Genomic DNA, 72,089 nt, shown 5'->3' with positions numbered 1-72,089 from the left:
GAGGCCGAGATGGTTTTTCGTATCAGCGAACGGTGGAAGAGAAGTTTGGACAACATGGAAGGTCCCCACTAAATTAGTTGAGCCTAGGTTGGACGTGGCGGCCGAAGACCAAGTGAACAAGGTTAGGGAGTGGAAGGAAGAGAATAGGGTGAGGTTGGACGAGTTGGTCCTTCCTTCAACGTTGTTTGCCCTGAACTTGGGACCACAACCGTTGGGGGACGAGCAGCAAGGAAGGAGCTGGAGGTGCAGAGGAAGGCGGAGGAGGATAAGGAGAGGAGATTGTTCGCTAAAGCGAACAAATATAAGGAGACAAAGCTGGGGCCTGCCCCGAAATTGGTGATGAATGAGAGGATCCAACCTCGTCCTAAGCCTCTGGGGGACAAGGACCTGACTGAGTTTGCCTTATTACCACCACCCATAGATCCACTAAAGGAGAAGGGCAAATGAGACGTGGAGGCAGGGCTGAAGAGGTCGAAGAAGAAGAGAGTCGCCACTGAGGGGAGTAAGGATGTGCCAGGCTTGAAAAAGATGGAGGTTGGCAGCGAGGACACCCCCATGGTGGAGAAGGTGAAGGAAGGAGGGGTGGAGGTAACTCCAGAAGGGGTGGTCGTCCCAAAGACACAAGATGACGAATGTCAAGGGGCCCAAGTGGTAAAAAAACACATGAGTGACACAGGCCCCGAAACACAAGTGGAAAGTGGGGCAGCTGGGCCTGAGCAGGGAATGGAGCAACAGCCCAAGGGGGGTCCTGCGCCTCAAGGAGAAGGAAGAGAGGCTAGGTTGAAGACCATCATCTACCACGCGTGAGCAGTGTCCGGGTGACTGGGAGGAGAAGGAGGTGAAGCCAGGACTGCTGTAGACCGGCTCTTGGAAGTAGTGGAGGACGCGGCCGTACGTTCAATGGTGGAGAAAACTTTTAGTTCTCTTCACTTTGAACTGATTAAATTTTGATTTCAGAGTTTCTTTTCTCATTTTCACCACATGAGGTAAGTTTGTCTCAACATTTGGAAGATTTTCTCGGGAGTTGACTTTTGTTGACTTTTTCATTTCCCGAGAGTTGACTTTTGTTGACTTTTTTCAGTTTTGGCTCATTTTGCTCATTTTTGCAGATTTCTTGAGATGGCGGGTCATTTTCCCCATGACGGAGGTTCTCCAGGTACCGGAGGCGATCCAGATACCATGTCTCTACCGCCGAGGATTCGCCACTTTATTCCCGAGAGGTACGACCCCTCGACACACGTCCTCCCGCAGGCAGTTTTCTATCATTTTACGGACTTCGACGATCGAGCCCCCGTGGATTTACTATTGCGGGAGCCGGAGTCCCATCTCTCCTATCAGGCACGGGAGGTATGTACTTCACTTTTTTTACATTTCTTGCCTTAATTCTACATTTTCCGTGCATTTTATGTTACGCATGCTTATTTGCTCGCTTTGAACACATTCGCATGCCATACTTCTGCTCATTCTAACGCACAGCTTGTTCTAAATGCTTAGTCTACAACACAGTACTCTGTTTGCATCTTGAACATACAGCTCAATCACTTGAATTTCTGAACACGCAGCTCATATTTGATGGTGAAAACGCAGCGCACACTATCTCTAAAATCTGAACACACAGCTCATATTTGTTTGTGAACACGCAGCACACATTTCAATTCTGAACACACAGCCCGTATTAGATTGTGAACACGTAGCACACATTTGTTGAAAGTTGAACACGCAGCCCAAAACTTTGAATTTCTGAACACGCAGCCCATATCTTGATTATGAACACGCAACACACACTTGTTGAGAGTTGAACACGCAGCCTAAACTTTGAATTTCTGAACACGCAGCCCATATCTTGATTGTGAACACGTAGCACACACTTGTTAAGAGTTGAACACGCAGCCCAAACTTTGAATTTCTGAACACGCAGCCCATATCTTGATTGTGAACACGCAGCACACACTTTGTTTGTGAACACGCAGCACACATTTGTTGAAAGTTGAACACGCAGCCCAAACTTTGAATTTCTGAACACGTAGCTCATATTTGTTGAAAGTTGAACACGCAGCCCAAACTTTGTTTGTGAACATGCAGCACACATTTGTTGAAAGTTGAACACGCAGCCCAAACTTTGAATTTCTGAACACGCAGCTCATATTTGATGGTGAACACGTAGCACACACTATTTTTGAAATCTGAACACACAGCCCAAATTTGTTGAAAGTTGAACACTCAGCCCAAACTTTGTTTGTGAACACGCAGCACACATTATTTCTGAAATTTGAACACACAGCTCAAATTTGTTGAAAGTTGAACACTCAGCTCATATTGAACACGCAGTTCACAGCATTGTATTTGATTTGATTTGCACACAGCTCATACATTTCATTTGCACGCAGCTTATTCATTTCATTCTGAAACTGAATACATGTGTTCATTGTGAATCCAGGTGTCCTCCCGTGTTACTCGGGGATACGGTTCCATTGCTGCGAGGGAGTGGTATGCAGAGCTCCCAGAGGCCGTCCGTGATGGGGTTGATCAGGCAGGGTTCAAGCCCTTCTGTACTGGGACATCTCGCTATCCCACCAGCAGGACGTTGATGGGCGCCTTTGTGGAGAGGTGGTGGGACACGACCAATTCTTTTCATTTCTCAGCTGCTGGGGACATGACTATGACCCCATTCAACTTTACTAGGTTGACAGGCCTCGACGTGGGAAGCTGGGCGATCCCTTATGATGAGGACATGGGCGAGTGGGAGGCCGCCTGGATTTATCTATTGGGAGCTCGCCCACCGGTCGACCGATCCTCAGGCTGAGTCCGGTACACCTGATTTTTTTCATATTTCAGATAAAGGAAGCCTGAGACTCCCGAGGAGATAGCACAGTACACCCGAGGGTTTTTGATGTTCCTCTTCGGGACCACTCTGTTCGCCGATAGGGGGAACACCGTTGGGCTATATCTGCTGAGTGCCCTGGTAGACTTCTCGCAAGTCAGAGTGCCCTGGTAGACCTCTCGCAAGTCAGTCAGTATGACTGGGGTGGCGCCGGCTTGGCTACCCTCTATTGCTACATGAGCGCGACCTCCCGCAGACGAGGGAGCATAGTTGGCAACTACTGGAGAGCCTGGGAGGTACCTTCTGCCCTCTTGATTTACATTTATGCTTTTCATTATCTGTATATTACACGCACGGCACACTTTACATTCTGTACTCACATTCTGCACTCAGCATTCTGTATTCTGATTCTGCACTCAGCATTCTGTATTCTGGTTCTGCACTCAGTATTTTGTATTCTGATTCTGTACTCAGCATTCTGTATTCTAGTTCTGTACTCAACATTTTGTATTCTGATGGCTTTTGCCCCGTTTTCCATAGTTATGGGTTTTTGCGTACTTCCCGACGCTAGCCCCAGAGCTCGAGGTGAAGGCGCCCCTCATGACCCCCTACTCGCTCGTTTTCGAGGGCCAGTACTGGCCACGGGCCCGGGAGACTCTCCCCTACCTACGGCAATTTTTCGATACAGTGCGGCCGACTGAGGTAATTCAGAACTCTCAGTCCTCCATATTTTCATCTTTGATTTATTTTGCACATCTACGATTTCTGATCGACTTATGCATTGGTTATCTGTAGATCACCTGGCAGCCCTGGGTGCTTTTGGGTGGGGACCTCTGATTTCAGCTTGCCGGAGGATGGGCCGCCTCTCGGTACAGGATCTTGTTTGAGGGGCCGGTTGGTAGGGCCTGGTTCCTGGGGGAACGCTTCATGCACCAGATGATGGGCTACCCTCATTAGGATATCCCCTCAGTACCTCCGGTTGATATGCGGACTACCGAGAGGCTCACTCCCCAGGAGATTACTAGTGCCTTGCTGGGTACTGACGTATTGCTACATTTGGAGGAGGGGGAGTATGCGACCTACTGTCACACATACTTGATGCCCCCGTTGACAGGTGTTCGTACTCCCACGAGGAGGTCCGCTGACATACCATCTTTGAATCGAGCTCGGGCTACAGGTGCTCCTTCTACTAGTAAAGCCGATACGTCGAGAGGTGGGGCTGGGCTGGTCCCCCTGATTCCTCCGACTTATCATCACGCTGGATGGCCAGATATCCCGACTGAGTTGACGGGATGGAGATACGGGACTTCCTACCCAATTCTAATAGAGCCTCCTATGCCTGATCACCGATACGTCAGTGACCCTGACTCACCACCAGTATGCTCCACTGCTTTTCATTTGTCACCCAGATACTTAGGCATTCATTCAGTCACTGATGATCTGAGCTTGTATTTGCAGCCACCCAGAGAGTACATGGACGGGATGCTCGGATTGCTGGCCTCGCTCGAGGGCATGGTCTTGCGGAGAGAGGCGCAGATGTCCATCCTCGGTTTCCAGGTACTCTTTAATTTTCTCGCATTTATCATACTTCTGATGACATGTTGAACTTGAACATCTTACTGCATTGATTAATTGTATGTGTAGAGCATATCTAACACACACCACATTCATGTACTGTATCTGCTTGCACCCACTTCATGTAGTTTTCTTGCATCTGCATCTGATATACATACTTTGGCTGATGTATTGCATTCTTTCTTTTCAGATGCCTCCGCTACATACCGGACCACAGGTCGGGCCATCTGGGCCTTCCCGAGGAGCTGGAAGAGGGGAGTCGTCTCACAGACAAGCCGGACGCAGAGCACATGTCATAGAGGAGGGGTCCAGCGAGGAGGAGGAGCCTGAGCATCCCTAGTCAGAGACATCTGCTGACAGAGAGGGTGGTTCCGGTTCTGGTTCCGGTAGTGGAGATGAGGCCGAGGAGGATCCCAAGGATGACAGCTTTGACTCAGATGACGATGATGGTGCTGAGGTTGTTCCGTAGAAGAGGACGAAGAGGGCCTCTTACTCCTGTACTTGATAGCATTGATGCAGTTGTTCGCTGCTTTATTTGCTTTTTTTACTATTAGTTGTAGCACATTGTACATTTATTAGGTAGTTTTATTTTCTTTAAAACTTGTACCCTTGTTGTAAAATGTTGTAACAAAGGATGCATGATGGAATGAAACAGCTTTTGTTCAAAAAGTGTTGCATTTTATGTTCTTGCATCGCATCATTTTGCACAAAATGAGATTGAATGGAATTGTGCATTTGAAAATTGCCAAGTCAGGTAGTGAACCGACGTAACAAACAAAGCAACTTAATTTACTAAGAAAGAACAGAACCTTAGCAAGTTTACAACTCGATAAGCAAGACACAACAATGTTGATTAAACAAAGAGTAACAACTCGACATACACAACTCGTCAACTCGACAAAACTTAATACCTCGATAAACTAAACAACTCGATAAGCAAAACAATAACTCAATAAGCAAAATAACAACTCGATAAGCAGGATTTAACAACAACTCGATGAACAAATGCATTTCGGACGATCTGGGTGACAGAACGCATCCGAAACAGAGGAAAACTCGCACCTTCAACACCCCCAATGCATGGAAATGCTAGGGACTTTCTTCTAGAAGCAAGAACAAGACCAAAGCCACCTTCCTCTCTATGGCCGACCACCTAAGGGAGCTGGCTGACCAGCTTTTTGCATTGGAGGGGAGAGGGGTGGTCGGCCTACCAGAAAAGGTGGCCGGCTGACCACCTAGCTTGGCAGCCACCAAATTTTCGACACGTGTCCTCCGAACAGTGTCTTATCCTCTTTAAAAGCTCCAACTTCGTGGCTCTTTCATTTTATCTTAGTTTTGCATCAAAATAGAGGTGTTCTTCACCCAAAATCTCACAGCTTGGATTGCTTCTCTAGACGGCTCAGAAAAGTTGAACTTCCGGGGCTTCGGCTTGAACGCACTATTCACGCTGGGCCGTACTCCGCTGTATCTTCCTTTCCTCTATGCCGCGGCAAGGTTTTGGAATCCGGTAACACACATCTTTAGCTTTAGCGGGCAAGAAATGTGTCATACTTTCGAGGATTTCCAAGTTTTGATAGAGTCCGAGCGCAACGAGGAAATCTTGCCTCAATTTCGATTCGGCCACGTCCAAGCCTTAGGAAAAATGTGCGGCCTCACTTTTCATGATGCTCGATCATTGATTCATGATGGGGAGTTAGACATCCCAAGCCTGGTTTGCCGGTTTTCTGATGCTGGTGACCGTGGTGACCATTATTGGCAGGGCTATTGGCAACACGCGCTTTGCCTATGCTTGCTATCTCATTTCTTACTTGCCTCAGGTTTCGGAGGATCCAGTGTTTAGTTGATCGAGGTTGCCCAAGGTTTGAAGGAGGGCAAAAGCTGCATTACTATGACATTGGCTGAGACATTGATGGGCTTAGACGCTTTTCACCGCCGGGAGACGGCTAGGCTTTTGCGAGCCCACTACTATTGCAGGTAATGTTTCCCACCCAATCTCACATATGTATTGCTCACATCACTCGACTCTCAGACTCGATTTTTCTCGCAAAGGCCTTTTCTTACTTTTCTCTCATCGTACATCTCTTTATTCTTTATTCTCTCATTTTTCAATCCCTCTCCAGGTGTGGTTGATGGACAAGTTACATATTATGGAGTCTTGCCCCGCATACTCAGCTCGCGGCTAGTTTTTCCAATAACGCCTGGTCGATGCCCTTGATGAGGGGTGGTGGTACAACTGGATGTGCAATTTGTCTGCAAACCGCATCGCTTGGCGCTGCCCTTGGCTCAATCTGCCGACGATGAGTTACAACATAACCCGTCAACCTGGGATTCAATTGATTGGCATGACACACTGTGTCTTCTATTTTTCGTTTCGGTTCCAGCGCCAATTCGGACATGATCAGACTTGCCCGCCAAAGGGGATAGATTATCCTGCTGCATTCCCAGTTCGAGGCACACAGCTTGCCTGGTATGCCACAGCATGGAGGACTAGAGAGCTCCTGGCCCCTGCTCCCACTTTCAGTTGCACTTTGTCTGATGAGTGCTTGGATTGGCTCAATGAAGAGGCACATGAAGGGCCTACTTTGGCATCAGAGGCTTCAACCAGCTCTGGGAGGGGGCGCAGGAACGCCTGACTTAGCTATGCCTCGGATTTATTGCTTTATTCGTACTTTCAAGTTTTCTCTATGATTGTAATAAAAAGCAACTTCAATTTGTATGCAAGACCAGGAGAACTCTGTATTGAAATCAATGAAATTGAAGGTTGTGGGTACTGAAAATTTTCTGCTTTGGTCTAAAAATAGTCTAAATTGTAAAAAGATTAATTTTGAACAAAGTTAACTTTTATTAAAACTTTTCAAAACCATTCTCGATATGGATCAGAACTGGACACGCCTGAAATCTGTCACTGAGATGCACAGCCCCGGATCCTAGCAACTGGAAAGTTGCCCCTAGTCTGAATAGTACCGCAACACTGCACAGCAACGGAAAGTTGCCTCTAGTCTGAAGAGCACTGCACCGGAGATCATAACCGAACTCTTGAATGCTGAATAGACAAAGATGGCTGAGATGATCAAATGGACAAAGTTGATCGGGGAAAAGTTTATGGCTGAACTTCAGGATAAAGTTGCCTACGTATCCTAAAGATGGGAATCAAGCCTTACGTAGTTCAGGCTTAGGTTCACTCGAGTATTTTCGCTCTCCTTTTACGCTCTAACTTTTTCCAAGGCCGCCCTTTGTGGGTTTTCAACCTTGCGAGCTCAGTTTTTATAATTTCAATTTTTTTTTGTGCTCTGGCTTTTACCTAGGTCGCCCTTTCGGATTTTCGGCCTGGCGAGCCTCTCAGGGGTAATATTTCTTCAAGTTGTCCATGTTAATCGATTGTGAGAACTCTAGGCCATCTAGGTCCATTAGAACCACAGCTCCACATGACCAGATAGACTTAATGATGTAGGGACCAGTCCAATTGGGTCTGAACTTGCCCCTTGGGTCGTGGATGGGAGCTCGGTTGTCCTTGAGCACCAAATCTCCTTCTTTTAGATTCCTGAACTTAACTTTCTTGTTGAAAGCCTGGGCAATTCTGCGTTGATAACCTTGAACATGGTACAGTGCTTTCAGTCTGCGCTCGTCAAAAAGCATGAGTTCTTCAAATCTGCTCTGTTGCTAATCTGCTTCGGCTATCTGACACTCAGCCAACACTCACAGAGACGGAACCTCAATTTCAATAGGTAGAACGGCCTCCATCCCATAAACTAAGGAATACGGAGTCGCCCCAGTAGAAGTTCTAATTGAAGTCCGATATCCCCACAGAGCAAATGGCAGCTTGTCTGGCCAATCCCGGTAGGTTTCCACCATCTTTTACAATATGTGTTTGATGTTCTTGTTGGCAGCCTCGACCGCTCCATTGGTTTGCGGCCGGTATGTAGACGACTTATGAAAAGCCACGTTGTATTTCTCCAACAAGTCAATCACTTCCTTCTTGAAGTGGGAACCATTATCTGAAATGACCTCGTTTGGGACCCCATAACGACAGATGATGTTGTTTCTGATGAATTTTGCAACATGTGATGCCTTCAACACCGCATAGGATTGGGCCTCAACCCACTTTGTGAAATAATCTATTGCGACCAGGATGAACTCATGTCTATTAGACCCCTTCAGGGTAACAGCCCCGATCACATCGATTCCCCAAACTGAAAATGGCCATGGCAAAGTCATATTGTACAGCTTCGACGGCGGGATGTTCACGCGGTTTGCATGGATCTGACATTTGTGGCATCGCCGAACAAAGCCGATACAATCCTCCTCTATGGTGGACCAGTAGTAACCCTGTCTGAGGATCTTTCGTGCCAGCATTACCCCGTTCATATGCGCACCGCATTCCTCTCCATGGATGGCTTCCATCAAGCGTTTTGATTCTTCAGCTTCAACGCACAGCTTATGCATTCCCAGATGACTTCTCTTATACAATTTACCTCCACAGATGATGAACTGAACGGCCATTCTTCTGATTGCCCTTTTATCCTTGGCATTTACCCCTGGTGGATATGCTTCATTCTCCAAGAAATTCCAAATATCGTAATACCAGGGGTTCTCATCCTGAACCTCATCTATAGCAGCAATTGACTCGTAAGCCGGCACAAATTTCTAGTCGATAATGACTGGACGCATCCGGACTCCAAACGGGATGTCTATCATGGAAGATAGTGTTACTAGTGAATCTGCGAACCTGTTGTTTTCTCTTAGTAGATGAGTGAAGTTTAGCTTCTCAAATCGAGGAATCAGCAGATCCAAAGTTTGGTGATACATTATCATCTTTTCTTCTTTGACTTTCCAGTCTCCTTTTGCTTGAGACACAACAAGATTCGAGTCCCCGATGACGTCCAACCGTTTTGCCCCTAGTTCTAGAGCTGCTTCTAGAACGGCAATGCATGCCTCATATTCTGCTTCGTTGTTCGAGACTTTGAACCAGAGTTTGAAGGCTAGAGGGATACGAGAATTGTTAGGTGCTATCAGCAACACTCCTATCCCATACCCGTACTGGTTGGACACTCAGTCAAAATACATCGTCCAAAACTCGTCGTCGATATGCAAAATGGCCTCATCTGGGAATAAGTACTTAACTGCTTCACCCCCTTTTACTGGATGATCGGCTAAGAATTCTGCTACTGCTCTTCCCTTGACTGACTTGCGCATCACATACTTCAGATCGAATTCGTTAAGCAACAGCAACCAACGAGCTAGCCTACCCGTAAGTGCCAGTTTCTCGAAGAGATATTTGATGGGATCTAATCTCGAAACCAACATTACAGAGTGAGCTAACAGGTAGTGTCGCAGCTTCCTGGTAGCCCATACCAAGGCTAAGCAAGCCTTTTCCAATGGTGTGTAGCGAGTCTCATACTCTAACATCTTCTTGCTCAGATAGTAGATGGCCCTCTCCACTTTGTCCTCTGATTCCTGCGCGAGCATGCAGCCCATTGTGGTCTCAGTTATTGAAAGGTACAATATCAACGGTCTCCCCAGCTCTGGCGGTGACAACACGGGTGGGTTCTGTAAATATTCCTTAATCTGTTCAAAAGCAGCTTGGCATCGACCATCCCACTGGAATTTCTTTCCTTTCTTCAGGAGACCAAAAAGTGGTTCACAAGTCAAGGTTAATTTTGAGATAAACCATCTTATGAATTGCACTTTACCCAAAAAGCCTCGCACCTCCTTTTGAGTCCTTGGTGGTGGCATTTCTAAGATGGCCTTGATTTTGGAAGGGTCGACTTCGATACCTCTCTGTGTAATCAGAAACCCCCGTATTTTCCCTGCTGTAACACCGAACGTACACTTCTAAGGATTCAGCCGCAACCGAAATTCTCTGATCCTTTGAAAGAACTTTTGTAAGGCAGTGTAATGGCCGTCTCTTTCTTTGGACTTGACAATCATGTCGTCTACATACACCTCAACCTCTTTGTGGATCATGTCGTGCAATATTGTGGTCGCGGCTCGTTGATATGTAGCTCTAGCGTTCTTTAGCCCAAATGGCATCACTCTGTAGCAGTAAGTCCCCCATGGGGTGGTGAATGTAGTCTTTTCCTGGTCTTCAGGTGCCATCACTATCTGATTATAGTCTAAGAAGCCATCCATGAACGAAAGCAAAGCATGCCCCGCCGTGAAGTCCACCAACTTATCAATATGAGGCAAGGGAAAGTCGTCCTTCGGACTGGCTCTGTTCAAGTCCCTAAAATCCACGCATACCCGGATCTTGCCATCCTTTTTCAGTACTTGAACAATGTTGGCCAACCAAGTCAGGTATTCGGATACCAGTAGGAAACCTGCGTCAATTTGCTTGGTGACTTATTTCTTAATCTTGAAGGCCCAGTCCGGGCGAATCCTTCTGAGTTTTTGTTTAACGGGTCAGGCCTTGGGGTCAAGAGGGATCCGGTGCTGTACGATCTCAGGATCGATTCCAGGCATGTCTTCGTAGGACCACGCGAAAACATCTTTGAAATCTTTTAATAAAGCGACTAAGCGCTCGCGTTCCTCCGAAGACAACGTGGACCCGATCTGGACTAGCCGCGGGTCCTCCTCAGTACCGATATTCACAGTAGTGATTTCATCTATTAAGGGTTTAACGAATCTTTCTTGGTCTTGTTCAATTAAGTGTTGCAAAACCGGAAGAATTTCTTCTTCGTCGTTTTCATCAAAATTTTGAAAGTCAGAGTTAATGCAATAAATCAAGGGCACAGAAAAGTACTTAGAAACCACGGCCACATCATTCTCATTAAGCACATTCAAATCGTTCGATTCTTCGGTTACAACATACTCAAAAGAGAAAGAAAAAGACGACCTGGACAGGACTGTGGTATCCGGGTTATCATCCCCAGGAATACCGGACTCAGACTCAGTTGAGCTGGAACCTGATTCCAACTCAACAGACTCGGTGGAATCAGATTCCGGCTCACTACCTGACCCGGTGCTGCTTGACAAAAATCCCTCTTTATACTGCCAAATAAGAGAGGGTGCGATAGATGCATCCAAAATATTTGCTGGTAGGCCCGCAGCCGTTCCATTCCCGATCACGCATACCGAGAAGTTATCCTCCAAGCACTTCTGTTCGATCGGAGGATCTGAAAGTAGACACGCCAGCGTTACCCCCATTTCACTTTCGGCGTCCTCAGACTTCACTTTCTTACTCTGCTCAACCTCAGCTAATGGGGCTGTCTGCTCTTCGGCAACGTCATTCCCGGGTAACTGCAGGTCAAAGAAGATCTCAAACCCCGACACGCGCTTCCTTTCCGCGTTAACCACGGCTCTGGGAAGCCGCAAAATGGAAAGCCCTCCCCCTTCCGGACGAAGCGTCCGTTTAGGGTACCCTGAACGGGCCGGTGCATTAAGTCAAAAGGCTTCCCCGCCTTCTTCGCTCTGGCTCTCCCAGCCATCTCCTTACCCTTCCTTATCCAATCCACTTTGGTGGGCAGATAACTCAAGCCAAAGGTATGTGGGTTGTGTGGCACCTCGGCCAATGCTGCGATGCCCTTCCAGCCGCTCTTTCCCAATCCCATCCCGGGGATGTGTTGAAGCTTATTCATGAGGTATACTGATTGAGCACTGACATACACCCCCTCATTAACAGCTAAGATGTTCTGCACGACTCGGGCCTCAGCTAGGGTAAAACAGGATAAGAACACATCCTCCATACTGTGCTCAATTTTCAAAACTGGCGTAGATACTTCCGGCGGTGGATGGATTGATGAATTCCCAAAAACAATGGCTACTCCCTTTCCATGGGGGTATTTCACCATTTGATGCAAGGTAGAAGAAACTGCCTTCACTTGATGCAGCCACGGCCGCCCCAAGAGTAGATTGAAAGTGGCGAGAACCTCTAGGACATGAAAGTCAATTTCATGCTGCCCCGGTCCAACCTTGGTCTGAATTTTCGCTGTCCCCATGACTTCTCTGCTTGTGTTGTCGTATGCCTGAATCACCTGGGCTGTTGGCACAAAGTCCACGGTCTTCAAACCGATTGCATAGGCAGTCCTTGCTGGACACACATTGATGGCGGACCCTATGTCGACAAGCACCACGGGTATCCATTTGTTTCTGCACTCCACGAAGATGTAGAATGGCTTGTTATGGTTTGCACCCTTAGGTGGCAGTTTTTTGTCAGAAAAGGTCAACATCGGGATAGCTCCTCTCAGAAAAACTAAGCCCACCAGCTGTTTGAGCGTGGTGTCTATTGAGAGCTTGGCCTTGTCCATGGCCGATAAAACAGCTTGTCGATGCACTCGCGATGCCATAAGCAGTCCCCAGATGGAGATGTCTGCCTGTATCTTTTTCAACTGCTTCAGTACAGCCTCTTCTTCAAGTTGCTTCTCTTTCTACTTCTCTGCCTCCTTATCCTTCCCAGATGCCTCTAGTTGGTCTAGGTGCGGGGGCTTGAAATACCGCCCGCTCTTGGTCATATGATCGACTTCGCCGATATACTAGGTATCATCTGGCTGATTGCTCCCCCAATGCTCATCCGTGTAGGCAAGACATAAATCATCGTCCTCCCACCACATTCCGTCGGCAGCCAACAGACACCTGTCTGGCTCAGGTACAATTGCACCCGCAGTACTCTCCGTCCACATGCTCGCAGCATTTCCTATCTTCCTGCACACAGCACTTTCAGTCTCCTCAGGGCCCTTAGCTTTCCTGATTCTCTCAGCATCCTCAAACCTTTCTTGTTCCAACTGCGTTAGTATAACTGGCTGTTCAATAATTCCTGCATTCACAATGCCTAAGTCTTGAGCGGAATTCTTAGCACCGGCTCTCTCTGGTGATTCATTATGATTTTCGGCCCTTCCGGCCACCACTGATATTCTTGCCCCTGCCGGGCCCTGTTCCAACTGAGTTTCGTTAACAACGTTTGGCAGGTCATCAAGCCAACCGGTGGCCTCTGCTGACTCCTCAAAATCTAACCAGTTGACTACCATGCCTTCTAGCTCTTGTTCATTGAAAAATTGGAGGTTAGCAAAGTCCTCTTCCACAACTGCCTCTTGTATCATACAAAGCTCTGCTACCGCTGGCAATTCAAAGTTCGGCCCAACCTGGCCCACTGATAGGATGTAGTCGCTCGGACTGTATAAAAAGCTCTCAGATTCCTCATATCCTGGCTCGACAATCCCATTCTCCCCTGGAATCTCCCTTGTTCTATCTTCGACAGCCACTACCAATGGTTCGGGTTGGGCTCTGGAGATGTCCAACATGCACAAGTTAGTGCAGTCAGGAAAGAGCACCTCCGGCTTAGGTAGGTGGGTTGGGGTAATATATATGCTAGGATCGTAAGACACGACCCCAGTCTGGATAAAGTTGATTCTTTTGGGAGGTGGAGCTTGGTTGTGCGGTGGGAGAGGGTTTGTTGTGACATTGGGTTTTTCTTGAGGCACAATCACCTGCTTGTCAATGAGATCTTGAATCTCATGACCCAATCTAAAACATTGGTCAGTGTCGTGACCATGTTGTTGGTGATATGCGTAGTATTTTGCTGGGTTATAAGAGGGAATGAGTGGATTTGGCAATGGCCTCGGCTCCAGGGGCTCTAAGTGCCCTTTCCTGATTAATACCCCTAGAGCCTTGGACAGGGGCATGTATAAAGGCGTAAAGGTTCTTTGGCCTCTGGGTTGGAATTTGGTGGTTTGTGTGTTGCTTCCAGACGCGCCGGAGAAAGGTGTAGCTGCCATGGGTCTTGGAGGGGGAATGGTGGTGACCATGCTTACTTCTGAAGCTCTAGCATTTGCGACATTGCTGGTGCCTGTGTTGTTGTTACGGTTGAAGGTTCTTCGGGGTTGCTCTCTATCTTGGTCAATCAGACCTTGTTTCATAGCATCCTCTATTTTTACCCCCATCTCGTGCAAATCAAAAAAGGTAGGGAAGGGGAGCACAATCATTTTCTGTATCAATTTTGGCTGGAGATTGCGCACAATCATCCGGATTTGATCTTTATCTGTAGGCCTTAAGGTCATCATTAAGGCCTTCGCCCTCCATCGGGCCACAAAATCCGAAAAGCTCTCCTTAGGCTCCTGCCTTGTTGTCTCAAGATCACAGGTTGTAATCTCGATCTGAGTGTTATAGGAGTACTGTGCAATGAAAGCCTCGGCCATCTCGTCCCAGTTCCGCTTAACATCATCTTCTAATTTTGCATACCAGATAGCGGCCACCCCTGACAAGGTCCGGCTGAATAGTGAAAGCTTCTGTGGTCTGGTGAGGCCCATCAGTCGCAGTATATCTGAGAACAATCGAAGATGGACCATGGGATCCCCGGATCCGTCAAAGTGGTCGATTTGTGGCATCTTGAACCTATCTGGCAGCGTCACAGCCACATCGGTATATCCATTCTCGATGTCTGGAATGGACGTCACCCCTTGGGATTTCTTGAACAACTTCTCGAGCTTGCTCAATTTCAATGCTGTATGGTCTACCTCGAACTCAAAGGGAGAATTCGGTTGATTGACAGGCGTAGGTGCCTTGGATAACTGTGGTAGAATCAGGGGCAGAACCGGCCCCGTTGGGATGTCCGTATCTCCCTGGACATCTAGTGCCTCCCCGGGTGTCGGAATTTTTGGTGGGGGAGGAGCTGGGTGTGAAACAGATGCCCCGGTTTGTTGTTGCAACCTGGCAATTAATTCTGCCTGCTGGGCCATGATCTCGGCTTGTTGTTTGGCAAACTCATCCCGGCGAACAGCGTCCTGCTGCATGGCTCTCATGGTCTCTTGCATTTGGCGCATCATTTCTTCAACTCCTGTCGGTACCGCTATACTGCCCTGATCTGTCTGAACTACTGGCAGGTCTATCTCTATAACAACAATTGAGATCTCAGTCCGACTGTCCACTGATGGGGTAATCCACTGCTCTGGCAACCTTTGATCGGATACACTGCGTCTTCTCGACCTCCGTCTGATTACCAGGGGTAGAGAGTGGAACACTGGTTGTCCGTCGACCAGATCCTCAGATCGATTGAGTCGGCAACCTCTTGTCCAGAGTGCTTGGAGAATATCTGCTTGGTCTGAAGCAATTGTGCTAAACTACCAAGCAAAAAGATAAATAAAGCAATAATAAGGAAATAAACGAGCAGACAAACGGACAGCATAACAACGTAAATAAACACAACGCACAGTCGGGTATAATTAACACGCAATTGATACACCATTCTCAAAGACTGATCATTATTTCTAAATCACTGTCCCCGAAGCTGAATCTGATACCCGCAGATAACTAATTCCGAAAATACTGAAATGGTGCCCACAGGCCTGACTCCCAAAATACTGAACTGGCGCCCGCAGGCCTGATGCCTAAACTTGTAAACTGATATATGCATTCGTATAGAGACGCACTCTAAAAGCACAAAACAAACAAGTGAGAGCCAAAACACCCCTATGTTGGGGTAAGGTTTCCCTGTCCTATTTTGTCAGGAACTAGGGTTTCACAACGCACACAGCGGTTTCAAACAACCTATGACCGGGTGAGCAACCTGTCTTAGTTTGGAATGGTCATTATGGATTCCGAATATGCTCTAGGTCGAATGGTAAAAAGGGTGCCCCCGTAAAATCGGGATTTGTGTTCCTGTCGTGGCAGAGCCTGCAATCGGTCAGCCTTATAGCACGCTTCTTGAAGCGAGCCTCCGACAAACCATTCAGGAATAGCATACGGCAAACACGGTGTCCTAGGCGTACCAATGCAAATGTAATGCAAAGAAACACACAAATGTAGTCAAAACCAGATATCATGAGTTCGAGTCAAGTTCTCTAAATCCCCAGCAGAGTCGCCAGAAACTGTAGACGTCCTCAAACGTCCCAGGAGGATGAATCCCCCGTTCTGTTCATATGGGCTCACTACAGTTCAGGATGTCACGGTCCTGTATCTAATCTCGCAGAGTCCAATGCAAGACCGATCAAATCATCAAAGAGTCCAAATCCGGCAAATCGTTTTTGAAAACAGATTTTTTGAAAGAAGTGCCAAACATAGACTGCTTTGCCAGATACATAGTCGCCACCTAAATATTTTTATCTTGGGAAATTTAGGAAACCCTGACTCGTTGCCTAAGGCCACGTGTCCGTCATCACCAAAGTTGCCTCGGTTCGGAAACTTGGGTACGATTGGAGAAGGTCACTTCGTGAGCACCCCCGCTCGCCCGATCAAAGATCAGCCTCTACTAACCATGATATCTAGTTTTGAAAACATTATGTGTTCTTATTCCGGTTATTAGCCTAGATTTACTATGTGATGCGCACAGCATACAAGTATAGATTGGATCGCCTGAATTGGAACAAAGCATCTTATGTTTGTTTATTTGAAAATAGTTTGATGGTGTTACTCGTAAGTAGGCTAAGATGTGGATTTGCCACCCTCTGGTGGGCTTAGAAAAAAAAATGATTTTGTCACTCTCAAGTGGGCTTAAAACTCACAATTGATGAATTGTTCCAATCCAGATAATCTAACATTCACCCACAGGCATTCAGGCAAGTATGTCACATAAGCAATTAGCCTCATGGTAAGCATGCTATCATAGCAGTCACTCACACACATGCAAGGATGCTAAAGCATAAACACTTACCGAGTACTCCAAGCCAAAACAGAAGCTGATTAGAAATCTATGCATGATCCTAACTATACAGAAATGCTTAATGCAACACATGCAAAATGCAACTATAGTAGGCTCGGCTATTCTAAGGATGGCATGTGAAATGCTACAACTAACAAGTATTCAACTCGGAATTGAAATACAATGCAGTTAGTATGATGCGCCGAGACCGGTGCATGTAATACAGATGAATGATGCAAACATACAAGCATAAGTATGCTAATTGAAACATGCCCTAATCTAACCATCATAAGTGGGTAAATAAAAGGGAGAAAGACGTGGGGTTGGAAGACATTCATCACACACGCGCACACTTATTACAATTGTGCCCTCGCTAGGAGGGTCCGAATAAATAATATAGTCCGAATAAGTACAAAACCCTAATTAATTAACAAATTAACTAGGAAAGCGGACAAACTAGCATGCAAGCTTATGGACCGCCTCAGCTCTGTTCCGAATGATGAATGATGCATGCTTGAGTTGCTTGGCGCGGAAATCCATTGCGATGCCCCGATTCGCCTCTGTTTACACTTAATCTCAGAATGCTGTGCGAAGCTCCAGAAGGCTGTTAATTTTTGATTTGCTGCAACAGAGAGCAAGAAAGGGGTATGGCAAAGTATTTTCACATATGTATACATGACTACTCTTCAGGGAGTGTAGTCCTCGATCCTCGTGCCACCAATCGCGCATCTCGATGCATGATGGCCGAGGAGTCGAATTGCACGACTCGATGTGAAATGAATGCACATGAAAACACAACAAGACCTAAACTCCATCATGGGTAATTCGGAGTGTCGGCGACCAGGAATTGAGACACGTTCCCTCACTCGGAGTACGAAACGTCCCTCGTTTCCCGTGCTTGGGCTAACTCCAATCCCAAACGCAATGCAAATGAGATGGCATACACAATGCAACTAACATATAACCTAGCATACACAATGCTATGAAATGGCATACACGATGTTCGATGTAACATGGCACACACAATGCTCTAACATGCAACCTAGCATACGCAATGCTATGAACTGAAATGGCATACATAATGCATGATAGACTTACACCAATATGAGTGGACCTCAGCCACACTCACATCAATGGCCATTAGATGAAAATGAGACAACCGAAATGTGTGCACACATGCACGAATACCAAAGACCGAACCTAAGGCGTCAAATGCTACTCTACCAAAGCATGGCAAGGACAAAACATGACATGGAATAGCATAAATTACAGCTCTAAAACAGCATGAAATATGGTCCCGAAACATGCAAATATATCACACAATGCAGGCTAGGGGGCCCGGGTACCGAAACTAGTGAAGTGCGTTACACTAGAGGTACCCAAAGCAATGCACCAAAGGCAAAACCAACCCCAAACAGACCCTATGCAGGTCTGAAACAGTAGGGAAATGGCCTAAAATGATGGCTCGGAATGCAACGGAATGGAGCTCATTCAATGGTTGGTAAATGAGGCATACAAGCCCGACTCTCAAGCACACTTAAAGAGATGAAAACATGGCAATATGGCATTCATATAGGCTCTGAAATGTGATATAAAATGGCCTCAAAACATGAACACACCTCAACACATACATGCAATGGACCTCAAATCTCAAAGTTAAGCATGGGTATTGAACTACAAGCATGAAAAAAAAACATCATTCAATCATGAGACCCAAAAACAGAGCTAGGGAAGTCCAAAATAAGCACATTATCAGTTTAAGACATGGCCAAAATGTTCTAAAATCAAGGTCTAACAAAGCATGCAAAGAAAGTTAGTGAACCATGAGTTGTTCTACAACTATATGAAGCATGCGAAAGCTCATTAAACCAGCCAAAAAGAGATGTATGCCATGCCAAAATATGCCCAAATAACCACTGAAACTCAGTCAATGCATGCAAAAATGATGAGCTCCTTTGGAAGGCCATGCAAGGGGTTACTCTGCACCTATATGATGGACACATAAAAGGCCAAAACCACATCTGAAAATGAGTTATGACAACCTTAAAACTCACCAAATAGGCCCTGGAATTGGTCTAGGAAGCATGCAATGAAAGGTCCCTTTGAAAGGCCTTGAATCTACACATGCATCATAGACATAAAATATGGCAAAATGGGCTCTGGACAGAGCTAATGCAGACCATAAAACTCACAAAATAAGTCCTGGAATGTGACTTCACAACATGCAAAATGGAGCTCCTTTGGAAGGCCAATAATACTAGTAAAGAGAACAAGGGGTGAGAGGGTCATCCCTCTCTGATTTTGAAGCTCAAAAACACATGGATTTTCAGTGGCTAAAAGGCCAAACCAAGGCCAATGCAAATGCTCAAATGCAAGGCTCAAAACATGAGGAATGAAGCATTAAAGGGGGAATATGACCCCAAACAGAAAAGAGTCCTTAAACAAACATGTTTAGAAGATCAATACAAGATTTTTTCTAGTTTATGGAAAATCTCTAAAATGCTCACAAGTAGGGCTAAGATATGATGCAAAATAAGCCTACAAAGAGGGATAAAGCATGCAAGTATGTAGGAGGCCTCAAACGGAAAAGTATCCTTGATCAAACTTCAAGAGGAGCTCAAAATATGATACTTTAAAGTTTATGACAAAACCCAAAAATGCTTGAAAATAAGGCTAAGATATCATGCAAAATAAGGCAAAAAAAGGGAAAATTGAGGCTTACCCTTGTAGCACAGTAAAGCAGTAGCTTCTGGACCAAGTTGGTGAACCTTCAACCCTTTCAAATCAGTCCCAAAGTGCTGGAATGGATGGTGGAGGTGGTAGGCTATGAAGTGTAGTGCAAATGGTGCAAGAAAATTAGGGTTTGGAGCTTGGAATAGTGAGTTATGGAGGATGGAGTGTATATGCCTTAAACAAATTTATTGAACCCTTCAAATGGAAGAGAAGGGCCTCTCTTCTCTATAAGAGAGGCCAAAGCTTCTCTTGGAAGCTTCAAATATCCTCCATACACGTGTATGGAGGATGCATTCTGAGGCTTCCAGCTGGCACAGCTGGCTTCAACTCAAAGAGACCGAAAAGCAGGAAACAGGCCGACTAGTTAAGGTGGTCGGTTGGCCACTCCCCCTGGTCGGCCGACCAGGGGTCAAAAAGGTCAAGTAGAAATGCTGGCCGGCCACCCCAGAAAGGTGGCCTCCCAAATGAGTGCAACACTGCTGTACGGTGGAAAACCAGAGAATGTGACCCAAGAGAGAGAAAAATTAGCTTTTTAGCAAGGTTCAAAAGGGTCAAGAAGAAATACTGATCGGCCTACCCATATTGCTGGCCTCCCAGATGAGCACAATACAATAGTGGTATGAAAAGCCAAAAATTGTGGCTCAAAAGTGAGAAAAACCAACTTTCTGTCAGAAAAATCGGCTTTAAGAAGAGAAAAAGAGAAAACTGGTTTCCAAGGAGAAAATGTGGCCTCCCACCACACTACCACCTCCCTAACAATGAAAATAGGGTCCCTACCAAAAATGGACTAAGACGGATGCAAAACGAGGGTTCGGGGGCCAAAACGCGCAGTCCGAGGCCCCGAAAACAGGCTGTTAGGCACCGAAAGTGGCGTATGACCACGAAGGTGATCTCCTGGGCCACAGGATCCCTCTAAAGGTAGGAAATAAGATGTGTGCCAAAAACCGAAGCAAACAGAAGTAGTTAAGCGGTCCCGAATTGAGGCACACGGCCGACGACTCCGAAAATCGGAAACTGGGCTCCAAACGGGAAAAATAGGCTACGACCACGAAACGTAGCCTACGGCCACTGAGAGATGGTCTACGAGACCTCTTCCTCCCTTCGGGAAGAGAAAACAGAGAAAACAGAACCTGGTTCGCAAACCGAGACAAAGTACAAAAGAGCCCCGAGGTCTGGAGGCAAGGCACGCAGCCGAGACTCTGCAACCTCAGAACGAGCACAATATGCAACATCACCGAGCGCTCAGTTGGTGATGTCTGAGTCTTAAGGTCGGTCAAAAATGGGGTGTCTACAGCGAAGTCTGGCCTTAACAACGTAAGGTCCTTCCCATTTGGGGCCAGTTTGCCCTCGGCCGAATTTTTGATGGCAAGAGTGGCTTCGCGCAAGACAAAGTCCCCAACGGCAAACTCCCTCGGTCAGACTTTGCGGTTGTAGTGTGTCCTCATTTTTTGTTGGTATGAGGCTTGTCTGACGGCAGCGGTCTCGCAGAGCTCTTCGATCAGGTCCAAGTCAGCTTCTCACAATTCTTCCGTTAGTTCTGGACTCGGGTGCAAAACTCTTGGGGTAGGTAGACCAATTTCCACTGGGATGACCACCTCAGCGCCGTATGCTAAGCGAAATGGGGTCTCCCTAGTGGGGGTTCGAGCTGTAGTGTGGTAGGCCCAGAGTACGTTTGGCAATTCTTCAGCCCAGAGTCCCTTAGTAGCTTCCAACTTAGTTTTGATGAGCTTCAGAAGGGAACGGTTGGTAACCTCAACTTGGCCATTGGCTTAGGGATGACCTGGAGAAGAGAAACATGGCTGGATTTGAGGTTCTGCACAGAATTTCCTGAACTTGGCATTGTCGAATTGCTTGCCGTTGTCGGAGACGATGGCTTGAGGGATGCCAAATCGGCATACAATCAACTGCTAGATGAATTGGGTTGTGTTCCGCTCAGTAATTGTGGCGAGGGGTTCCGCCTCCACCCATTTAGTGAAGTAATCAATGGCGATGATTGCAAACTTGGTTTGGCCTCGACCGGTGGGCAATGGCCCAACTAAGTCGATCCCCCATTTGGCGAATGGGTAGGGACTGCAAAGTGCGATCAGTTCTGTAGGGGAAGCATGAGGGATGTTGGCAAAACGTTGGCACTTATCACAGTTATGCACGAATTCAATGGCATCTTGGTTGAGAGTAGGCCAGAAGTAACGGGTGCGAAGTATTTTATGGGCTAGTGACCTAGCACCCAAATGATTACCACATACTCCCTCGTGGACTTCCCTCATCACGTAGGTCGGTTGAGCAGGATTGAGGCCTCTCAGGTATGGGCGTGAAAAGCCACGTTTGTACAAGAGGCCGCTGATAAGAATGTAGTTGGACGATCAGGCCCTGACTTTGGTGGCCTGCTGTTTGTCGTCTGGCAATTCCCCGTTTGTCAAAAATAGGAGGATGTCAGCCGCCCATGGAATAGGTTCATTTTGGAGGAAGTGAACTTGCTGGTGGTTTGGGGCGATCGCATGGTGGGCCAGGTATTCAAGGCGGACGCCATGGCTGAGGTCGGACTGGTCGGCCGAAGCTAATTGAGCCATTTCATCTGCCTTGGAGTTTTCCGTCCGAGGGATGTGCTTGATCTGGAAAGTGTTGAAGAGGCGGGCAAGGGGGAGTGCAATATCCCTATAGGCCCACATTGTGTCATCTTTGGCGTCGAATTTCTCTGTGATTTGTCCAACGATCAATTGGGAATCACTGAAGACTCGGATATGGCTCACACCAATGTCTCTGGCTAAGCGAAGACCTGCTACCAGGGCCTCATACTCAGCCTCATTGTTGCTTGTGTCAAACAAAAAATGGAGAGCACATTTGAAATAGCCACCATCGGGGGTGGTGAGGATAAAACCAGCCTCACTGCCTTCTTTGCGGGATAATCCATCAACATTGAGGGTCCAAGAGTAGGGATTCTTTGTCTCAGTGTGGAACCGCTTGGGGGGGCCGCGTCTGGAGTGGGATTAGTGAATTCCAGGATGAAGTCGGCGACAACCTGTCCTTTGATCGCCGTTCGAGGTCGGTAGGAGATATCAAATTGGCTGAGCTCGATCGACCATTGCATAAGTCTGCCGGACAACTCTGGTTGTTGCATTATCTTTTTCAAAGATTGGTCAGTGAGGACGATAATGGGGTGGGCCTGGAAGTAAGGTCGGAGTCGTCTTGAGGCTATGACCAAGGCCAAGGCCATCTTTTCCAGCAGTGGATAGTTCTGTTCTGCTCCCCTGAAAGCCCGACTAATGTAGTAAACCAGATGCTGGACAGAGCCATCCTCCCTGATGAGGGATGCGCTAACGACAGTGTTTGATACGGCTAAGTAGAGAAAAAAGGGCTCACCCGTGATCGCCTGAGAAAGTAAGGGGGGTTGGCCATGCACTGCTTTAATTGCTGAAAGGCTTCTTCGGATTCTGTCGTTCACTCAAAAGCCTGCCGAAGGACTTTAAAGAAAGGAAGGCACTTGTCTGTTGCGCGAGAAATAAAACGGTTGAGGGCGGCGACTCTGCCCGTAAGCCTTTGAACCTCTCTAACTGTTCTGGGCGACTACATTTCTATCAGAGCCTTGATCTTTTTGGGGTTAACCTTGATACCCCGTTGACTGACCATGAAACCCAAGAATTTCCCAGATCCAACACCAAATGCGCATTTCTCCGGATTCATCTTCATTTGATACTTACGCAAAGTGTCGAAGGTCTCTCGCAGGTCTGTCAGATGATCAGAGGAAAGTTTGCTCTTGAAAAGCATGTCGTCGACGTACAGTTCCATGTGTCCGACCTATCTGGTGATGAAAAACGGCATTGACTAACCGTTGGTAAGTTGCTCCAGCTTTTTTCAGCCCAAATGGCATGACACGATAGTGGTAAGTCTCCCGATCAGTTATGAAGGAGGTGTGTTCCTGATCCGATGGATGCATCAAGATTTGATTGTAGCCAGAGAAAGCGTCCATGAAGCTGAGCATTTGATGTCCGGCCGTGACATCGACAAGTAGAGGTTGGAGTAATCGACGCAGAGTCGCCATTTACCGTTGTTTTTACAGATCAGGACCACATTTGACAGCCATCTGGGGTAGTCTATGTTTTTGATAAACTGTGCCTCAAGGAGCTTATCTACTTCAGAAGCAATAAGAGTGTTGCGTTCCGAGTGAAAGATGCGCTGCTTCTAGCAGAAGGGTCGGAAATGGGGCTCAATGCTGAGACGATGGGTGATGGAGGAGGGATCAATACCTGGCATGTCGGAGTGGGTCCAGGCAAACACGTCATTGTGCTCGATCAGGAGGGTTGTAAGGTCGACTTTGGTTTGGAGGGATAGCTGGCTGTCAATCTTGGCAGTTCTGATCAGGTTGGTAGGGTCGATAAGGACCTCGACAAGTTCTTCGACTGGTTCCCCTCGAACCAACTCGTCTTCGTCTTTAACGTCGAGTCCTTCAATGATCATAGCCTCTTTTAGCTTGACCTCTTTAAGTGAAGCGACGTAACATTCTCTAGCTACGATCTGTTCTCCCCTCACAGTGTCGACCCCAAGGTCGGTAAGGAATTTTACGGCTAGATGGAAAGTGGATGTGACAGCTTGAAAAGCATTTAGGGCGGTGCGGCCGAGGATAATGTTTTAAGCAGAGGGACAATCGACGACGAGGAAAGTCAACAGCTTTGTGGTCTACCGCGGGTATTCTCCAATAGTGATGGGAATATCGATGGAGCCTATGGAGGTCACCTGGTCTCCAGTAAAGCCAACCAGTGGGGTTTGGAGAGGAGACAAACTCTCTTCCCCGACCTTGAGCTGGCGATAGACGTTGAGGAAGATGATGTCTGAAGAGCTACCGTTGTCAACGAGCACCCGTCTGACTTTGTAATTAGAGAGGAGAGCAGAAATGACGAGGGGGTCGTCATGGGGGTAACGAATGCCTGTGCAATCGGCCTCTGTAAAGGTGATGGGCTCTATCCACTGCTTAGGCTGTTTGAAAGGGCGGCCCAATGTTGCAACTTCTTTATTTGAGCTTTGCCTTATTTTTCTGAGTCCTGCCCGTTGAGCCGAACGGGATGGTCCTCCACAAGCAAGCCCTCCAGCAATAACTCTAATCTCTCTAACCGGGGGGCAGGGTTGCCTTGTGCCCGGGGTTGCCGTGAGGGCTGATTATGACCTTGGTTGGGTTGTGCGGGTTGTCGAGGAGGGTGTGCTGGTGGTTGTTTCTAGTAGGTTTAGTCATCTGCCTTTGCTGAGGGCAGACTGTTATAAATCGACTGAGACGCCCCTGGCGTATCAAGCCCTCAACCTGGTCTTTGAGGTTAACATACTCCTCGGTATTATGGCCGTGGTCTTGATGGAAACGATATTATTTGGACTGGTCTCGCCGGTTAGAAGGAGACCGAGACAATTGGGGCCATTTTAAAGGATAATCTCATTGGATCTAGTTCAGGACTTGTTCCATGGGAGAAACGAGGGGTGTGTAGCGTGCGAACCAGCCGGGCGGTCGGGTAGGCACCGACCGGTCAGCTCGGGCAGGTTGGTCAATATACTGAGGTGTTTGATAAGTGTACTGGGTGTTTCTGGTTTCAGAGTCCTTTCTCTTCTCTCTGGGGGTCGGGTTTTTGGTTATAGGATCTTGTCGGGCGGCTAGGAAATCTTCGGCATTTATGTATTTTTGGGCTTTGAAGAGTAGGGTCGCCATGGAGGTTGGGGGGTTTTTGGAGAAAAAAAAAAGGAAATCAGACGATCGTAGACCAACCATGAAAGCCGTGAGAATGACCTTGTCGTCGTTTTTCGCTACCTGTAAGGCTTCGGGGTTAAAGCGGGTGACGAAGCTGCGTAGCAACTCCCCCTCCGACTGACGGATGTTGAGGAGTTGGGTTGCCAGACGTCGCTTGCACTGGGCACCAATGAAATGGCTGAGAAATAAGTCACTTAGGTGCTGGAAAGTAGAGACAGAGTCTGCTGGTAGTTGACTAAACCAGAGTCGAGCCGACCCCTTAAGTGTTACGGGGAAAGCCCGGCACATGATCTCGTCGGGGAATGCATAGAGGACCATGAGGGTCCTGTAAGTCTCCAAATGGTCGACTAGGTCCGTTGTGCCGTCGAAAGAGTCAATCGAGGGCATTTTGAACTTAGGGGATAGGGGTTTGTCCCTAATGGAGGCAACAAATTGTGAGTTGGCTGTGGTGGAGGGTTTATTCTGTATGTTCTGCATGACTCATTGCAGTTGGAGTTTCATGGCTCGAAGTTTTTCATCCCAAAGAGAAACGTGTTCATCACCGGAATGCAGCGGAGGCTGGACACTGCTGGCCTCTCCTTCGGGGGTGGGTGCCTGACCGATGGGTGCGGGGCCCAGGGTGGCAGGTTCATATCTGGAGGAGGGGGTCGCAAGCCTTCCAAGTTGAATGGATGGGACTGTTGGGTAGGATGGCTCGGGGCTCGCTCTCAGTTGGGTGGGATGTCTTGAGGTGGAGGAGGAAGGATGAGAGGGTCTCTTTGAAGCAAAGCATTGATTAAGGCCTGCTTTTGTTCGGCTAAGCTGTTAATACTGTTTGTGAGTTCTGTGAAATGCTGTGGTGGGTTGTTTGGATTAGGAGGGTTGGCTTGGGGGTCGGCAACGTTAGGTTGAGAGGCCATGGATCTAGTTATGACCATCCACCCTCGTAGGTGGCATATAGGGATTATCGGGGATGGGTCTCTGGCGGCAATGAGCACAACTGCCACACGGAGCAGAAAGGATTGCCACAGACGGCGCCAACTGATGATACAACGAGTTCCAGACGGAACGGGTCGGTTTGATCCACGCTTCCCAAATTGGTACCCGAGACGCCAAGCCCACGGAGAGACCTGCACAAGAGTTCGACGGGGAACGAGGAGTCCCCCAGCGAACCCTCCGACGAGCAAGTTAAAAAGAGAGAAATGGAATGCAGGGATAGATTGGTGATAGAGAAGCTTAACCTTTGCCTTGTCTTCAAAACCTGCTTATATTCTCTACTAATCATTTCCTTGTCCCTTCCGACCTATCACGTTGGCCAAAAGTCTATGTTCTAGCTTGCCTTGTTCATGGTGAGGCCATTTTGTTCTGACGGGGAGGAGTTATCGCAATAAATGCTGCAAGGAACCTCATTAATGGCTGATGTATGGTGTAATAACTTTGTAGGATCTTTGTCTGCTGATGTGGCTGGCTCTTTATATGCCAAGTGTTTAGATGTCACTGGTTCTTGGTGTGATGTTGGGCTTCAAGAATATTGAGAATCATGGACTGGGCCTTAAGTGGTGGGCCATGTCCTTTATGGGCCCACCCATGTCAGTATTGGAATAGAGAAATTTAAAAATAAAAAATTTAGAGCGAAGTTGAAAAAAACAGGAAGGAAAATATTTGGCTCTAAATCAAAAGCAAAAAAAAAGAAAAAGAAAAACACATTTCTAGTAATTTGTTTGACAATAAATTCAAAGTAAAAGATGATTAAAAGAAAAATAATGTGAGGACCTCCATAACTTACATGGATTTTCTCTTTTATGGTGGATATGCGTTTTTTTTTAATATAAAGGAGGCATTGGTGATATAACGAAAATATTAATTATTCTACGATCCTTAAAATTAATTAATTATACAAGATTGACCGAAAAAAGCTGCTACAAGACTCAAAGACTACTATTAATCGCAAGTTTTCCTGTCCAATTGAAATAGTCAATGTCAAAAATTGGAGTTTTTACATACAAAACCACTAAATTTTGAAAAATTATTAGATAGTCTTAGAATATCATATGGTAATGTTCATACCAATCACTGTCTTCAGATATTTCTTAATCACTCAATCTTAAATCGTAAGTCTCACTCCGCTCACTAATTATAATGTTTGACACACCATTTAATTATGCTTCCAGACAAACAAACAATTTTTTCTAAAATTTTTGAAGGCCTCATTTGGGGATAAATTATTATAATTATTAATGTTTTTTTAATTTTTACAAAAAAAGACGTAAGAAAAATAAAAAGAATAGTGTAGCCTAAGGTCCACAATATTAGTCTAACATCTGTCTCTAACTTTTGATAATGGAATAGGTCCATAATATTTATTTTTGTAGCCTAAGATCCCTTACACCCACACCCACACTCACGCTCACACCCACTCTCTCTCTCTCTCTGTGTGCCTCTCTCTCTCTCTCTCTCTCTCTCTCTCTCTCTCTCTCTCTCTCTTATTTCAGTTGATTCTCTACTCTTGATCTCTCTTTTTCTCTCTCTAAAAACCAAATGCTCTTGCAATTGTTGTTTGAAAATCGACCACAATGTTGTAGCAATAGCTGGATCTGGGTTCTTCACAAAAGCTTCCTCAACACCACCACCAATTCCAATGATCCTAACATTGAAAGAGATGTCTGGCGTCTCCAACGCCGCCGAAGTCGACATGTCCCTTGACAAAGCTGTTCATCACCTCAATTCATTTGTCTCCAGATTGCAAGGTCTCAAAAGAAATATATATAAATGTATTGTATTGTCCCCACCAAACCCTAACCTGCTTTTGCTTGTTTGCTTCGATAATTACTCTTTTTGGGGAACTAGATTTCGATTGTGTAATTTTTCTGGACATTGAAACAAATAAAACCGTGAACAAATTCAACATTGAATTTCGAGTTAATTTGCAGTAGGTTTTCGATTTCAATTTGGGATTTGAAAATCACGCTTTTGTTATTTTGTTGAGCTTTTATTTTTTAATCTTTATTCGAGTTGATTTTTGACCGTGGAGTTGATTTCGAGTTGATTTGCAATAGAAATGTTCATTGTTCATTGATTTCGAGTTGGTTTGGCCAGAGAAAATCGCAGGGGGAAGTGTGTGATTTGGCTAGAGAAAACCAACATGACAAGGAAAAGAAAATCAAATTTCTCTGGCTATCACACAGAGAATTTTATCCCAGTCTTTTAAAATGTTCACTGTAAAGGTGGAAACATCTGATAACAGAGAAAATCAACATGCTAGATAAAATTACACACATCGATTTTGAGTTGATTTGCAGCAGAGGTGTTTGTTGTTTATTAATTTCGAGTTGATTTAGCCAGAGAAAATTTCAAGGGGAAGTGTGTAATTTAGCCAATGAAAATCAACATAACAAGGGCAAGAAAATCAAATTTCTCTAACCATCGCATAGAGAAATTGATTCTAGTCTTTCAAAATGTTCACTGTAAAGTTAGAGAAATCTTAGACAGTGAAAATCAATGTACCAAAGAAAATTACACATACACAACTAGTTTGAAGAAGAAAAAGCTCAAAAGAGTAATATGTATACTCTAGAGAAAATCAACAGGCACAAGGAGAATTCCAGAGAAATTCCATATTTCACAGGGGATATCTTAATGTCAAAGAAATTGTAGAAAAAAGAAACACACCAAAAAAAATTTATTTTTACAAATTCTTCTAAATATCACACACAAATCTAGGAGTTCAATGTGGTTAGAGAAATTTAAATATCAGAGAAAACTTCACGCACACACACATGCAACTAGTTTGAAGAAGAAGCTTAAAAGAGGAGTAGTAAGTAAATTTCAAAGAAAATCAACAGGCACAAGGGGAATTCTAGAGAATTTTCATATCTCAATGGGATATGTTAATGCTAGAGAAATTGCAGAGAAAATCAACATGCTAGAAAAATTGTAGAGAAAATCAACTTGTCAGAGAAATTTCATTTTTACAAATTTTTTTAGCTATCACACACAAATGTGGCCAAGGTTTTAAGCAAACAAAATGAACTTATCAAGAGATAAAGCTTTCACAAAATTCTCTAAAATAACATAAAAATTAACTTATCAAAAGATAAAGGGTATGTTTGGTTTGTGTTTGAGAGATGTGTTTTAGAGATAAAAAGTACGAAAACATGTTTGGTTTGGTTTTTTTTAAAAGATGTTTTGGAAAATTATTTTGAGATAGAGTTTTGGAAAAAGTGATTGATTTGATGTGTGTGAGAGAGAGATTTGTTTGGAAAACTTGTTTGGTTTACAAGTTTTGGGAAATTTTTTTGGGAAAATTTGTTTGGTTTGGTTATTTTTGACTCCAATTATTATGAAAATATTGCATATCATTTATCTTATAAAATTTTAATAGCAAAGACCCTAAAAAAAATTAACCTAATTGACAGTAATTTTTTAAAGAATAAAAATTGGGACCCCCTTTTCCCACCCCTTTTGACTCCTTTTTTTTTTTTATTGGTCAATTTTTTTTTTCTTTTTTTTTTCCTCTTCCTCCAATCACCACCCGCCACCACGTGTATGTGGGGTGACGTGGATTGAAGTTTGAACGGATTTAAACCACTATTGTTTTTTAAAATTATTTCTAACCGAGTGTCAACCCAGAATTTACAGTACAGCACAATGGTGGTTGCATACAGGGAAGAGGCTCCTCTCCAGTTGCAGGGTGGTGTTGGGGTGGAGAGAAAATAGAAAATACACACGCACGCATGCCTACTACCCGGCCGTACGGAGTCAGTGTCCCCACATTTCCATCACCTCCCTCTTCCTCCTCCTCTCCACTATATAAACCCATCAACCCCTTCTCCATCTCCATCACCCCAATTTTCCAATCCATTTTCCCTCTCTTTCTCTCCTTCCAATCACTGTCTACCTTACTCACATACACACTCCATTGCATTGCACATAAAAAAATTTAAAAAAAAAAAAAAACTAAAATGGCAGCAGCAACAACAGCACTATCTTCTTCATCAATTTCCATGCTAGACTCGAGCTTGGAGGTAGACAAGCTCACCTCCGAGATCTTCTCAATCCTCGAAACCAAATTCCTCTTCGGATACGAAGATCCCAAGCTTTCTCTCCCCCAAATTCCTCTCCAAGACATGAGATCCGGCAAGCACGTCACCGGCAAAGTCCGCATTCTCTCCATCGACGGCGCCGCCGCCACCGACGGCGTCCTCGCTGCCAAGTCCCTCTCTCACCTCGAATCCTCCCTCCGCCTCAAATCCGGCAACTCCAACGCCCGCATTTCCGACTTCTTCGACGTCGTCGCCGGCTCCGGCGTCGGTGGCATCCTCGCCGCCCTCCTCTTCACTTCTCGCGGCGGCGGAGCTCCGATTTTCACCGCCGATGAGGCGTTGAAGTTCGTGACGGAGAATAGGAAGATGATTTTCCGGTCGAGCTCTGGCGGGGTTCTCCGGCGGATGTTCCGGCGATCGAAGAACGAGAAGAAGATGTTTCGGAAGGTTTTCGGAGAGTCGACGTTGAAGGACACGGTGAAGGCTGTTTTGATCCCCTGCTTCGACCTCACCACGCGATCGCCGTTCGTGTTTTCGCGCGCGGATGCTGTGGAGATCGACGGCTATGATTTCAAGATGGCGGACGTGTGTTTGGCCACGTCGGCGGATCCGACGGTGGTTGGGGCGATTGAGATGAGCTCGGTCGATCGGCAGACTAAGATCGCCGCCGTCGGTGGTGGTGTTGTGATGAATAATCCAACGGCTGCGGCTATTACGCACGTGCTTAATAACAAGCAGGAGTTCCCATTTTGTAATGGTGTGGAGGACCTCATTGTAGTGTCTCTCGGAAACGGAGAGTCAGATATCGGTGCAGGAGATCTGACGTCATCGCCGGCGAGACGGGCGGTTCAAATTGCCGGAGAAGGAGCTTCCGACTTGGTAAGCTACCATTAATTTTTTTTAAAAAAAAATATTTTTAATCAAAATATTAAAAAATGAATTAAATTGATGGATAATTATTCTCAAAATTAATGCTGTATGGTGGTTGTGGTGGCTGTATGTCATGGCAACTGGACTCTACCCACCTTCCTTTTAAATATTTTCATTGCAAAAGGAATTTTCTCAAATAAAGAAATAAAAGAATCTTTTAATTAACTAACAATACTATCTACTCATCAAAAAAACATTTATTGTTATTTGGATATTTATTGCGCGTGTCACTATTTCTAGTAGATAATAGTGTGCAGTAACTTTGTACCATATGCATATTACAGGTTGATCAAGTTGTTTCTATGGCATTCGGTCAGTCTAGGACGAGCAATTATGTTCGAATTCAAGCAAATGGCAATGGCAAGTTTGGCAAAAAGTTTAACAATAGCAGTATGGGAGACAAGAAAAACTTTTTGAGTCTTGCGGAGGATATGTTGGCGCAAAAAAATATTGAGTCGGTGTTATTTGAAGGGAAGAGGTTAGCGGAGAGCACGAATTTGGCGAAATTAGAAGTGTTCGCCGGCGAGCTAATCAAGGAGCAAGAGAGGAGAAAGACTAGTATTTTACCCACTGTGGCATTGAAACAGGGCTCACCATCGTCGCCTAGAACATCCTCTGCCACTACCCTATCGACAACTTCTTCTTATTAATCATCAACTAAATTGGTCAAAAATTGTCCTCCTCAATTTGTTTAGTCAGGATTATATATATGTATGTATTTGCTGGCTGCCACTCGTGACGAAATTAAGACATCTCGAGTATGTGCTGACTGCTAAGTTTTTTTTTTTTTTTTTTTTTTTTTTATAATTAATATTTTGGTTTGAGATGAGTGTATATTTTGTAAAATAGGTTTGATGGTGTATATGGAGGAACTTCAGAACTGGGTGTTTTTTATAATATAAATATTCAAACATTTAAAGCTTCCATTTCCATGATGTGAATTTTCTCATTCTTCATGTATATGCCTTGTTTAAGCAATTGCATGATTCACAACAACAGCCTATTAGATGGTTACAGTTTCACCATAGTCAAGAAGAAGGGTACTAGTGCACCATGCACAATCTTCAAATTGAGAAATTTCTCTGTTTTAAATTTTTTTAAAAAAATCTTGGATAAATTTCACGATTTCATCACAATTATTTTGTTTTCTAATGAAAATTATCTGTTTTGGGATAAACATTTACATTTTTTTTTTAGAATTTCTCATTTTTTAGATATAAACTTTCACAATTTCTCAAAACTTAGAGCACAGGGAGAATAAGAATCGAAAAATGAAAAATTGGGATCCGAAGAAAGATGATTTCTCACATTTGATTTTCAACTGATTACGTTAGTGCATGATAAGACAGACCATTACATCACATCATATTTGTGGCGTTTTAACATGGCTCATTAATGTAACCAGTAAGATTGAAAAAGGCAATTATTGACCATAGCAACAAGTAGGACAAGCACCAAATGGAGAAGATGAATATAGAAAGAACGAGAGAGGTCTTGGAGAAAAGAGACTAGTTCTACTAGTCTCTGGCCTTGGGAAAGGAAGGCACCTCTGGCAAAAGTAGCGTTGGCCATGGAGAAAACTCTAGTACATCATTGTGCATTTTGGAAATATAGAAGGAAATGAGATATATTGGTTAAAATTTTTTGGGATAAATTATAAATACACCCTTTAAGATTTACTTAAAATACAATTTGTTCCCTATAGTTTTAGATATTATATCCCGTCCCTTAAAGTTTCTGATTTCATTACAAATGGATTTTTTTTATTGATAAATCATCAAGTCAATTAACAGTTTTTAATGATGGCAAAAATTTCTTTCAATTAATAATTCAAATAATTTTATCATTGTATAAAAAAGAAGTTGGGAATTTTATTTGTTTCATTTAATTCTATTATATAAAAAATTCTAACAATAAAATATTTATAATTTACCAAATCTTTTAAGATGAGACCTCCATAAAATGAGACTTAATGTCCAATCATCAAAAAAAAGACTAACCTTTGAAGACAATTTTTCTAAAGAACTTATCTCATGCATGTCTCTTATAATGTAGAAAATCATTTCCCGCCACTCTCATATGCAGTGTGTCTCTTTTTTCTTGGGATAATTCCTGGTAGCTCGAATAATTGGCTCGACTTTTGGCTCGAATCTGTAAAACGACGTTGTTTTACATCTTTTTTTTTTTTCCTTTCTTTTTCTTCCTTTTCCTTTCTTCTTTTCTCCTTCGTCTTCTTCGTTGAAACCAGGAACAGAGGGGAAGAGGAGAGAGGGAGCTCCCCCGCCTCCGCCCGCCGTCCTCGTCGCGAGGAGCTCGTCGCCTCCGCCTGCCGTCCCCGTCGCAGCACGCCGCCGATCGTCGCAGCACGCGCGCAGCTCCGCGCAGCCCCGCCTCCGGCCCCACCTCCGACCCCGACTCCTCCTCCAGCCATTTTTATGGCCCCCTCCCCTCCCTCCCCCTTCCTCCTCCTCCTCCTCCTCCTCCCTCCTCCTCCGACTCCGACGAATTCGAGCCAAATTCGAGCCTCGAATTCGAGCTACGAATCATCGCCGTTTTTCTTGTGTCACTTTAGAGGTAATGGAATCTCCAAACAAACCAGTTTATTCTAAGCACTCCCCTTAGAATGAGGTGCTACAAATAATTAAAGTAAATTTTTACAAAAGTTCATTATTACTTTGGCATTAGAATTTAGTTAATTGATATTTCAATGCTTCAATTTGAAACTAAGTTATGTGATACGGTCCCATATGTGAGCCACAAAAGTTGCCGCATGCTAAAAAAACTATGATATATATTTACATCATGCCCTTGTTAGGTTAAAATTAAAGTGTGATTCATGGGCCTGCTCTCTCTGGTGATTATAGTGGGCCAAGCAAAATGATCAGTTGTCAGTTATTAGGGTTATAAATTAATCCATCAGTATGATTTTATTTTTATTTTTTCAAATAAATAAACGAATTCGAATTAAACTTTTAAGCTCGTCTAATAAATAAGTTAAATTCGAGATCAAATAAATATTCGTTTATCATATATTTTAATAATAGGACAGGAAAAATATGTTACTTAAATATTAAAATAATATTTTTTCTTTACATGTTTTGATGATATTTGTCTGTAAAATATAGACAACAAAGACAATTTTAAAAATAAACTATCCATTTTTTTAGACAATCTAATAAAATAATGAGTTATGTTTATTGAACTCTTTCATAAATGATCTTCATGCATAATCAAACAAAATAAACGATTTATAAAATTCATAATGAGTCTTGCAAGAGCCAAACATCTCTAATCCACAATCCTCTTTATGAATTGGAGAGAAGCCATTTGTTTTTTTTCGAAACTTAGAATTGGTCCGTATAATTTACCCTACTCATATTTGGCAATAATATTAAGCAATAAGCATTAGAGTAAATCTAAAGATTTACACAAAATGGAATACAAATATAAGACAAATGATGAGTTCTACGTATAATAAACTTTGCATGTGAGTTTGTATCTCATCCTATAAAAAATTTATGTGTCCATAACATTGCTATAAATATTAGGACAACTTTTGCAACAAAAGGGTGCAAGAGTGTTAGATTCAAATTTCAAAGTTTTGTACTTGTTTTTACTTCATTCACCATCCTTTTTTTCCAATTCATGGAACAATCGGCTAAAAGGATTGGAGTATACTTTTTCTTTCCTCTCTCTCAGCTTTACTTTAAATTATTACATAGTACATATTTGTGGTTTCTTGAGTGGGAGAGGTAGTTAGGTAAAGATTATTTTAAAAACTCACACATACAAATAAAAAATTTATATAGAGTAACATGATAGATTTATGTTTATCCATTTTAAATAAATAAAAATTCTTAAAGTGATTTATGATTTTCAAAATATTATTACCACATTATTCTTATGAAATTTTTTATATAAATTTTTTGTTTGGGAATCATTTTTCATTACAAAATACAATTAAGGCCCCCACAAATTCAGACAAAAAACCAACACCGGGTCACTACTTTTGCCCTTTTATTTTGAAACCAAATTGCGGGGACAGATGGACGGACACTCAAGTGGGCTTGTGGTCCATCAAACTTTCAAAAAGCCTTAAAATTGTTGGTTATTCCTCTTACCAAATTGTTATACATAGATGATTTTGTTTTTTTGTATTTTTTTTTCATTAGAAAAGTAATGAATGTTATATATATGACCCGTAAATGAATTAAATAGTAAGTTGTTTAAATTTGACTTAAAAATTTAATGGATTTTAAAATATGTTCAAATTTGACTTGTTACACAATGAGCCGATCTCAAATGAATTTTTAATCAACCAAACACGAGTTGAGTTCGAGTAACTTGATTTGTTTCTATAGTACATATAAATTTATTGGGCCAAGTAGTAGATTGTTCAAGTTCGGTTTGAAAACTTAACGATCTTAAAATTGTGTTCCAGTTTGGAATCCAATCTTGAACAAGATTTTAACAAACCAAACATGAGTCAAGTTTGAGTAGTTTGATTTGTTTAATAACCCTATCTATATTGTCTTTGCATCTATTGGTAAGAAAATCATGTTATGAATTTGTTTAGTGTTACTCTATCTCTCTCTCTTTGCAGAAGGGGAAAATAACATATCAATATAAAAAATCAAAAATAATTACAAATAGGTGGAGACAAGTTTTTTTAACACATTTGAATTTTAATTTTTAAGTCTCTCACTTTTTTTTTTTCTCTTTTGTGTTTTTAAACCTCTGCCAATGGAAATATGAGGGACAAAAAGTGGAATGAGACTTGTTATATATATCCTGACAAAAAGAAAATTTGAATTTTTTTTTCACCTTCTACATGAAGTGGTGGATTCACAAAATAACTTATGTCTATATGTAGGATCTAAGTATATATCCCCAATAAAATTTAATAATGGATCACATTATTTTCAAAATATGGGGTGACCTTTATATATATATATATATATATGAGTAAATTACAAATACACCTCCTTAGATTTGTTTAAAATATGAATTTTCTCCTATGATTAGAAAAATTACAAATACATCATTGTCAGACTTTTTTATTTAACAGAATTAATTGAAAAAATGAAATTTCTAACTGTCCACCTATACAATAGTAAAATTATCTGAATTATTATTGAAATAAAATTTTAACATTATTAAACGTTGTTAATTAACTTGATGATTTATTAATAAAAGAACCTATTTGTTATGAAATTAAAAACCTTAGGGGACATAATGTAATTTCTAAAATCACAAAAAATAATTTATAATTTAAGTAAATCTCAAGAGATGTGTTTGTAAGTTACTTATATATAAATGACAATTGTTTTGTAGATCTACATAAGAGGTAAATCAAATCAATAAAAAAAAGGCATTCAATGACAAGTACATTTTGCAGTGTGAATGCAGTAAAAGTGGCCATTTTACTGGCCATCTTGCTTTAGCAATACTAGCCTTTCAGAGGAAATAGTTGAGTTGAGTTAGCTCTTTTAACTGTTTCTTCTTCTTCTTCTTCTTCTTCTTCTTCAACTGTTTCTTTTTATATACTGAAACCCATATTTACAAACTTTTATTGCTTTTTATATTACTAACCCTTTTATGAGCAAAAATTATTCACTGATAGGATAGTGATGAATAACGCTCCTTTTTTAAAAACCTTAATAATTGCTCCCAGTGAGTGAGGTGGCTCTTTAATCTTCACCCATCATTTATGGGCCTTCTTTTTTTCTTTCTTTTAAAATGTAACACCGAATGTCTTCCCCAAACTAACGCCATCACAATGGTGCCTCTAAATGCACCCCAATAAAATTGTTGAGCACCCCACTTTTTTGAGCACTCCCACCAAAAATTGAATTTTACAACTTTTTTCTTTATTTATCGGAAGGGGAATGATTGTGAAGAAGAAGAAGAATAAGGTACAAGAGGTGGTTGCAAGGATGAAGAGGTGCTAGGAACAACTGGCTGGAGCTACCAAAGCTTGGAAGGACGGTCTGATGAGCCAGGTTACGTATTTGGTCATTTGAGCAAAGGGTGGAATGGTGTTAAATAAAATGTGGAAGTTGGGGAGCCCAACAAATTCTTTGAGCCACACATTGTTTAGGTACAATAGTTTGAGCAACTCAAATTACCACCAAGGATGGTAGCTTCGCATATCAGAACTCACTCTTATTGAGTTTTGTGAGCAAATGACATTGGGTCAAGTCTCAATGGGGATACACGATTTCCATTTCCATCCACTTCTGTTCCCAACTTCACCTCTTTAGGATCTTAGTAGGTTTCAGGTCAAGTTATGACTCAAGCCTATCTTCTTATCAGGCCTAAACCTATTTAGGCCGTTCTTGTCCAGCATCCCAGCAAGTAGGGACTTCTTTGGTCATGCCCAAGGAGAATTACTACAGTTGGTCGCCCCCTTTTACCCTTTTTCACTACACTAAAACAAAAATCCCAAATGGTGTCTCTAGTAGAGTTATTTCCACACCCCTGACAATCTAGCCCAACCTATTGCAATAGCCGAGTTGCCCTACAATCCCGATTCTGCCCAACAAATTCATATATTAAATAAAAACAAATATTACAAAATTAACAATTTTGCAGTCGAGTTCACATAAAAGCTTAATGTTTTGGCCATTATATCCTGGGTACAAACTCAAGTAAATTCATTTTCTATCTTAGGGGTATAAACAATTATAAAGTTCATCCACACTAGGAACTTAAATATCAAATAAATGAGAAATCGAAAAACAAATTGTGAACTGCAAGTGAGGCATGTCCGATGCAAAGCACAGTTTTCACTTGCACTCCGTTGATTCATTTCCCCATTTTCCATTATTATGATATTTTCCCATATAATTTATCGACACTAACAATTTCTCACCATTATTAAAAATAAGCATTAAAATACTGAAAATGAAACAAGTAGATAATTTATTCGCAGAGATTCAAAGGTTCACATGCTTTTTTTTCCATGAATGTCTGCTTTAGATGAAAGTAGAGAAGTATTTACACATAAAAAGCAATGGTCGGGGAAAGAAATAGCAAATAACTGAACATTCCAAGGCTTATTTCTTCATCCTAACCTTTTTTTAAGTAGTTCCTCCATTGCAAAGGTGCACACCATTACTGTGTGTCTTCTCGGGTTTAGGGTTTAACTGATTAAGCCCCCATATGCGAATTGTGTGGTCATCACTGGCCGATGCCAACATGTGCGGGTTCGCGGGATTCCAGCTAACGCAGTTTACAGCTCCGGAATGACCTGGCAATGCCTCTATGAGCTCCCCTGAGCCTTTGTGCCATATGTAAACCTACAAACAGAACAGAAAAATGTTCCACATCATGCATCCATGCACTTTGTGGAAGACCTATATTCTATAATTATGTATGTTAAAGTAATACATGGGTCGGACTCAAAGCAATGCAAATCAGAAAAATGGATTCATTGTGTACTAATCCACATAGGGCAGCTTCAAAGGTTGCATTTGGATTTTGGCACAAATCATTCAATGAAAATAGCTCATATTTTAGATATGATAGTTTAGATATGGATTTCGAGATTGCATTTCAGAGCTTTACCATGATGGATTTGAAATAACAATGTAAAATTAATTATTTGATACCCTTCAAACTAAGAACTAAAGTTGTACAAAAATCATAATAAAATACACTGTCATTTTTATAAAGCTTTAACTTCAAATCCCTTCATTTGAAATCTATCATTCCAAATGGAACCTAAAACAATTCCTCAGAATTCCTATTCAACTGAACGTTGGTAACTCAGAAATCAGGTAAGTAAACAATCTTCTTAAAAGGTAAAGCTTAGGAAGGACAACCAGAAGAAGCCATCTGAATAAGGAAGAAAGTATACGAGTTTCAGAACGGAACCTAAACTTGTCGCTAACACTTTCCAAAATTCAGGGCACTGTTCTCACAACAAAGAAGAAGTAAATACAAAAATAAACAAATAAATAATGACCTTCATACTCACAAAGAACATAATAGTGGATATAGAAAACAGTACATGAATTCAAGCAATTCATCTGCACACTAAACAGTACATGTATCGGAGAATTCTACGGTACACCCCTCTTTTTTGGGTATAGTATACACCTAGTTATGACCTTGGTTGTCTTTAGTTATGATCTTAGTGGTGTCTGGTTATGCTCTATTGTGGCTTGAAGTGGTTGTGGAACCATATAAATGTCAAATCAAAATGGGTTATGAACCTTGTGGTGCTTAGTTATGACCTATAGTAGTGTTTTATTATAACCCATAGTGGTTATTTTTTGTTATGAAACTAGGGGTGTTTTGTTATAACCCATAGTAATGGTGGTTATGAACCAAATCAACGACTCAGATTTAATCTTTTTGATCCAACAATTACAGTGAGGGTGCATATTGCATGCACCTTTTTGGTGGGTGTCTATGTATATACACGTACACATGTAGTCTTTCCTATATATATACATGCACATGTGTTTGGGTGTTTAGAGAGAAAAAGCAGGAAAGAACTTTAATGGCGATAGTTTGAGTGGCTTGACCTGTTTTTCAAGAAAGTAACAACATAGCACGAAATAATTGATAGGTAGCAAGAAAGAACTTTAATGGCGATAGTTTGGGTGGCTTGACCTGGTCTTTAAGAAAATTAACGACATAGCAAGAAATAATTGATAGGTTGAACAAGTGGTCAATTGAATCAAAGAAAAATAGAATATTAAAATATTACCCAACTTCTACAAGGTTAGAAGTTGAACTTAAAAATTTTAAATGATGAAAATAGCATTTTTCGTAAACGTTCGAGACAGAATGTGTAGAGGGGGTAATCTGTTAAATGTTAATCAAGCAGAAGAGAGGGTAGTGTCATATTAGAAATTTGAGGAGAGGTCTTTATAATTGTTAGAAAACTCACAAAATGTCCCTGTGATTTACCCAAAATAATATGGGTAGTTTCGAAAACAATTTTTATAATCATAGGTAAAATTAAAATTTTTCAAAGGCAACATGGCAAAGAACCTATGAAGCACAGGTACGGGTACGAGTACGGTACGGGTACGGGTACGAGTGCGGGTACGTCGATACGTCAAAATTCAAAAAAGTATGATACGGGTACGGCTGCGGTACGCCAATAAATATATATATTTTTATTATATATGATAAAAATTATAATTTATAAAATTTATTATATATATTATATATGATCAATTATATTATATATTATACATGATCAATTACATTATATATAAAAATTTATTATATTATTATATATTATATTATATATCTTATATTATTTATATATTATATGTATCACCAATTATATTATATATCTTATATTATATATATTATATTATATATCTGAGAAGAGTCAAAGACGAAGAGGAGCAGAGGCGAGAGAGCAAAGGCGATCGAGAGACGAAGAGAGAGAACAAGAGAACAGAGGCGATCGAGAGACGGAGAGAGAGAGAAAGGAGAGAGACGAAGACGATCGATCAACAGTGAGCAGAAGATCGGTCAAAGAGACGATTGATCGATCGATCGAAGAGAAAACCCTAGAATCCTTCATTGCCCTAGCACACAAAGGCGACGCCTCTCTACACTATCAGGTTCGATCTCTTCCATCTCCTCTGTCTCTCTCTCGATTCCCTCTATACATGTGTTTATGGTATGTTTAAAGCACTAGGTTATCTCTCTCTCTCTCTCTCTCTATGTATATACATGTAGTTTTTGAGTATTTTTTGCCCCGGAACGTACCCATGGCGTACCCCCTCCGCACCCATGCCGTACCCAAATGTACCAGACGTACCAGACCCCTTTTGGCCGTACCCGGTACGCGTACCCGTACCAGGTACGTACCCGGTACTTGTACGGCAACATTTTAGGAGTACCGGTGCTTCATAGCAAAGAACCATAGGATTACTTGGTACACGATGTCCAATGTCTTCCGTACACATGCTTAAGTTTGTTCAATATAGGGTTGTACAATATCCCCTACTAATTCTAAATGTACAGCTATTTATTACAATCAAGAATCACGTTCAAAATTGTTATGTTTTTGGAAACAAAAAATACTATTAAAAATTCATACCTGAGAATCCTCACTGCCACTAGCAATGAATGCTTGCTGAAGTCCACCAAAACAGGATCTAACAACAAATCGGGAACGCTTATGACCTTTGTACTTAGCAATGAGCTTTGCATCACCGTCAATGTTCCATAGATGGATTTCTTGGTTCAAAAGACTAACCAACAAGAACTTATCATCCCTGGATAACGAAAATGAAGTTATTGTTTGATCCTCCTCGACCAATTTCTCAGTTTTTGCTTCTCTGTCAAGTAATAGTATTGCAGTTTCTCTACAACTAGTAACTATATGTTTCCCATCACTTGTTATTTCCAAGTCCGAGTTTCTAAGAATTCGTTTCCCTTTCCAACATTCCAGCTCTTTACCATCCAAATCCCACAAACAGATGCTTTTATCCGTAATACCAGAGAATACTGATTTCCCATCTGGAGACCATCCACAAGACACCAAACCGAGACCACCTTTCTCATAAATATGGAGGCATTCACCGGAAGAAACATCCCATCGTCTGACAGCCTCCTCGACTCCACAGGTAAGGAGCTGATTATCATCAGGACTCCATGAGACATAGGAAACAGGTTTCTGGTGACCTGATAATCTATGCTTTAACGAAATTGTACCATCCCAATTAACCTATAAAGGCCAAGATTTCTAAGTAAAAATGAATAAAAGAAAAGGGGCAGACATTAGGACGAAGGATTAATAGAGAGTTTATCATAGTTGAGCATAGACAGTAATCTTCAACAACATTTTACCTAAAATTGGAATGCAACAAGAACCCTCCTTAAGTTCAGTGAGGATCATCCCAACCATCCAATGGAAACATGCATTTCTAAAGGATGCAAAAGTCGAAACCAGCATCTTAAGCTAATCTAACAAAAACAAGACAAGATGGATCTCGGGGGGGGGGGGGGGGCCTAAAAATTGTAAAAACTATGAATATTATACTTTATACTAGTAATAGTAAAATAATTTCAATAAAAGAAAAGTTACATGTATATTTGCTTCCCCAAAGTTCGAATCTTGGATCCGTCATACAAATATGTAAAGTGTAGGCTTACTTATTCTGAGAAAAAATAATAATAAAAAGTAAAAGTTACACCCAATATTTCTTGTTGAAGCACAAATTGATTCCTTTTTATTCTTCTGTGCCTGTGGAGTTTGAAGGCAGACCCCAAGCAAGGACGGGAATTCAGTTTACAATTGTCAATATGCATGCATGTGCTTCAGTATGAGATTCTACTACTTTTGACAATATACTCTAGATTAAAACTTCTATGAAAATGATTAAGCTGCACTTTCAATGAATACACAAGACGCATTGTAGGCTCAAAAAAAATTATAATCACTATGCTTGGTTTCACTTTTCAAAAAACACTTTTCAAAAAATTCTACTTTCTTATTTTCCGTATTTTTTTTGTTTTTACTGATTTTTTTTAATATTTTAAGCAATTTTTAAAATTTTTAGACATACCTAACTTAGATGTTTCTAAAAAGTAAAAAATTTGTGAAGAAAACCTTTTAAAAATTCACTAAATATCCAAAATACAAAAAAAATACGAGAATTCAGTACATTTTTTGTATTTTTATGTATTTATTAATTTTTTTTAAATATTTTTTCACAAATTTTTTACTTTTTAGATACATCTAAGTAAGGTGCATCTAAAAAGTAAAAAAAAAGTTCAAAATTTAAAAAATATTCACTAAAAACAAAAAAACATGAAAATCAAAAAACTTAATTTTCAAAAAACTTAATTCAAAAAACTCAAACCAAACACACTGAATGGAATTTTTCTCAACATTTATATTTTTTTGATAAATAAAGATAATTGAGAAATTAATAACTAATTTTCGTTTCTCATTCGTGAACTCAAGCTGTGGAAATAGTAGGCTAATTAGAACATCTCTGTTTTGGGGTTGGTTTCTACGTCACTCAAATTTATGAAATATCAACCAGATTACCACCTATCTTTCAAGATAGAATACCTGACATTTCAAATATAGGAGTTGGGATCATACAAGCTATCTGTTTGTTGGAATGTTAAGAACAAAAGAGTATAATCAGATTGAAGTTCCCAATTTCAGATTTCCAGAGACAAAACAAACCCCCCAAAGAATTCAGGTAAACAATCTAAACAACTACTGAAGCAGTAATTTAGTAGAATAGATGGCTATCGAAGCATATACAAACTATGGAGGGATGAAGCAACAACCGTAAAATCCAAAGAGATAGGGATGAAGCAACAACCGTAAAATCCAAAGAGATACTATGCATACATTCGCAAGTAATTAAAGAATAAAATACAATGCACCATCTACTCGTATGTGATCATAGCAGTCAAGAAATATGTTAACTCTTGCCTCATTAAATGGACAAGGGTCACATAGCAATAGAGGGGCAACGACATGTTCAAATTATTTCAGATAGATCAGTTACCTCCCATATAATTGTTGATCGATCACTGGATGACGAGGCTAAATATTTCCCATTGTGTGAAAATCGCAAGAACCATACTTCATCATAGTGTTCTTGTAAAACCTGTCGTAAGGAGTAACAGGAAAAAAAAACAATGAACTCCAAGTGATAGATTGAGCCATATCTACAATAGATATTGCAGACCAATAAACTATGTAATCAGGACAAAATAAACAAATTTTCAGAAAACAAAATTAACAATTAGGCTTTTAATCTAAGACAAAGATTACATGTGTATTCCTCTAAACAAAGTAATTTATATAATGTGAGCAAACGTATCCAAAAATAATAATAAAATCTACTGTACCAGAGTACTATAGACTATAGTGTTCTACTGTAAATTAATACTTCAAAATGTGCGAAAAACTTATCTTTGACATGCTGGGATATGTGCCTACCACACACTCAATGTAACAGATTCCCAAGAGGCACCATATGAGGCAGCCATTAGAGCTGAACCAAGAGAAATGTCAGGACCTTCCCTCGGAACATTTTCAATGTATCTTGAGGATTGAAGACTTAGCTGTGTCTTTTCTTTTTTCATTTTTGTTATTTTATGGTAAGCATTTATTACCAAAGAAGAAGGAATATACAATAAAGCTCAAGATACATGTCCAAAGGACACAAGGAAACGACCAAGAGGCCCACTACCTCTCAAAAACACGACAATTTGAAACTGACCTAGCCATGAGAAAATGACACTCACAAACCCGAGAGACTTGCCCAAAAGAAGAAGAAGAAGAAGAAGAAGAAGAACACACTCTCACAACCTGAGAAGATTAGGCACAACCGTGAGTCTTAAAAAATGGGGGGGGGGGGGGGGGGGGAATTTGAAATTAGCCCCATCACCTTGTTCTAGCAAGTTACGTTGTGAATCTTTTCATGTGTCACCACTTTATTGGTTTAGTGGGTCCCACCACTCATGTTTGTTAGTAATACAATGGCAGCACATCACATGACAAACAAACTATGGTAGAACAATTTGATCATCATAGAATTATTACCCCCTTTAACCCCATCTTTACTTCAAATAACTACTTGCTCCTTCTCCTTCCTAGGAGTTTGGACCTCAGCAATCCCATCAATAACAACTTGAGCCTCTCTCTCGGCAATACTCTTTGATGCATCTTAACAATTTGTATTCAGTTGCCATAACGACACAACGCATCTCATTATTTAAAGCAACCCTTGATTCGTACCCATACTTAGGTTAACACGAGGAAAGAATCTCAAAATAATTTGAAGATGATGAAGCTTTAGGTTCACTCCTCCCCTTCAGCGATAGCTGTTATAATATTTTCTTATTTCCTTACTTAGATTAGATTGTGATCGATTGATTGATTGTCATTCCTTAATCAGTCAATCAATCAATCAATATAAAAGGTGATTCCTTAATCAGTACCTTAGGGCTTCCTTTTGTAACAGTTGAATCATCACCCAAGCTTTGTATTTTTTTAAATTACATGGTATCAAAGCCAAAATCCTAAAACCATCACCCACACAGCCGCTGCTACCAACCAGCCATCACCTATCACCGCCCATCCTCTATCGCTAGTCCCTGAGTTACTGTCGGAACCAGCCATGGTCCCACAGAGCTATTTCGGCTTCAGTCGAAGGCCCTTCTAGCCTAGTCGACCCTTGTGAGGGCTATCCTAGCCTCTCTTTGTGTATTTCGGCTACTGTGGATGAGTGTTTGAGGGTTGCCCATCTTCTGTCGCCCCAAGTTTCTTTCCCTCTACTTTCTTGAACACAATTCAACATTTGTTTTGATTGGAGGTTCGTTTTCCCGTATTTGATTTATTTTTTGGGTCCATAGATGATCCATTAATCTGATTGTTATGCTCCCATAGTGGTTTGTATGTGACTTTGCTTGCTCCAATCCATTCTATTCCTCTTTCCATTCTTGTGATTCGTACAAGGTTTTTTTGGGTTGAAATTGTAAAGTTCTTCTGACTGACCTAACTAGTGAATCCACCACTACTTCTCACCCATCTAAAGGGAAGAGCTCCAGTCCAATTGTGACTACTACGTCTGAGAACCTGAACCCTAACCTCAAAATCACCATTGCTTTGTTAATGGTCTGAATTACCTTTCATGGTCTCAGTGTCTGACACTTTTTCTGAAGAGTAGGGGGAAGATGGGATATGTTAATGGAAGAGTTCACGCACCAAGTATTACAAATCGTAACTATGACCAATGGGAGATTACCAACTCTCTAATCATGGGGTGACTCATTCATTCCATGGATCCTGAGATTGGGGAAGGCTACTTATCCATGGATATTGACCAGGATATTTGGGAAGCAGTACATATTCTCAAAAAGGGAATTTTTCTCAGTCTTTAAGTTGCGCTGGTCTATTGAGAACTCAGTACAGGGGAAGTAGACAATTCTCCGGTATTACACCTTTCTGACTAATGGTTGGAAAAGGCCTAGATCATCTCCTGGATTACAAGTCTGTCTGTACAGTTGATTCAGTTGGTTACTATAAGTTTCTTGCACATAAGAGAGTTTTCAAGTGTCTGGAAGGCCTCAATGTTGAGTTTGATCCGGTCCAAAGTCGTGTCCTTGGCACGGATGTTCTTCCATCTTTTCAAGAGGCCTTTGCATATATACAGAACGAGGAGAGTCGTCGTTTTGCTATGTTACCACTGGCTACTAGAGACCGTTCAGTATTACTTTCTGCTCCTTCTCAAGATGAAACTGGTTTGCCATTACCTCTTTCCCATCCTTCAAGAAATGATACTGTGTTCCATGATTACTGCGCAAGCCACGGCATACTCGTGAGACGTGTTAGAAGCTTCATGGGGCTTCATCAGCGAGTCAGAGTGATCGGTCTGGTACTAGAGGCGGTCGATCAGGCCAGTCTAGAGGATGTGGCTCTAATCCACGGGCCCATCAGGTTGTTGTTGACACCCTTGATTCTACTTCTGCTTCAGTTGATCCGACTTTTGATAGTTTATCTAGCATGACTTCTCCTGAACTTGAGGTTGTTCTGCGTCATTTACCGGCCCGTCAATCTTACGTGGCTCTAATCCACGAGCACATCAGGTTGTTGTTGACACCCTTGATTCTACTTCCGCTTCAGTTGATCCGATTTCTGATAGTTTATCTAGCATGACTTCTCCTAAGCTTGAGACTGTTCTGCGTCATTTACCGGCTCGCCAATCTTCTACTGCTCCCAGTATATCTTCCTTGTCATTTGTCCACTCCGGTAACTTAGCTTCTTCACCTAGAGCTTTTCTTTTCCATAAGTCTTTACCATGGATTATTGATTCTAGTGCCGTAGATCATATGTCTGGGTCTTCTGACATTTTCTCAGCATATAAGCCCTCTTCAGGTCAAGACAAAGTTAGGATTGCAAATGGTACTGTTTCTTCTATCTCTGGGTAAGGTTTAATTCATATCACCCCTACCTTAGCTCTATCTTCAGTGCTAATGTTCCTAATTTTTCTGTTAATCTTCTATCCTTGAGTCGTATTACTAAAAATTTGAATTGTAGTGTGACATTTTTTCCTGATCATGGTCTTTTTCATAACCTTCTCACGAGCCAGTAAATGGTCTCTATTTCTTAGATCAGCCGAACAAGCTGGCTCATCATTCCAAAACCTTGGTCTTATAGAGCCTTTGTGTCAAACATTTCCTCTGTTAGTATTCCTAACCACTTTCAGGATGCTCTCGCTACCTCTAAATGGAAACTTGCCATGACTGAGGAAATTAAAGCACTTCGTAAGAATGCCACATGGAAATTAACTAAGTTACCTAAGGGCAAACGACTAGCAAGATACAAATGAGTGTATACTGTGAATCACAAAGCAGATAATTCCATTGAGCGTTACAAGGCTCAACTTGTGGCAAAAGGCTTCACTCAGACTTATGGAGTGGACTATCAAGAGATTTTTGCACCAGTGCTAAGGTAAATTTAGTCAAAATACTTCTCTCTCTAACAGCTAATTTAGATTGGTCACTTTATCAATTTGATGTAAAGAATGCTTTCTTACATGGTGATTTAGAAGAAGAAATATATATAGATATTCCTCCTGATTTTGAGGATCATCAGACAGATGGTAAAGTATGCAGGCTTCGAAAGTCGTTATATGGTCTCAAACAGTCTCTAAAGGCTTGGTTTGAGAGATTCACTTAGGCTATGCTTATATATAGTTTCAAACATAGTTAGACAGATCACACTTTGTTTGTGAAACAATCCTCATGTGGTAAGACTACAACTCTCATTGTTTATGTGGATGACATAGTGTTTACAGGCAATGATAGTAAGGAAATACCCATGTTAAAGAAATATTTAGCTAGTGAGTTTGTAATCAAAGACTTAGGAAACTTGAAGTATTTTCTAGGGATCGAAATTGCTCGCTCCAAGGATGAGATTTTCATCTCACAAAGGAAATTTGTTCTTGACCTTTTGAAGGAAACAGGGATGCTTGGATGTAAGGCCTATGATACCCCACTGGAACCTAATCAGAAACTTGGTGATGGTGAAAGAGAAGCAGTTGTTGATAGGAGGAGTTATCAGCGATTAGTGGGTAAGTTCATTTACTTATCTCACTCTTGTCCTGATATTGCTATTGCCATTGCTGTCAGCATAGTTAGCCAATTTATGCATGCTCCTCATCAAATTCACTTAAAGGTTGTTATGAGAATTCTAAGATACTTCAAATCTTCTCCTAGAAAGGGTCTTTACTTTTCCAAACATGATCACCTCAGAGTGAAAACCTATACAGATGCTGATTGGATAGGGTCAATAACTGATAGGAGATCTACATCAGGATATTATACCTTGGTGGGCGGCAATCTTGTCACTTGGAGGAGTAAGAAACAGAATGTAGTAGCTAGAGCGAATGCAGAAGCTGAGTTTAGAGTTACAGCACAAGGTGTGTGTGAACTCTTCTGGATCAGACTGTTGTAGAGTGATTTGGAGATGAGCTAGACAGACTTTATGTGGCTATTTTGTGATAATAAGGCTGTCATCAACATAACTCACAATCTGTTCAACATGACGGTCCAAGGTATGTTGAGATTGATTGCCACTTCATCAAGGAGAAACTCACCAACGGCATGATATGTACTCCTTTTGTGGAGTTAGGTGAACTTGCACACATCCTCACCAAGGGAGTTAGGAGTAAACTATTTCATGACATTCTAGGCAAGCTGGGCATGCAAGATATCTTCGCACCAGCTTGAGGGGGAGTGTTAGAATATTTTTTTATTTCTTTATTTAGATTAGATTGTGACCAAGGTTTTAAAAAGCAGCCACAACCATTACGTAATGCTGTTGCGTTATGGTTGTGGTGGTTGCCATCACCCGTTACGGCCGCTTTTACTGTGTGATTGAGATTCACAGGTGTGTTGGTCGTAACGGCTGCCGTAGCGATCGTAACGGTGTTGTAACGGCCTGTTGCGCACCGTTACGTAACGGTTCCAAGCTGAAAATGAGGGAAGAGGGATAGAGAGAGAAAAGGGAAGATGAAGAGGAAGATGGAGGAGTAAGAGATAAAGAGAGAAGAAGGAAGATGAAGATGAAGAACATGTTATTAATTTGTTGAAATGTATAATTTATTTTTTAAAACTATTCAAATAAAATTTGCATATGCTTCCACAAGTGTATTAATTAAAAAAATAATTTTATACATCTAATTCCAATAAAAAAAAAATTTGTCACAAGCGTAGTATGAATTTATGACATATAAAGTCATTAATTATTAAAATAAAATGTAAAAAACTCAATTTATAGTGATTTAAAAATATGAAATATATTGAATCATACTGAAAATTTACAAAAATTTATCAATATATATTTTAAAACCTAATAAATATGATTATGGAAAAAAAATATGGGTATCGGTAAATTTTTTTCAAATTGTGCGAAAATAAAAAAATTCACAATTCCAGTTACCGCAACCGTTACGCTACGGCCTTTACACCCCGCAACCGCAACCGCGCCACCGCCACCGTTATAGCGACCGCAACCGCTTTTCAGAACCTTAATTGTGACTCATTGATTGATTGATTGTGATTCCTTAATTAGTCAGTCAATCAATCAATCAATATAAAATGTGATTCCTTAATCCGTGCCTTAGGACTTCCTTTTGTAACAGTTGATTGACTAATATAAAAAGTGATAATATCATAATCATCACCCAAACTTTGTATTCTCTTTAATTACAATAGCATGCACTATACCCTTCTCTCTTCTTCACCTCTCCCCAAATCCTCACCTTTGGATTCAAGTATACTTTCTTTGTCTATCCGTTCTTGCTTGGAGTTGGAAGCCAATGGGGACAAATGTCTTGTAAATACACAGGCAAGATTTAGTAAAATAGCCAAAGGCCCAAGTGCCGTTTAATAATATTATGTTATACATATCAAAAAAATAATAATCAAAAGAATTTATTGCTAAAATCTTTAAAATCAAGCTACAATTCATACCTTTAAGAGAGGATATATAACAAGATTAATAGTGAGAGCATACGCACACCAAATCGAAATGCACATAAAGGTGGCGAAGATTTTATTTTCTCTACAAGAAATACGTGAATGTAGTTGATACTACAGCATTGGGCAAAATATATGTACTGTTAGTTTTAGTTGCTTACTGAAGAAACAGAAGAAACAACTCCCAGGTTGTCAACGGAATCTTAGCCTCACTAATAAAAGAGAATCTCAGCTCCAGAAAACAAAACATCATATATTCCAGGTTATCATAGCATGCAGTATTTCCAGCTCATCAATCAACAGAGGACGAAAACAATAAAGTGTCCATATATGTATTAAAGATAAATCTGAAATCAGAAAAAACATATCCTAACCTGTAATGTTTGAGAAGGAATCTGGTCTCTTCCACACCGATGATCAGTTAACAATGACATTTCTGTATCCCAAGAGTTGTGAAACATGCAACTACCTCGTTGCAAGTCAAGAGCCTGTTCAACAAGATGTTCTAACCTTCTTTCTGGTATCATCACTGTTGGAGGAAGTAATTTCTGCAATTCCTCAAGCAATTTTGACCGAGACTTTGTCCTTCCTACATCTTGGCCAGGAAATCCCACAATTTGACAATGTGAATGAGACACAATACACGAAGAAAGATCACGAACTCTATTGCTATTTATGCAAAGAGGTGCAATCTCAGTCCTCAATGTCTTCAATGCATCCATGACCTTTTCCCCATCCAAAAGTTCAAAAAATTTCTGCTCTAATATTACAAAAGATGCTAACTTTATGATAGTTTCATCAACTAGACCAATTTTATGCAATGTGGCTACACTCTCATTCCAATTACCATCAAGAATTTGCTGCATAAACAAATTTACCATAGAGGAATGCAAGTGTATCCCAGACTCTTCCTCTAAATGTGCCCCAGTCTTCTTAAAGCCAAGAGAATATAGTGCCTCTGCTATGATTCGAATGTATTCCACTTTTCTGATAATTCCTTTTGAACCAACCATCTCTTCATCTCCTTGGGATGCTAGGGGACGAGCCATTGAGTCACACGACAGGCAGGTTGTTAGCCCAAGAGATGTACTGTCCTGAAGGCCTCTCAATTCTTCAGAGGATACTTTCACACGTTTTGAGGGTGGTTCATCATCCTCCACACCTCCCATGAAATGTATACCTCAGCCCATATATAGTTACAATGAGAGAAACAGAGGAAGTTGTTTACTCTCTTTCCAAATACCTCCTATGGCTCACAAGCAAACCTTCCTGCAATACATAATCAAAAGAGAGGTTATAGTCAATAGGACTAGGAATTGCAAACTCATATGATTAAACTCAACTCCAGAAAATAAATGACAAATACATGTAATGTCACCAATCTTTCACTAATAGAATGGAATGGAATATGCTCTTCTATTTCACTTAGTATAAAACTCCTGTTCAGTTACAAGAAACCCAAAAACACTATCAAGAAACCTAAAGAAGGACATAAAAAATAAAAAATAAAAACCCAAAATAACAGAAGAAATTATAAATAAATAAATAAATAATCCAAACACTATCAATAAAGTTTCACAATTGCAGGTGACATGGTGGTGCCACTCTAGGACTAAGTTTACAAAGAAATAAATCCACCCAAGTGTCTGGATCATGTTTTATGGGTAAGTAGGCCTCCCCACTCCTCAGGCAATTGAATGACCAAAGAACCATCCAAAACAAATCAACTTGCCCCACATGGCATTGGGTTCACCAGGAAAAGTCTAAAACACATAAAGATTAGACAAAGTTGGGTTAACTCATACAAAATAAATCTTAATCAAATAACAACCAAGCAAGTTGTTATCTGATCATTGCCAAGACAATAATTAAACAACTAGCTTGTCTCATTATTCCTGAAATAATTACTAAGTTGGGTTAACTGAATACAAAATATAAATAAAAAAGAAATATCAAATACCAACCAAACAATCTAACAACTCAAATAATTAAATTCCATGCAAGAAGACCCTCGAAATATATCAAATTGATACTGAAATGAGAAAATTTATGGGCTAATTTGTTAATACAATCGTCAAATAAGCTCTTTTTCAGCTGAAATTTGCAATTTTTTAAGGTACCCATTAAAAAAAATACACTGAAGATCTCCAATTCAGCAGCTAATATGAATTGGGAAAGAGGGGAATCTGGGGATACCTTCGTATCGATTTTTGTTGTTGCAGATCGGACAAGAACGATGAACTCAACTTCCACTTCGGTTCAAGGGGAAAATTGAGATTGAATCGGAGAAAGATTTCTGATCAGATCGGAAAACCCAGATGTGAAACCAAAGCTTGTGATGTGGTTTATGCTTTCAAGGAATCAAACAACACACGCAAACCCAAAAACGAAAACGTGAACAAAGAGGCAATGGGTTCGAACCCTTTATATATATATATATATATATTTATATGATTTCTTTACCGATTAAGCTTGGTTTTGTTGTGTACCTACCTCTTCCCCAAATCTCAGATCGGTGAAATCTGTGAAATGAGGCCACATGAATCTTTTGAGAGAGAGAGAGAGAGAGAGAGAGAGAGAGAGAGGGTTTTGGTAAAAACTGGGGTGAGAAAAGAAAACAAAGGATTAGCTAAGCTAGATAGAGGTGAGCTGAGGTGAGGTGAGGTGAGGTGCTGTGTTGCGTTGTTTTTGCTTTTGGCCCTGTTTGACAAGAGTTTTTTTTTTTTTTTTTTTTTAGACTAAAATTTATAAAAAAGATAAAATAAATTAAAATAATTAATAAAATAAAATGTCACATCAAATTCACAATTACTTTATTTTTTCTTGTGAATGTCACGGCCTTATTTGTTTTATTTTTGAGAAATAAATTTTAGAGAAAATGTTCTAATTTTTGTTTGGTTTAGTGATTTTAGAAAAAAAATTTCTAAAATTACTTTCTATCTCTTACACATCAATCAATCACTTTTTCTCTCTCATCGCTCCTCTCTCCTTCTCAATTACTTTTTCTCACACACATCTACTTAACAACAAAAAAATATGAAATCATCCCAAACTCTTGTTTGATTTGTTTTTCACAAAAAATTTTTGGTAAAAATTCTTTACAAACAAATTTCAAGAGTAATCAAACCAAACAAATTTTTTCAAAAAAAATCTCAAAAATTTTGTTTGGTTACTTACTTTATAAAATCACTCACTCTCTTATACACATCAAATCAATCACTTTTTTTAAAACTCTCTCCTCAAAATAATTTTTCAAAATTATTTCTGAAAAAAGGCAAACTAAACAAATTTTCGTACTTTTTATCTCAAAAACTACTTTACAAACACAAACTAAACACACCCTAAGGGCAAACCAAACACACCCTAAGGGCAAACCAAACTACTTTTGCACTTTAAAACTATTTTCAAAATACACAGCCAAATAAACCAAAAAAAATTCTAAACTCTTTTTCCAAGATTTTTTTTGAAAATTTATCTCTCAAACCAAACCAAACACACCCCACATCTAATTATAAAAAAATTCAACCATCTATTTAAATATAAAAATTTTAACCTACTAAAATAGTTAAAAAAAACTAAGCATCTATGCACAAAATGCACCCACTCAAATTTCTTTATGCACCGGTGCACCTCTTTAACAAATGTTATATTTATCATTGTCACAATGGATGTTTTGAAAAGATAGTTAAAGACTATTTTTTTTATTTTTTTTTGACTTTTTTGTGAGAGAGAGAAGTGGGTTAAAAATTGAAAATTGGCTTTTAATCCACTTCCCAAAATAGAACTGACATAGGTAAGCCCATAAAAATTATAGCCCGTCATTTAGAGCCTAATACATATCTCAAATACTAGAACCCAACACTGCTGAAGCCCCATGTAGCAATAAGAACCAATGACATCAAGGCACATGGCAAGAGAAGGGCAAGCCACATCAGCCGACAAATATCTGCAAAGTTATTGCCACTGCACATCGCCATTAATGAGGCCTCCTTACAACATTTATTGCGATAACCCCTCTCTGTCGGGACAGCACGCCCTCACCCTGAATAAGGTAAGCTACAGCGTAGACTTTCGGCCACGGTGACAGGTTGGAAGGGACAACGAAATGATTATTAGAGGATATAAGCAGACGTTGAAAACAGGAAGAAAGTTAAGTTTTCTATCTCTAGTCCATATCTCTATATCCTACTTCTCTCTAACTTGCTCGTCGGAGGGTTCGCTGGGGGACTCTCTGTTCCCCGTTGAACTCTTGTGCAGGTTCTTTGGTGGGCTTGATCACCTGGATACCGGCTCGAGAAGCGTGGATCAGTCCGACCCATTCTGCTTGGAACTCGTTACATCATAACTGTACCATCAGTTGGTGCCGTTTGTGGGAACGCTTTGCTCCGCGCGCCAGTTGTGCTCATTGTCGCCAGAGACCCTGTCCCAATAACCCTTTCCTATTACCCGTCAAAGTGTATGGTCACGACTAGATCCATGACTTCTTACCATAATGCTGGCGACCATCAAGCCGACCCCACCAATCCAAACAACCCACCACAGTATTTCATCGAGCTTACCAACAGCATTAATCGTATGGCCGAGCAAAACCAAGCCCTGATTAATGCTCTACTCTAAGGAAACCTTCCAATGCCCCCTCCACCACCTCCAGATATTCCCCCCAACCAAGAACGAGCCCCGAGCCATACTATCCCGCAGCCTAATCCCCCTAGCTCGGAAGACTTGCAACCCCCTCCCCCAAGTATAAACCTGCCACCCCGGGGCCCACAGCCATCGATCCCGGCACCAACCCCTGAAGGAGAAGCCAGTAGCATCCAACCCCCGCTCCCCCCTGGTGGTGACAACATTCCTCTCTGGGACGCAGAACTACGAGCCATGAAACTCCAACTCCAAGGGGTCTGTGACAACCCTCACTACTGTTTATTGATAACACCACTGATTACTGCTATACTGAGACTGATCATGATAAGTAAATGAATTGATTGAAATTCTGAGCGAATTGATTGGGTGTGTTAGTTTAAATGCATGTCTATCTGTTTGACTGTTAAATTATTTGTTTATGTATTATGTTTAAACTGTAAATTGAAGGCCTTATCGGCGACTAAATCTAAAATTGATTAATGTTTTATGCTAATGGGAATTTATGTGATTTTATGATATATTTAGTTGAAATATGATTTGGTATGTTTAAATTGGATTAAGTAATGCTAATTTACAAGAGTTGGACTTATTCACCAAAAAGCCATGATAGTGGGCCACTTATCAAATATGTTTGAAGTCTATTACACTTTTGATACAACATTTCCTCAGCCCATTTCCTTATACACAACCGACTAGAGAGAGAGGGAGATAGGAGAGAGAGTGATTTCATCTTGTTTTGGCTTGGAGATTAAGAGATTTGAAGATTATTTGCATATTTGAGCTTCCATTCTTGTAATTGAGGAACCTAGGTAAGGATTTCATCCTTTTAATTGTGAAATCAAGTTGTGTCTTGCATGATTCATGGTAGATAGGAGCCTAAGGTCATAAATTGGTTGAAGATTGTTGAATTGAAGCTTATATCATGCATACATGTGTATATCTTAAAGTTTAGAGTTGTTTTCATGGAAATTCTTGCATGCATGTCCATATTTGGGTTATAATCCATGAATTCATCATGTTTGGGAGTGAATTAACTCATTTGATCTTGCTTTGGAAGCTTTGAAGTTGATTAAATTCATGCATGTTGCATGTTCACCATGTTCTTGAAGTTTTGATGAAATTATGTTTTAATTGACTCACCCTTAGGCTTTGATTTTACAAATTGATCTTCAAAACATGTTATATTATGGGTTTAAAGTGTTTTTCCAGAAAATAGGCCCAAGAGGTTGAGTTTTAATGCATTAAAGTTGAGTTTTGAGCTTGAGGTTTGAATTTGGAAATTTCAGATTTTGGACTCACGCTCGAGCGAGGAACTCCACGCTCGAGCGTACGCCTTGTGTTCATGTCGTCCGCTCGAGCGAGGAAAGTGACGCTTGAGCGTGAAATGCGTGTATCCAGTACTTTGCATATGTTTACAGTCCGCTCGAGCGAGAGAGTTCACACTCGAGCGAGGACTCGTGTCTCACGCTCGAGCGTGTATCGAGCGCCCGTCGAGCGTGATTTTTGTGCATCCAGTATTTTTACTATAGCTTACAGTCCGCTCGAGCGACGGAAGTCACGCTCGAGCGAAGCTCCTTTGTCTGCATGTTCGCTCGAGCGTAGGAAGTCACGCTCGAGCGAGACCCCTGTTTTCTGAAAATTCTAAAAAATGTTTTAAAGTGCATCTTTGCATCCTCATTCCATCATAGGCATTATTAGGCCTAGTTTAAGGCATCTTAATGAGGATATTGATATAGAACCACACCGAGACAAATTAGGGAATAAGTTATTATTTCCCAACTATGTAACTTAGCGTGTGTTCGTTCTGTAACTGTGTAGGGTTAGTATCCGAGGACGCGTACTAGCTTATCTGTAGCCCAGAACTCTGTGAGTAACAATGTTGTAAAGATATGTTCAATTGAGATTATTTTCTATACAAACGACTGTATTGCTTTATGAAATGACACTGTTTACTGAATGAATGTTTGTCCTATTTGTGAACTGTATTCGTGGCATCCATAGCAATTTACTGTTACTGAACTGTTACTGCTACTGTTACAGAGATCTCTGTCGGTTCCCATGTTTGGAACCACTACTGTTTACTGATATGATGGCCATCATTGACTGTTCGTTCGGTCTGTTAAAACCTACTGTACTGTTTTGCTATTGGATGTACCACCTATGACTATTCTAGTTTTTGAATAACTGTTATGGCATGAAATATGAGCCACAAACTGAATGACTGATATACTGATAAATGACTGTTTTCAATACTGGAAAGGACAGTCATTCTTAACCTCTTTACGCATATGTTATTCACTGGGCTTTAGTTCACTGCTCATATATATATGTAGGTGTACAGGCACCAGACTGTTACTAGGAGCGTCAGGCTAAGCTCCCGTTTTGTCAAAGCCAACTACCGTGCCTCACTGCGAGCTTCCAAGTCCTTCAAGCTAGGGCTTTTTGGGGTGTTTTAGTTTTTCCCTTTTTGTATCTGGTTTTATAACACTATATAGACTGAATGATATGTGTACCTGTATTGTACTGTTATAGTAGGGACATGGTCCCTAACCTGAATATCTGTATATGATGTATGTACATACTGCTATGGTTTCAAGATGTATCTGTTATGAAAAATCTTTTTGCATACAGACTGTCACAGCTCATTGGACATCTTTTAATTACTGTTTTGGCTTCCGCTAGTCCCTGTACTCTGTGTTACTATCTTACTGTTAAGCAGGCCTTCAGTAATCTCGGATTACTGGTCGGTTACGGTACTAAACCCATAGGGGCGGGTTTGGGTGGTGACAGAGTGGTATCAGCTGAATTGAAAGAGTTGAAAGTTCAGCTGCAAGAACTGTTAGATAAGAAGTTCATCAGGCCCAGTACTTTACCGTGGGACGCGCTAGTCTTATTTATGAAAAAGAAAAACAGCTCACTGAGACTCTGCATTGACTACCGTGAATTAAACAAGGTAACAGTGAAAAATAAATATCCATTGCCTCGCATTGATGATTTATTTGACCAGTTACAGGGTGCCCAAGTGTTCTCCAAAATTGACCTTAGATCTGGATACCACCAGTTGAAAGTCAAGACAGGGGACATTGAAAAGACTGCGTTTCGAATGAGGTATGGACATTATGAATTCTTAGTTATGCCTTTCGGAGTTACCAATGCACCTGCTGTATTTATGGACCTTATAAACCGAATTTTTAAACCATTCCTCGATGACTTTATTGTTGTATTCATAAATGACATTTTAATTTATTCCAAAAGCACGGAGGAACATGAACATCATTTGAGAATTGCCCTACAGACCCTAAGAGAACAAAAACTGTATGCTAAACTGACTAAATATAAATTTTGGCTTGACAATGTTATGTTTTTGGAGCATGTGATCAGTAAGGATGGAATTTCAATCGATCCGCAGAAAATTAAAGCAGTAGTGAACTGGCCTAGACCGACAAATGTTACCGAAGTCTGAAGTTTTCTAGGCTTAGCCGGGTATTACAGAAGGTTTGTCAAAGATTTCTCCAAAATTGCCCTACCACTGACACAACTGACTCAGAAGGGGATATCATTTGACTGGACCGATCAGAGGGAATTAGCTTTTCAAGAGTTGAAAACTCGACTAGTGACTGCACCGATTCTCACTTTACCCTTAGGTATGGATGGTTATACTGTATATAGTGATACTTCTCATAAGGGTTTGGGGTGTGTTTTAATACAGAATGGGAAAGTTATTGCGTATGCTTCCCAACAACTGAGACCACATGAAAAGAACTACCCAACCCATGATTTGGAACTTGCTAAAGTGATGTTTGCACTGAAAATTTGGCACCACTACCTTTATGGGGCTACATGTGAGGTATACACAGACCACAAGAGTTTAAAGTATTTCTTCACACAGAAAGAACTGAACATGAGGCAGCGGAGATGGTTAGAATTGATAAAAGATTATGATTTATAAATTTTGTACCATCCCGGGAAAGCTAATACCGTTGCCGATGCGTTAAGTCGGAAATCGATTGGAAATTTAGCCTGTTTACTCACCGGACAGAAAGAGTTGCTATGTGACCTTGAAAAATTTGAAGTTGAGATTGTTTTGCGTGAACAAGGTGGAACCTTAGTAGCTATTTCTGCTCAACCAGCACTGATTGAAGAGATTAAAGAGAAACAGCAACAGGATGACTTCTTGAGGAAGATCATTGAAGAACGAGAGTCTAAACCGAGGCCGGATTTCAAATTTGAGAATAATGTGTTAAAATTTCAGAGAAGTTGTGTGTACTAAGTGATTCTGAACTAAAAAGAAGAATTCTGTAAGAAGGACACAATTCGAAACTGTCTATCCATCCAGGAAATACGAAAATGTACCAAGACTTGAAATTGAATTTCTGGTGGCCGGGAATGAAGAAAGAGATTGCTAATTTTGTGTCGAAATGTCTTTATTGCCAACAAGTTAAAGCCGAACATCAATGACCCGCAGGTTTGCTGCAACCCTTACCGATACCAGAGTGGAAATGGGAACATATCACTATGGATTTTATTGTTGGTTTACCTCGCTCCACTAAAGGTATGGATTCAATTTGGGTTATTGTTGATAGATTGACTAAATCTGCACATTTCTTACCTGTCAAAACAATTTATAATGCGAACAAATTGGCTGTAATCTATATTGATGAGATTGTTAGATTGCATGGAGTGCCTGTGTCCATTGTTTCTGATACGGACTCGAAGTTTACATCGAGATTTTGGCAAAGTTTGCAGACAGCATTGGGTACTGAACTGAGACTGAGTAGTGCCTACCATCCTCAGACAGATGGCCAGTCAGAAAGAACCATCCGGGCTCTGGAGGATTTACTGAGAATGTGTGTTCTTGATTTCCAAGGAAATTGGGAAAGCCATTTGTCTTTAGCTGAGTTTGCCTACAACAAGAGTTTTCACTCGAGCATTGGTATGGCGCCCTTCGAGACTTTGTATGGCAGAAAATGTCGATCTCCGATTTGCTGGGCAGAAGTTGGAGATGGGCCTTTTCTTGGACCCGAAATTGTTCAAGAAACTACAAAAAAAGTGAAACTGATCCAACAGAGACTGAAAACCACACAAAGCTGACAGAAAAGTTATGCGGATGTCCGAAGGCGAGACAGAGAGTACGAAGTAGGTGATCATGTTTTCGTTAAAGTGACACCGATAAAAGACCAGACTCGTTTTGGAGTCAAAGGCAAGTTAGCGCCAAGATATGTCGGGCCGTATGAGATTATTGAGAAAATTAATCCGGTGGCGTATCAAGTAGCGCTTCCTCCTGAAATGGAGTATTTGCATAACGTGTTCCATATTTCAATGTTGAGGGAATACCTTCGGGATCCCTTCTATGTGATTGAGCCTACCGGTGTAGTGCTAAGTGATGACTACACTTACGAAAAACGGCCTATTCAGATTGTGAACAGATAGATCAAGAAGTTAAAGAACAAAGAGATTCCGTTAGTGAAAGTTGACTGGCAAAACCATGGTGGCGGGTATGCCAATTGGGAGAGGGAAGATGATATGATGAAGAGATATCCTGAATTGTTCCCACTGAATCCTGTCTTCTTCCAAAATGAAGGTAATTCAAGTTTGGAGAACCAAACTCTTTACAAAGAGGGGAGACTGTGACAACCCTCACTATTGTTTACTATAACACCACTGATTACTGCTAAACTGAGACTGATCATGATAAGTAATTGAATTAATTGAAATTCTGAGCGAATTGATTGAGTGTGTTAGTTTAAATGCATGTCTATCTGTTTGACTGTTAAATTATCTGTTCATGTATTATGTTTAAACTATAAATTGAAGGCCTTATCGGCGGCCGAATCTGAAATTGATTAATGTTTTATGCTAATGGAAATTTATGTGATTTTATGATATATTTAGTTGAAATGTGATTTGGTATGTTTAAATTGGATTAAATAATGCTAATTTACAAGAGTTGGACTTATTCACCAAAATGCCATGATAGTGGGCCACTTATCAAATTATGTTTAAAGTCTATTACACTTTTGATACAACATTTCCTCAGCTCATTTCCTTATACACAACCGACTAGAGAGAGAGAGATAGGAGATAGAGTGATTTTATCTTGTTTTGGCTTGGAGATTAAGAGATTTGAAGGTTATTTGCATATTTGAGCTTTCATTCTTGTAATTGAGGAACCTAGGTAAGGATTTCATCCTTTTAATTGTGAAATCAAGTTGTGTCTTGCATGATTCATTGTAGATAGGAGCCTAAGATCATAAATTGGTTGAAGATTGTTGAATTGAAGCTTATATCATGCATGCATGTATATATCTTGAAGTTTAGAGTTGTTTTCATGGAAATTCTTGCATGCATGTCCATATTTGGGTTATAATCCATGAATTCATCATGTTTGGAAGTGAATTAACTCATTTGATCTTGCTTTGGAAGCTTTGAAGTTGATTAAATTTATGCATGTTGCATGTTCATCATGTTCTTGAAGTTTTGATGAAATTGTGTTTTAATTGACTCACCCTTAGGCTTTGATTTTACAAATTGATCTTCAAAACATGTTATATTATGGGTTTAAAGTGTTTTTCCATAAAATGGGCCCAAGAGGTTGAGTTTTGATGTATTAAAGTTGAGTTTTGAGCTTGAGGTTCGAATCTGGAAATTCCAGATTTTGGACTCACGCTCGAGCGAGGAACTCCACGCTCGAGCGTACGCCTTGTGTTCATGCAGTCCGCTGGAGCGAGGAAAGTGGCGCTTGAGCGTGAAATGCGTGTATCCAGTACTTTGCATGTGTTTACAGTCTGCCCGAGCGAGAGAGTTCACGCTCGAGTAAGGACTTGTGTCTCACGCTTGAGCGTGGATCAAGCGCCCGCCGAGCGTGATTTTTGTGCATCCAGTATTTTTACTGTAGCTTACAGTCTGCTCAAGCGACGGAAGTCACACTCGAGCGAAGCTCCTTTGTCTGCATGTCCGCTCGAGCGTAGGAAGCCATGCTCGAGCGAGACCCCTGTTTTCTGAAAATTCTAAAAAATGTTTTAAAGTGCATCTTTGCATCCTCATTCCATCATACGCATTCTTAGGCCTAGTTTAAGGCATCTTAATGAGGATATTGATGTAGAACCACAGTGAGGCAAATTAGGGATTAAGTTATTATTTCCCAACTGTGTAGCTTAGTGTGTGTTCGTTCTGTAACTGTGTAGGGTTGGCATCCAAGGACGCGTACTAGCTTATCTGTAGCTCAGAACTCTGTGAGTAACAATGTTGTAAAGATATGTTCAATTGAGATTATTTTCTAAACAAACGACTGTACTGCTTTATGAAATGACACTGTTTACTGAATGAATGTTTGTCCTATTTGTGAACTGTATTCGTGGCATCCATAGCAATTTACTGTTACTGAACTGTTACTGCTACTGTTACAGAGATCTCTGTCGGTTCCCATGTTTGGAACCACTACTGTTTACTGATATGATGGCCATCATTGACTGTTCGTTCGGTCTGTTAAAACCTACTGTACTGTTTTGCTATTGGATGTACCACATATGACTATTCTAGTTTTTGAATAACTGTTATGGCATGAAATATGAGCCACAAACTGAATGACTGATATACTGATAAATAACTGTTTTCAATATTGGAAAGGACAGTCATTCTTAACCTCTTTACGCATATGTTATTCACTGGGCTTTAGCTCACTGCTCATATATATATGTGGGTGTATAGGCACCAGACTGTTGCTAGAAGCGTCGGGCTAAGCTCCCGTTTTGTCAAAGCTAACCACCGTGCCTCACTGCGAGGTTTCAAGTCCTTCAAGCTAGGGCTTTTTGGGGTGTTTTAGTTTTTCCCTTTTGTATCTGGTTTTGTAACACTGTATAGACTGAATGATATGCGTACCTGTACTGTACTGTTATGGTAGGGACTTGGTCCTTTAACCTGAATATCTGTATATGATGTATGTACATACTGCTATGGTTTCAAGATGTATATGTCATGAAAAGTCTTTTTGCATACAGGCTATCACAGCTCATGGGACATCTTTTAATTACTATTTTGGCTTCCGCCAGCGCCTGTACTCTGTATTACTGTCTTACTGTTAAACAGGCCTTCGGTAATCTCGGATTACTGGCCGGTTACGGTGCTAAACCCATAGGGGCGGGTTTGGGTCGTGATAGGGTCATGCAGAACATACAACATAAACCATTTGCCACAGCTAACTCCCCGTTTGTTGCTCCATCAGAGACAAACCTCTCCCTCCTAAGTTCAAGATGCCCACCATCGACTCTTTCGACGGTACAACAGACCCAGTCGATCACTTGGAGACCTATAGAACCCTCATGATCCTCCATGCATTCCCCGACGAAATCATGTGTCAGGCTTTCCCCGTAACACTCAAGGGGTCGGCTCGACTTTGGTTTAGTCAACTCCCAGCAGACTCCGTCTCCACTTTCCAGCACCTCAGTGACTCCTTCCTCAGCCATTTCATAGGAGCCCAGTGCCAGCGACGTCCAATAACCCAACTTCTCAATATCCGTCAGACCGAGGGGGAGTCGCTGCGCAGTTTCGTTACCCGCTTCAACACTAAAGCCTTGTAGGTAGCAGAAAACGATGACAATGTCATCCTTACGGCCTTCATGGCCGGTCTACGGTCATCTGATTTCCTTTTCTCTCTCTCAAAAAATCTCCCGACCTCCATGGCAGCCCTACTCTCCAAAGCCCAAAAATACATGAACGTAGAAGATTCTCTAGCCGCTCACCAAGACCCTACAGCAAAAAACCCGACCTCCCGAGAAAAGCGAAAAGACTCAGAAACCAAAAATACCCAGCATAATAACCAAACACCGCATTATATCGACCGATCCCCCCGAGTCGACCGGTCGGCACCAGCCCAACTGCCCGGTCGGTTCGAGCGGTACACACCTCTTAATTCCCCTATGGAACAAGTCCTCAATCAGATCCAGCGGGACTACCCCCTCAAATGGCCCCAACCATTACGAACCCCTTCCAGTTGGAAAGACCAGTCCAAATATTGCCTTTTTCACCAAGACCACGGCCATAATACCGATGAGTGTGTTAACCTCAAAGATCAGGTCGAGACCTTAATATGTCAGGGACGTCTTAGCCGGTTCACGGACACCTGCCCTCAGCAGAGGCAAAGGACTGAGCCCATCAGAAATAACCGCCGACACACCCTTCCCCGGCAGCCAGGCCAACCTAACCAAGGCCATGATCGCCCTCCACAGCAACCTTGGGCGCAAGGTAATCCCGCCCCACCTGTTGGAGAAATTAGAGTTATTTTCGACGGGCTTGCTTGTGGAGGACCATCCCGCTCGGCTCAGCGGGCAGAACTCAGGAAAATAAGGCAAGGTTCAGACAAAGAAGTTGTCACATTGGATCGACCCTCCAAACAGCCCAAGCAGTGGATGGAGCCTATCACCTTTACGGACGCCGACTGCACAGGCATCCGTTACCCTCATGACAACCCTCTCGTCATCTCTACCCTCCTCTCCAACTACAAGGTCAGAAGGGTTCTCGTCGACAATGGCAGTTCCTCCGACATCATTTTCTTAAATTACTTTTGCCAGCTCAAGATCGGGGAAGAAAGCTTGTCCCCTCTCCAAACTCCATTGGTCGGTTTTACTGGTGATCGGGTGACCTCCATCGACTCATCTTCCCATCACAATCGGAGAATACCCCAGGCAGACCACAAAGCTGTTCACCTTCCTCGTTGTCGACTGCCCCTCTGCTTACAACATCATCTTTGGCCACACAGCCCTAAATGCCTTCCAAGCCATCACCTCCATCTTCCATCTTGCCGTCAAATTCCCCACCGATCTTGGGGTCGGCACAGTCATGGGAGAGCAGACTGCAGCTAGAGAATGCTATGTTGCCTCACTTAAAGAAGTTAAGCTTAAGGAGACCATGATCATTGAAAGACTTGACGGCAGGGATGATGATGAGCTGGTCAGAGGGGAACTAGTAGAAGAGCTTATCGAGGTCTCCATCGACCCCACCAACCCGACAAAAACTGCCAGGATTGGCAGCCAACTGTCCTCCCAGCCCAAGGCCGACCTCATCGCCCTCCTGACTAAGCACAACGACGTCTTTTCCTGGACTCACTCCAATATGCCAGGTATTGACCTCTCCTTCATCACCCACCGTCTCAGCGTTGAGCCCCATTTCCGACCCATTCGCCAAAAACAGCGCATCTTTCACCCGGAGCACAATAACCTTATTACTTCTGAAGTAGACAAGCTTCTTGAGGTACAGTTCATCACAAATGTGGACTACCCCAAATGGCTGTCGAATATGGTTCTGGTTCGTAAGCACAATGGTAAATGGCGACTCTGTGCCGATTACTCTGACCTCAACCGAGCTTGCCCCAAAGACAGCTACCCTCTTCCTCGCATAGATCTGCTGGTTGACGCCACGACCGGTCATCAATGCTCAGCTTCATGGATACTTTCTCTAGGTATAACCAAATTCTAATGCACTCATCCGATCAGGAACACACCTCCTTCATCACCGACCGGGGCACCTACCATTACCATGTGATGCCATTCGGGTTGAAAAATGCTAGAGCCACTTACCAACAGTTGGTCAATGCTGTCTTCCATCATCAGATAGGCCGGAACATGGAGGTATATGTTGACGACATGCTAGTCAAGAGCAAACTCTCCACTGATCATCTGGCCGACCTACGAGAGACTTTCGGCACCCTACGGAAGTATCAAATAAAGCTCAACCTGGAGAAATGCGCCTTCAGCGTAGGATTTGGGAAGCTCTTGGGTTTCATGGTCAGTCAGCTGGGCATCGAAGCTAACCCTGAAAAGATCAAGGCCTTGATTGAAATGCAGTCACCCATAACAGTTAAAGAGGTTCAGAGGTTCACTGGTCGAGTTGCCGCCCTCAACTGTTTCATTTCCCGCGCAACGAACAAGTGCCTACCTTTCTTCAAAATTCTTCGGCAAACTTTTGAGTGGACAGCGGAGTCTGAGGAGGCCTTTCAATAGTTGAAACAATGCATGGCCAACCCACCCCTCCTCTCTCAGGCAATCACGGGCGAACCCCTCTTCCTCTATCTAGCCGTGTCAAGCACCGCGGTCAGTGTAGTTCTTATCCGGAAAGACAGCTCCGTCCAACGACCGATCTACTACATCAGTCGAGCTCTCAGGGGAGCGGAGCAGAATTACCCGTTGCTAGAAAAAATGTCTTTTGGCACTGGTCACTGCCTCCAGACGACTCCGCCCTTGCTTTCAAGCCCATTCCGTAGTGGTCCTCACGGACCAACCATTGAAGAAGATAATGCAACAACTAGAGCTTTCTGGTAGACTTATGCAGTGGTCGGTCAAACTCAGCCAGTTTGACATCTTCTACCGGCCTCGGACAACAATTAAGGGGCAGGCTGTTGCCGATTTCATCCTGGAATTCACTAATCCCACTCCAACCACAGCTTCTCCGCCTCCACCACCAACCGAACCAGAAGACCCCTACTCTTGGACCCTTAACGTCGACGGATCATCCCGCAAAGAAGGCAGCGGGGCTGGTCTTATCCTCATCGCCCCTGACGGTGGTTATTTCAAATGTGCACTCCGCTTCTTGTTCGACGCAAACAATAATGAGGCCGAGTATGAGGCATTAATAGCAGGTCTCCGCCTAGCCAAAAACATTGGTGTCAGCTATATTCAAGTGTTCAGTGATTCCCAGCTCATTGTCGGCCAAATCACGGGGGAATTCGATGCCAAGGACGGCACAATGCGAGCTTACAAGGACATTGCACTCCCTCTCGTTCGCCTCTTTAGTAATTTCCACATCAAGTATCTCTCGGACAGAAAACTCCAAGGCAGATGAAATGGCTCAGTTGGCCTCGGTAGACCAGTCAGACCTCAGCCATGGTGTCCGCCTCGAGTACCTGACTCATCCTGCCATTTCCCCAAACCAACAGCAAGTCTACTTTCTCCAACACGAACCTATCTCCTAGGCGACCGATATCTCTCTCTTCTTAACAAAGAGGGAACTGCCAACCGACAAATAGCAGGCCGCCAAAGTCAGGGCCCGGTCGTCTAACTACATTCTTGTCGGCGACCTCTTATACAAACGTGGTTTTTCACGCCTATACCTCAGATGCCTCAATCCTGCTCAAACAACCTACGTGATGAGGGAAATCTATGAGGGTATCTGTGGTAATCATTCAAGCGCCCGGTCTCTAGCCCACAAAATCCTTCGCACTGGTTATTTCTGGCCTACTCTTAATTAGGATGCGATAGACTTCGTGCTCAAATGTGATAAGTGCCAGCATTTTGCCAACATCCCCCATGCTCTTCCTACAGAAATAATCACGCTTTGCAGTCCATACCCATTCGCCAAATGGGGGATCGACCTAGTTGGCCCATTGCCCATTGCCCACTAGCCGGGGCCAAACCAAATTTTCCATTGTCGCCATTGATTACTTCACTAAATGGGTGGAGGCAGAACCCCTTGCCACAATCACCGAGCGGAATACAACCAGGTTCATTTGGTAGTCGATCGTATGCAGATTTGGCATCCCTTAAGCCATCGTCTCCGATAACGGCAAACAATTCGACAGTGCCAAGTTCAGGAAATTCTGTGAAGAGCTTCAAATCCAACCATGTTTCTCTTCCCCAGGTCATCCCCAAGCCAATGGCCAAGTTGAGGTCACCAACCGTTCTCTTCTAAAGATCATCAAAACCAAGTTGGAAGCTGCTAAGGGACTTTGGGCTGAGGAACTACCAAATGTACTCTGAGCCTACCGCACCACCGCTCGAACTCCCACTGGGGAGACCCCCTTTCGCTTAACATACAGCGCTGAGGCGGTCATTCCAGTGGAAGTCGGTCTTCCTACTCCAAGGGTTTTGCATCCGAATCCAGAACTGACTGAAGAGCTGCGTCGGGCAGACCTAGACCTAATCGAAGAGCTCCGAGAAACCACTGCAGTCAGACGGGCCTCATACCAACAGAAAATGAGAGCTCACTACAACTGCAAAGTCCGACCAAGGGAGTTCGCCGTGGGGGACCTTGTTTTGCGCAAAGTAACCCTCGCCATCAGGAATACAGCTGAGGGCAAGCTGGCAGCCAAATGGGAAGGACCTTACGTTGTTAAAGCCAGACCTCATTTAGGCACTTACCGACTTCAGGACATGGAAGGCCGAGATCTCCCCCACCCATGGAACGCCGAGCACTTGAAGCGCTTTTTTCAATAAAAGTCCAATTCTTGTGTCAATCTTTTACTGTATTTCCTTTTTGGCAATTTGCACACTTCATTGTTCTCATCCTCCTCTCATGTGATGTAAATTTTCGATCCAATGGGCTATACTTTAATGACAACAAGCTTACATCCCAAATATCTGTGTAATCTTTCAAATAACATTTTGATTGCAGCCTCAGCCAGACTGAGCATGACAAGCCTCAGCCAAACTGCGCATAACAAGCCTCAGCCAGACTGAGCATAAAAGCCTCGGCCAGACCAAGCATGTAAAGCATTGGCCAGATCGAGCATACAAAGCCTCAGTCAGACTGCGCATAACAAACCTCAACCAGACTGAGCATAACAAGCCTCGGCCAAAGCGAACATACAAAGCCTCGACCAGACCGAGCATACAAAGCCTCAGCCAAATTGCGCGTAACAAGCCTCAACCAGACTGAGCATAAAAGCCTCGGCCAGACCGAGCATACAAAGCATCGGCCAGACCGAGCATACAAAGCGTCAGCTAGACTGAGCATGACAAGCCTCAGCCAGACTGAGCACAACAAGTCTCAGCCAGACCGAGCATGACGAGCTCAGCCAGCCTGAGTTCCTTAAGGCCCCAGTCAGACTGAGCACGAAGAGCTCGTCCAGATTGAGTTACTTGAAGCTACTGAATTACTTGAAGGGTCAGTTAATCATAGTTTCACCCAAACTGAGCACGGATGTAGAGCTCGGCCAAGGACATTCACGTAAACTTCATGGTTGTGGCATACTAACCATACTTAGTCAAATTCCAGGTCCATTTTCCTACGACACTCTTCACGCCTTTTCTCTTTGACTTGCATTTCCCAAACCAACCTATCATTTCTCAACACTCTTGCAAAATATTTTTGGGCGTAATTTGAAACTTCACATTTTTGACATTCTCACATGTCCCCTCCACAAGTCAGATTGTTTTCTTACCTATCAACTTTTGCAAGTTAGCTTCTTTCCTTACAAGTCAAGCCTATTTTCAATAAACCATTCTTCATTCATTTCAGACTCACAAAAATGAAGACATCAATTCGACAATTATAGCAATTCAACAATTCATTTTAGATAAACACAAATATAGCTCATAATTTTATTCATTCATAACTAGTACATAAGTTTATTACAGTATTTCAAAAAAAAAAAAAAAACAAAAACAAAACAAAACAAAACAAACACACCAAAACAACTCCAAGTACAAATTTTGTTCACTTCAATTATTCCTCCTCACTTGAAACAAGGTCTTCTTCTTCAACACCCTCATCTAAGAGGGTCTAGGCCACATCGTCTTTATCAATTCGCACACTGCTGAAGTCCAACTCTGGGAACAGCTCTTCTGGTTTGCGCTTAAACATCTTCCAGCCGCTGTCCTAGAACTCAGCCATCTCGTGTTTGTAGAAGTCCGACCGCTGGAAGCTCTGGATTACTTCTTCTTCGCTCTTGCTCCCAACGATCGCCCCGACGGGCCAGCCCCCCCAGACGCCTCCCTTGCCAAGTTGCTGGCGATCGCAGTATCAATCGCCATCTGGAAGTCAGGAGACCCCTTGAATTACTCTATTGCTGCGACACATAAGTCAGGGTATGCTGCCCTTTTAGACGTTGCTTTGGTTTTTTCTTCCTCCAATTCCTTCTCCAGCCTAGCCTTCTCTGCCACTGCCTTGGCACGCTCGTCTGCCAACTCCTTCTCCAGCGCTGCCTTTTCCGCCGCAGCCTTGGCGCGCTTGTCTACAAGATCTCGCTCCAACTCACCAATCTTTCGATCTAACTCTTCTTTCTCTTTGATTGATTGAGCACGAAGATCATCGTTGCTGACCATCGCTTCATCCCATCGTTCGTTGGCGATGGTGCAGGCTTTCTACGCCTTTTCCACATTCTTTCGTTCGCTAACCAGCTGGAACTCGAGCGACACCACCTTACGGCGTTCATCCTCCAGCCCCAACTTGACCGCGCGCAGCTTAGAGTGGGCACGATCGGCAACATTCTTCTGTACCACCGCCAACACCTCTATCTTTTTCGCCTTCCTAGCCTCCTCCCAACCCCTGGTACACGCGTTTCGCGCAGCCTTCTTCCAGCCTGCACTCTCCTTCTTGAAACTTACAAGTTGGGCCTTCACCTCCTCTAACTTGGCCTTCGCAGCCGCCGCCTTTCTCAACAGAGCCCCTGCTAAGGTGGTTACTTCCATTTGGGTAGAGCACAACCCCTTTAGCAGCTCAGCCTCATTGAACCTGACCACCGAGCACACGGCTGTTTCGTCCACTACCCCCACAAGACGATCTGCAGCTGCCCTGGCTGGGCCTTCTTCTCCCTCCAGTCGCCCAGACACTGCGCGAGAATGGTAGATAGCAGTTCGTCAGCCTGACCCTCTCTCCTTGGGACGCAGGACCCCCCTTGGATTGCTGCCCTACTCCCTCTTCAGGACCAACTGACCCACTCTCCACTTGCACCTTGGGCACGGCACTCAAGTGCTCTTCTTCCTCTTGGCCCTTTTGACCTTTGTCCACTTGCACTTCTGGGACACCCACTATTTCTTAGGTCGCCCCCACTTCCTTCTCCCTTGCCTCCTCCACCATGGGGGTAACCTCCCTTATAACCCTCACCCTCTTCAACCCAGGCACATCTGAGTCCCCCTCAGGGGAAACCCTCATCTTTTTCTTCTTCTTCAAAGCCTCCGCCTCCTTGTTTGCCCTTTCCTTTATCAGATCAACTGGGGGCGGTCGTGGCTCAAAATTGCCCAAGTCTTTTTCCCCCAGCGGCTTGGGGTGCGGTCGGATTCTTTCCCTCACGACCGGTTTTGGTGGCGGGCCTAGCTGCACTTCCTTGAACTATTAGGCTTTGGCAAAAATGGTCCGATCCTCTGCCTCTTGCGCCTTTCTTCTCGCCTCTAGTTCCGCCGGTGCTAGATCTCCACTGGTGGGTCGAGGCCCCAATCCCGTGACAAACAAAGATGACGGCTGCACGAGATCATCCCATTTGACGCCCTCCTTCTCCCTTCATGCCTTCACCTTTTTCACCCTCTCCTCTGCTGCGGCCCACAACTTCGGCTCCATAGACTTGGTGGGCACTCTTCACACCATGCGCACTCTAACTCCCCCGTTTGCGGACACGTAGAACCATTGCGGCCTCTACCCCTTAATCGACGACAGTAGCCCCGCCACCAGACCCCTTCCTGCCGCCGCCTGCAAAGTGACCCAAGTTTTTTGCTAGCCCGAAGCCTTATAGCAGGCAAAAAACTCATCCACCATCATAGCCTCCCCCTCGTTCGCCCTCGGCCACGCACTTGCACAGGCCAGTACAATCTTCCACGCATTGGGCATTAGTTGGCCCAGCGCCACTGCCAGTCAGTTTAGGACATCCACTACTATCTGCGGAAGCAACAACCCCAACCCTCCCTTTAACGCCTCCTCGTAGAGGGCAAACTCCCCCGGCCGGGCGTCGGATGGCCTCTCCGTTGGTGTTGGTAACATTAACTCTATTTCTGCGGGAACTTGGTATTTTTTGTGCATACCCTCCAACTCCTCCGCGGTAACGGTTGACTTGTCGGCCTTCGTATACCAGTGATCTAGCTCAGCCTGGTTGATTGGCTTCGGAGCCGCTATCATTGTCAACGAACGAGGTCGCCCCACCGGTTCCCCTAACCTCTCCACTTACCGCTCCGTCCTGTACTGCTCTGCCAACTCCACCGCATCGTTGTCCCTAAATGGATCAACCCTGGTGGTTCCAGCTTCTTCCTGGGCCATTCCTGTCATGTGTCTGCGAATGGCTTCGGATGCGGGCGCAAGAAAATTCACAAAGTGTTGCAGGGGTGTTTCGCTAGCAACGAAGGAGTTTACACTTGAAATATTTTGGTTGTTTGCAAAAAGGTACGTAAAACG

At 42.4% G+C, this 72,089-nt stretch overlaps 2 protein-coding genes across 2 annotated transcripts; one reads left to right on the top strand and one right to left on the bottom strand.

The window, feature by feature from the left end:
• Positions 1-30,006: 30,006 nt before the first annotated feature.
• On the top strand, positions 30,007-32,297 carry LOC114265859 (patatin-like protein 7). The gene is made up of 2 exons (XM_028206692.2): positions 30,007-31,316; positions 31,652-32,297. The coding sequence occupies exons 1-2, from the start codon at positions 30,357-30,359 to the stop codon at positions 32,015-32,017; spliced, it is 1,326 nt and encodes a 441-aa protein (XP_028062493.2). The 5' UTR covers positions 30,007-30,356; the 3' UTR covers positions 32,018-32,297.
• Positions 32,298-38,274: 5,977 nt separating this feature from the next.
• On the bottom strand, positions 38,275-53,075 carry LOC114265860 (WD repeat-containing protein 26 homolog). The gene is made up of 5 exons (XM_028206693.2): positions 52,557-53,075; positions 50,735-51,629; positions 43,877-43,978; positions 41,443-42,072; positions 38,275-38,668 (listed from the first exon to the last, which is right to left on the bottom strand). Exons 2-5 carry the CDS (start codon positions 51,527-51,529, stop codon positions 38,450-38,452), a joined length of 1,746 nt encoding a protein of 581 aa, XP_028062494.2. The 5' UTR covers positions 51,530-51,629; positions 52,557-53,075; the 3' UTR covers positions 38,275-38,449.
• Positions 53,076-72,089: the final 19,014 nt, after the last annotated feature.

Source organism: Camellia sinensis, chromosome 9 (genome assembly GCF_055761805.1).
Source record: "Camellia sinensis isolate YWXY chromosome 9, ASM5576180v1, whole genome shotgun sequence".
Classification (NCBI taxonomy): Eukaryota; Viridiplantae; Streptophyta; class Magnoliopsida; order Ericales; family Theaceae; genus Camellia; species Camellia sinensis.
The sequence above is the reverse complement of the archived record's forward strand: the minus strand, read 5'-3'. Positions and strand labels throughout refer to the sequence as shown.

What these genes read in the sequence shown, in the direction of transcription:
- LOC114265859 (XM_028206692.2), top strand. Translation starts at nt 30,357, where the DNA reads ATGGCAGCAGCAACAACAGCACTATCTTCTTCATCAATTTCCATGCTA. An exon ending in GAGAAGGAGCTTCCGACTTG is followed by an intron (nt 31,317 to 31,651) that starts GTAAGCTACCAT and finishes TGCATATTACAG; the next exon opens with GTTGATCAAGTTGTTTCTAT.
- LOC114265860 (XM_028206693.2), bottom strand. Translation starts at nt 51,529, where the DNA reads ATGGGAGGTGTGGAGGATGATGAACCACCCTCAAAACGTGTGAAAGTA. An exon ending in GATCAACAATTATATGGGAG is followed by an intron (nt 42,073 to 43,876) that starts GTAACTGATCTA and finishes TGGCCTTTATAG; the next exon opens with GTTAATTGGGATGGTACAAT. An exon ending in GTGGCAGTGAGGATTCTCAG is followed by an intron (nt 38,669 to 41,442) that starts GTATGAATTTTT and finishes TTCTGTTTGTAG; the next exon opens with GTTTACATATGGCACAAAGG.